General features: G+C 34.9%; 3 protein-coding genes across 7 annotated transcripts; 1 reads left to right on the top strand and 2 right to left on the bottom strand.

Moving 5' to 3' along the window:
• Nucleotides 1–980: 980 nt before the first annotated feature.
• Nucleotides 981–17,168, bottom strand: LOC142610340 (DNA damage-binding protein 1). 2 transcript variants are annotated; one of them, XM_075782145.1, is made up of 15 exons: nucleotides 16,768–17,162; nucleotides 15,483–15,620; nucleotides 15,231–15,310; nucleotides 15,021–15,104; nucleotides 13,299–13,386; nucleotides 12,563–12,723; nucleotides 10,425–12,414; nucleotides 9,343–9,653; nucleotides 8,910–9,225; nucleotides 8,608–8,763; nucleotides 8,238–8,379; nucleotides 5,890–5,966; nucleotides 4,246–4,364; nucleotides 2,483–2,591; nucleotides 981–1,654 (listed from the first exon to the last, which is right to left on the bottom strand). In XM_075782145.1, the coding sequence occupies exons 1-15, from the start codon at nucleotides 16,942–16,944 to the stop codon at nucleotides 1,454–1,456; spliced, it is 4,149 nt and encodes a 1,382-aa protein (XP_075638260.1). In that variant the 5' UTR covers nucleotides 16,945–17,162; the 3' UTR covers nucleotides 981–1,453. The 2 variants fall into 2 exon arrangements, 1 of the variants encoding a protein (XP_075638260.1); XR_012839814.1 differs by having other exon boundaries at nucleotides 1,225–1,654; nucleotides 8,238–8,285; nucleotides 16,768–17,168.
• A 13,546-nt stretch (nucleotides 17,169–30,714) lies between these two features.
• LOC142609596 (uncharacterized) lies at nucleotides 30,715–34,333 on the top strand. Of its 4 annotated transcripts, none has more exons than XM_075781215.1 (4): nucleotides 30,715–30,854; nucleotides 30,959–31,053; nucleotides 31,560–32,495; nucleotides 33,932–34,333. In XM_075781215.1, the coding sequence occupies exons 3-4, from the start codon at nucleotides 31,572–31,574 to the stop codon at nucleotides 34,175–34,177; spliced, it is 1,170 nt and encodes a 389-aa protein (XP_075637330.1). In that variant the 5' UTR covers nucleotides 30,715–30,854; nucleotides 30,959–31,053; nucleotides 31,560–31,571; the 3' UTR covers nucleotides 34,178–34,333. The 4 variants fall into 4 exon arrangements, with proteins under 4 accessions (XP_075637330.1, XP_075637331.1, XP_075637332.1 ...); XM_075781216.1 differs by having other exon boundaries at nucleotides 31,544–32,495; XM_075781217.1 differs by lacking the exon at nucleotides 30,715–30,854 and having other exon boundaries at nucleotides 30,916–31,053.
• Nucleotides 34,334–36,319: 1,986 nt separating this feature from the next.
• Nucleotides 36,320–41,472, bottom strand: LOC142610106 (eukaryotic translation initiation factor 3 subunit C-like). The gene is made up of 4 exons (XM_075781825.1): nucleotides 41,371–41,472; nucleotides 40,569–40,638; nucleotides 38,641–40,449; nucleotides 36,320–37,660 (listed from the first exon to the last, which is right to left on the bottom strand). The coding sequence occupies exons 2-4, from the start codon at nucleotides 40,593–40,595 to the stop codon at nucleotides 36,650–36,652; spliced, it is 2,847 nt and encodes a 948-aa protein (XP_075637940.1). The 5' UTR covers nucleotides 40,596–40,638; nucleotides 41,371–41,472; the 3' UTR covers nucleotides 36,320–36,649.
• Nucleotides 41,473–60,948: the final 19,476 nt, after the last annotated feature.

The following is a 60,948-nucleotide window of genomic DNA, read 5'->3' as shown; positions in this document are numbered from 1 at the left end:
TTCTAAAATCTTTCAAGAGAAAATATAAAAACTAATTTTTTAGTAGAAATAAATGTGTCTGAATTTAATCAGAGTTAAAACTAGTTTCTCATGCACTTGAACCAACAAAACTTTATTTGGGGCATGTAATATCTGAAAAGGAGGTTAAAAACTATTTTTTTAACACAAATATGTCTAATCCAATTTTGAACTAGCCTTTTGAGCTAAAAAGTTAGATTGTATATAAATAATAAAAACCAATTCTATTACTCTTTTTACCATAATTTTGGAATATGCCAAATCCCCTTTATATATTATGATTCCAGATTCTAGCATAGTTGGTTTCTACCATTAACCATCAACTTGTAATCCCAAAGAGTGTCATTCTTGCATCTACAACACTGGGCTCATGGGCAAGATATACGCCCATATACCGATGTTCATGTTGTATTATTACACACACACAATTATTACTTTTAATTGATTGACTTAGATTCAAATAGTGCTTGGCATAACTTTCTGTTAATTACACCACTAATTCACTATAAATTCTTTTTGATTAAGAGCAGGAGATAAAGCCCAAACCTCATCAGCTAATCAATATCTATATGACTCAATAATTTAAGGTAGGACAGCATTTCATGAATCATGCTATCAACTAAAAAGACTTCCAAGAACTTGTATTTAGTTCTCAAACCTTTAAGCAGTAAAGTAAGCTTGTCCACCCCATGAGATTGAATTATCTCACGCGATTCTCATTTATTATAAAAAGCAAATTGCAAAAACTAAAACCAGAAAGTTCCGCACAATCTTTGTAGACAGCTGTAGAGCTTGCTTTCACATTGTCATTCTTCCATGGTATTCTCAACAATAATGAAGAATCCAAGCAACTAATAAAAGAAGAATACAATTCTAGATAAACACATCTAGGATTCTAGATATATGAACATGGACCACCACTTAAAAGAAAGCCTGCCTCAAAGAAGCATAAAGTTTGCAGCTTTAAACTGAAAAAAGGCATATTAAGCCAAAATACAATCAATTTTCGCCGTCTATTCACATGGTCTGAATTACAAACAATAGAAGATTACATAAACAAGGTGGGAATTACATAAATGCAGCAAGGAAGCCTTAAATGATATTTATTTCCTGTACACTATTACCCACTATATAGATGAACGAAAAAGAAAAAAAAAATATATATATATATATATATATATATATATATATATATATATATATATATTGTAAATTTGAGCCTTTGATCATTCCTGATATTTAACAGTTGTCACTTTGCAACTGGACAAATATTTCGTGTGTAACAGTTTTGAGAACCTATGGTTGGAATTCATTTGGCCAAGCAAAAAGAGGACAAGTGAAGATGCATTAACATTTGGTATGCAAATGACCTATAATTGATGCTTGAAAATCCATCTCATGATTTACCAATTGAAGAAAAGAAGAGAAATTACATTCAATTCAAGGCATAATGAACTCGTTCAAGGAGTTGCACCACCTGATTGACCGGGATAGGTGAAGGTACATGTGGTTTCAAGCTTGATTTTACTGTGTCAGGTGAACCAAGAGGTAACGACAATATGGCCTCTTGCTGCTTACTTGTAAGCTCCAGGAACTGAGTCAGCATGTCGCCATCCAGTATTTTAGGAACCCCAACCTGTCAGTCAAAAAGAAGAAGTGCAACCAAAGATAAAATAAAATTAAACAGGTGGTTGCCTAGGAAGGCCCGTCAACTAACATACCCCACTACCATTTTACCACATCTTACAAACTGCAACAAAAAGCTTAGCCTAAAAGCTGGGTGCCACATGGAAGAAACCATGATTGGAATCAACAGAAAATTGACAATAGATCAATGACCAGAACATCTCCTGCCCAGGAACAGGCAAAAGATAGGGAAGAGAGGAGAAGGGGGGTGGGAGAAAAAGGAGGGAATGAGTGGCTATACTGACAAGGTACAACCAGATGGTTCTCAAATTTTTATCCATACCATTACAAAATTTTTACGGGGTGCTTGGCAAACTAATGAACTCTGTTTAATTTTTTATATAAGTTTGAACCAAAAAAAAAAAAATCAATTCAAAATTGAATTGACCTAAACCAGTTAATTGTTCTTAGCTAGCAAGGTTCTATGACTTGCCAAAGACCCCCTTAGAATGCAATAATGGGACCATTAACATTCATCAAGATACAATTAGAAAATAAAAGTTTCTGCATAAATATAAAAACTAAATGTTTCGTGCAGTCAAAACTTATGCATAGTCCCTTAGGTTCCTTAATTGAATTCAACCAAATAGTTGTATCAACAATGCTCTAAACTCAACCATGTGGTCCATTAGTCAACGCAATCACATAGTTAAATTTAATTGGGGAACCTAAAGTTCAACCACTAAGGAGTTTAACCTGAGTCTTATCCATTTCATGCATGGTGCTTGTTTTTACAGTTACAAAACCAATAAATAAAATTAATTTCAACTTTTCTTACCGGATTTTCACGGCTACGGAAATCATCATGATCATTTCCTAAAACAGGAGAAGTCAGTGGATGAACCACAAGTCTAGCTTGGACAGCTTCTAAGAGCTCATGCTCCTCCCTGCATAAACATGACATTTGAAAAGATGAAATTGAATCCAGGCTTCACAACCATACACAAAAGGGATTCAAGAGCAGTATCTTTTTTTTTGCCCCGTGATATGTAAGTGCAGTATCAAAATGTTAACGACGCTCCAAAGCAAAAATAATAATAAATTAATCATAATATAACTATTTGATTGCAGGAGGTTTTTTTTGTGGGAGGGGGATGTCAATTACAGCCATGCTTCCTGCTTGACTAAAACATTCAACATTAAATTTTAGGATCATATGCAAGCCTGCACTGCTTTTTCTTTTGTAGTGAAGCTGAGATGTGTCATATCAAATATTTACAACACGGATCTTGCAATAATTTGGACTGAAATAGGGGAACTGAGCAAACACTAAATGGGCATCGCATGAACAAGTTCTTAAGGTAGTTGATCAATTTTCCAAATGTTGGAATCCCATACCAGTGCCCCAGCCTAGGAATCACAGGTGCAAGTTTGATGCGGCGACTCGGTAATTTTTAAAAAAGTAAGGAGCGGATGCGGTGGGATACGTTTATCAATAAATTATTAAATATATTTTTATTTATATTTTCTATATATTGCTAAACATATTTTTTTCATATAATGGTAAATATATACCAATTTAAGAGCAATAATAGATAATAAAGTGAATACTGAATACATAGCCATTCCATGATTTTCAAAAATTAGAATACAAGATTGAAAGTTTGAAACTAAAACTAAATAAAAGATAATCAAATAGAACGAGAGTCAGAGAGAGTTTAGGTTTTATTTTTATTTTTATTTTTAACTAGGATGTCAAAACACACTGTTTTGACAAAAAATTTTACCTTTTTTTTTTTAGACACTTATTTTGGCCCATATTGGACCGATTCGGGGCCTGTTTCAGCCCATTTCGGACCGTATTGGGCCAAATTGGAAAACGAAGAAAGAAAAAATCGTTCACAAATGAGCGTGGAGCTGTGTCCACGGCCGCACGGGGCATCTGTGCGTATCGGACTCGGGTGCCGACCCAATCCGCGCATCCGTGTTTTCCAGGCCCCAGCAGAATTGCGTCTCCCTTAAGGCATTTCAGAGAAGATTAAGGAGTAAACTGTATTATGGTATGCAACTTTAAATCAGCACTAGAATTTTTCTGACTTAAAATGCTTCCTTCAGTTGCTATGTGGACAGGCAAGGAGAGATTAAATCAAATGTGCACAAGATCACTTAATTGACAGTCACGGCATGATTAAGGAGGACCATATCTGACTGATACATAATGCTTCAAACCCAAAGTTGATTGATCATATTTGGAATAGGCCTAATGACTATTGCAGTCAGGGTGATTCTATATCTTTTAATGACCCACTCTTCCAAAGAAATGGTCAAAAGGGGTTAATTTTTATATTGTTAAGGGAGTTTTCTATCAAAGAGCCTACAAGGGGCCCTTTAAAATTGTATCTTTATTATTGGATCCCAAACCTCTATTGGTAAGGTGCAGGGCGGCTATTGCTCTGCATCTATCTTCATTGTCTTCATTGAACGTCATTTATGTAAAATAAAGAAATATTAAAGGACTGCATGCCTTCACCATAAATGTGCCCCCAATATCCATATACTATGAAAAGAAGAAAGACACTATATTTGTTGAAAAAAGCATACCTTGATATAGGAATAAATATTATAATGCTTCCTAATAGTGTACTGGCAATGATAGTGTTTTGCGACAGGTCAATAGCATTCAGCACATCATCAGCTGGAAGTTTATATGAATATGATCCCTATAACAAAAACATTAACAAACATCAATAATAGCATGACGGGAAATACCAAAAATTTAATGCATAAAAAATGACTGCTTGAAAATCTTTTTTATTTTTTTGATTGGTAGGTTACAAATGCATCCAATAGGTCTTGAACCCACAACCTCGCCCTCCACATATAGAACATATAAAGGGACAAGGTGCTAGTTATAGTTCATTGGCTTGCTTTACAATCATGTATAGAAGATACATTAGATCCAAAACCAGCTCCAGAAGTTATACATAGCATATCACATATCAATAAACCTATCAAGAAGAGAATATATAAGGGACAAAGCTGTTATTTAATTTTAACATTTAAAAGCTATTATTTCGATTATCTGAATTGACGAATATAATGAACATTTTGACCCAAAATTTATATAAGAAAATCCAGAAGATCTGCAAATGAATGATTACTTGTGATATTATTTGACATTAAATCCAATCCAAACCAACCCAACTTAAAATTGGAGCAAAGATTGCCATTTACATTCTAAGCCCCACATAATTAATCATAGATAAGATTCTAGTAGATTTCTGACACTGGAAATCAATATTGAACAGATGATGGACAGCACTGAAAGCAACATGCAAGTGTTTGTATGACAAAGCAGATTGCTTAAAACTAAATTGGATGAAAACTTTATTCTTCTTTAGGGGGCCATCAGATGCTGCTGTATACTACATTTATTTGACCTAACCCCCTAATTCATGTAAAGCCTTAGGATGACACCAAAATTTAATAATTCGTTTTAGGCTCTATAAGACTGTTTTTCTGGAAACTGAAAACTCAAAATCGTTTTAGGCTCTTTAATCCCATCTCCGAGTAATAACCAAAAAGAAATCACGTGTATAGATTTACAAGATAAATCTTTTGCTTATAATGTACGCCATTTAACCGAATAAAAGAAACATTTTATAATTGTCTAGCATTTGGAATTTAGCTCCATTATGCTTAATGTGGTGTCTTTGGAGGGAGTGAAATAGGAGGACGTTTGAGGACATGAAAAGTTTGGATGACCAGCTTTTAGCCTCTTTCAATGGCACTCTGTTTGAGTGGTCTAGGGCTTGGGGACTCACCTCTCGTGATTCTCTCTCTATGTTCCTTAGCTCTCTCGTGTACTTAGTTTCTTTTTCTTTTTTTATCTCTTTACTCTCTCTCTTCCCTTTGTATTTTTCTCTCTGCCTTATGTTTTTCTGCATAAGGTAGTGTTCTTGAATATATATCTTTATTACCTATAAAAAAAAAAATCGAAATTTAAAAGATAGTGTGGAACAAAAATACCATAAACATATAAATTTACATGATAATCATTTCCTTATGTCATTTAATCGAATAAAAGAACCCATGTTATACTTCGAAATTTCAAAGATGGTGAGGAAAGTACCCTTGCCAATTCCAGGTAGGTCACTAATCATACCCTCTAATTTCAAAATTCTATAGAACTGACAAATTAATGTAGATTACTAAATGATTTTACATGGAAGCTCAGGGGAATACCTTCCTGATGCTCATGGCTATCTCACCCATATAATAGGCAGAGCTCAGTGTTAAGTTGCATTCTGGACTTGCGTTATCTGGGACATGGAGCAATAACAATTTAAAAAATTAGCAGTCTCATTTTTCAAGCCACATCACAAAAGAAAAAACAGGATAAGTAAACCAATAGCATAACAATTATGAATATTTCAAGAAAATGTATTCACTTGTTTTTCATTCCCATTTACTTATGAATCAGCGGCTATAGTACAACTTCCGAGATTCCTCTCAATTTGAAATTCAACATATAAATTAATATGTCCCATTTCATTAGGTTAGCTATAAGCAATCTATCATCAACAATTTCCACAAAGGTGGTAAGATGATATCTTCAGAAGTTACTGATCGGGAACCCTTAAGACAAATAGACATACCGTAAATTGCATACAAATTACTTCTCAATACAATTTCTTTTAGACTCATGAAAATCTGGTAATACACACTTCCAAGAAGACCAGCACATGATAAAACAATGGCCGTACTAGCATTCCACAACCAGAGGAAGCAAATACTTATGGCCATATTGCAAGCTATAGATGAATATGAGTTAATGGTGCAGTTACTTTTTCTATTGAGCTATGTAGAAAAAAAATTACAAACTTCAATTTGCAATTTTTTTCTACAAGTCACTAAGCGATTGCTTTCTTTTCTTTTCTTTTTTTAATAATATTCTTATGGAATTTCATTAAAACTGGAACGATGTACAAAGGAAGCATACAAGCAAAATAGGGAAAAACAAGAAGCAAAGATATATATATACACACACACACACACACAGGCCAAGACTCATCGTATTAAAGCCAACTTATCAACAAAATCTAGAAAAAAACTTGTAGAAAAAGTAAAAAAGGTGAGAAACCCCACATAGAGTCTTGAAAAACATGAGCTTAAGATTTGGCACTAAAAGTTCCTTTCTTTCAAATGTTCAACGGTTCCCCTCTTTCCAAATGCACCACATGAGACATGTAAGGGCAACACCCCACGCTGCCCCACATTTGCAACCCCCACAGTGCCTCTCCAAGTCTCCAACATGCCAAGAACAGAATTGGGCATCACCCAATTGAAACCATGTAAAATAAAAAATTCCACACATTTCTAGCAATGGGGCAATGTAGGAGATAATTCACTAAATAATCTGACACGAATGGCTCTTTAACTCTGGCAAATCTGAAAGAGAAGATCACTAAAGTGTCAATAGCTTTGTAGCTTAATTGGCACTTCCCTATACACAAAGTGCTTGGGGGTCAATGAGGAAAAGGGTTTGAGCTGAAGGATTAGCAGCATATTATAACTATCTCAAGATCACTAACGCAGCAGCGAAGAGGGTGGAAGAGAAGGCAGAGGAGATCAAATTTGATTTTAAGCTCATAGGCTTTGATGAGTCCCCACACTTGGTGGCTGCTCAACCAGCTGCTGCGGCCACCCTAAATTGAGCCATTGGGTCCCAACTCGGCTCAACCACTGCCAATCACCTGCACAAAAGAGCTACCGGGTCTTCTTGCTCACCGCCCAGAGAGAGAGAGAGAGAGATCAGGAACAGAAAGAAAGAGGAGAGAGAGAACAAGGGAGGAGAGAGAGGGTAAGACAGATGGGGCTTGTTTTCCTTGGCTTGTTTCCAAAGATAACAAATGCAGGAAAACACAAAAACAAAAAATTTGGAAAAACGTTGTCTGCCCAAACAAATGGAGCAGAAAAATAATTCAGGGGGTTTCATGACCAAACAATCATATGTTTCAATAATTCAGGGGATTAAGTGTAATTGAGATGATAGTTTAGGGTGGAAAGGTGTAATTTTCCCTAATAATTACTCTATGTTTTTGAAATACGATTTGATAGTACCATATACATAAGTACTTTATGTCCCTTTATTTATTTATGATAAGAATGTCCCTTTTATTTATTTTTTTCTTAGTAAGTTACACATGCAAATAATGGGACTTAAACCAAAAACCTCAACCTTTATTTTCCTCTTAGAACGGGAGGAGATGTCATTTGAGCAAGAACTCATTGGCCCGTATGTCCCTTCGCTCTTTTTTAAGTCATGGAAACATATTCTAATGTTATCATTAATAAATGAAAGTATGAAAGCTGATTTTATTCTCTAAGGTACAAGTCAAAAGTCAATTCTAAGTGCGATAGTGGTGCTCTTTTGTTTCCAAAAGTAAAAGTTGGACTTTTACAACCTTGAATGAATTAGTGTTTAGAGAAGAGTCATGATAGCAGGACATCAGATAGTAATTACCTAGAATACATGGGTGTCTAAAACACAAAATTTTGTAATGGCACATATGTTTTAACCTAATACTTACTTTCTAAATGATCTGAACATGAGAGAACCGCAATGCTCCCCTTACAATCTGAAACAACAGCAGTGTCAACATCCATAAGAATACAGTCAGCAACTAATCTTTGTGATGGGTCACAGTAAAGTTGCTCCAGTTTTTTCGAATCCTAACATATAAGAAAGCAAAGAAAGTAAGTTTCAGGACCAATTACACAATCAAGAGGCCATTATCATTTAATTTCAAGAATCAAAACCATATAGTCAATTATCCTAAAACTACAAGTAATGAGGAGATATAAGTACACACATTACAAGAACAACCCATGTTTGTTTTGTAAAAAGGCTAACTGGTATCAAAACTAAATTACAGACAAAAATCTACCTTCACCACTTACCTCATGGTAAGAATAGAAAAGAATACCATCACGGCAATCACCAACAGCAATTCTAGTAAAGTATGAAGTCAAAGACGTTATCATATGACGTGTCCTTCCTCCAGCAAACCTTTTCATCCTCTGAGGATTGTCGCTTGGAAAGCCACATACGTAAAACTGAGATAAAAGACCAACATATTAACCAGCGAAGGGCATATACATAGACAAGTCACTGTAGCATCATAAAAGCATGCATACATAGCTTTTGATACTTGAAAACCAATCACAGAAGAAGAAAGAAAGAAAAGAACTTAGCAACTTACATAATTACCAGCAGATGCCAAGAAGTAACGATCAAGATAAGTGCATATTGCATAGACCATTCCAGGCCATGTGGTTGAAGAAGCTAATCGCAATTGCCATGACTCAGTCTCTTCAAGTTTGACTCCATCACAGCTAGTATCATCTGGGCTGCTACAGAGACTACTGCTTGATAGCTGTTCTGTGGCATATCCAACAATTTCACGAAATGGTGAAGTTCGTTGAGAAGTTGACCCTGCCTTTGAACAGAATGTTATTGATCCACTATCTGAATTTTGCACATGTTCTAGACAGAGGACAATAAGACGGCCTTTGGTACTGTTAAAGAAAAATTCAGTTAAATATAACGTGCACGGAACTAAAGATATGACATAAGAAGCACATTTCCAATCAACATATACATATTGGCAGGAAGGGCATGGGACAGATGAATACCTCTCAGCTTCACCATTGGGCATTATGGCTGGACCAGAAGACAGATTAGTCCCGACCACCAGGACCTGTTCATTTCCAACCCTCACTAATTCCATGGATTTGGCTGTTTCTCTAGGTTCAAGTTTAAAAGATGATAGCACTAAACCACTCAAAGGATCTACGCAACATATATCGGATGAACACACATCATTGCTCAATTGAGTTCTCATTACAAGCAATAGCCTGCTTTCACTATGATATAGGACCTTTCGTGGGGTGCCCCCAAGATGAAATTTCTGCACGTTAAGCCTCTTACTGTGCACCATCTCCACCTAGAGGGACAAAATCAAGATCATAAATGTTAGTGTACCATGCAGACTAGTAGCAACATGTACAAATCTGAGAGAAAAACATTGTTAACAACTTGATTCAAACATATTCAAAAGAAATAAAGGGGGAAAGAGGGGGAAGAAAAGGGAGAAGAGACGAAAAGATAAAAAGATATAACCTTATTTAAATTTCCTTTTTTATTTTTCAATATAAAATTGGGCACGGAACTTTATTGAGGCAGCCCTTGACAATAAATTAATACGCATCCCTTTCACTTATTAGCACAAAACCCAGCTCAAATTTACAACTTAATTCCAATAATCCTATGAAACCCAAAGATTATTACAGATCCATTTGGAAAATCCATTAATGTAAATAATGAATTGCAAAACCCCAGCTTAAATTCATATTTCCAACATTCCTACGGAAGCAGAAAGACTCAAAATTCAACCAATGTCAACTTTAAATTATAAGACACTTTTAAACATCACTTGATGGACAAAAAATAACCAGATATCCATAAGAAAATTTATAATAATAATAAATATATCAATTTGAAAATTTATAAATAAAAGTTTATAAGTAAAAGTCGTAAACAAGATGAGTACATTATTATAAAAGTTATCATGATACATCTACGGACTACTTGTCAATATTCGCCTTACATACTCCATGTAATTGAAGACATAAGTTTCAACAAACTGGTAAAGAATAGTCTTAAAATTGAAAGCCAAATTTTCACAAAGTATGACTCTAAAGAAGAAAGTTCTCACCAGATGTAAACTGTTCTCTGCAACGAATAAGATTCCTTTAGGACATTCAATAGAACATACAGGGGTCACATGAGTCGACGGCTGAAATGAGATAGATGTATAAGAGAGGCCGTGTCTTGCAGTATGCAACAACCAAGGTCTGTCACTAAGAGTAATTAAATCTGCATCAAGTGAATCACTCAGGGGAACCAAGAATACAGGTGTAATGCCAATGCGACGAATGGCAATCAATTGAAGATTTATTGGAACGTCATTTGTCTTCTCAAATATATTTGCTTCGCTAAACTGTGGGCTAAAAGAAGCTGGCACTCTAATACCTGTTAAAGCAGTACCTATATTTACTAAAGAACTAATAGGTTGTAATCTAGGAAATTCTGATGAAGACGTTTTGGAGGGATCAGGCCATTCAAATCGAAGCAGCATTCCATTCCTCAAACCAGATAGTATATAAAGCCTATCAACCAGTATGAGCCTTACATCTTGAGGAATGCTGCCACTTATAGCAGTTCCTATGGTATTTGTTAATGAAATCATCCCTGAAGCAAGAACTCTTAGACCTTTATCAGGTATAAAGGACAATATTTCCACTGAAGGCCTATGCGTCCCAATAACAAAGGTTCTACCACCATCGATTCCCAATGGAAAGGCACTATTATTTACCATATGGGTGTAAGAACTTGGTTGTTTTTGCTCAAAAGGTTTTTGAGGTACAGAAATGCATGATATTTCATTTTGCAATCTCAAACGCTGCATTTCATATATTTCATAATGATAAGCTGATAGCAATCTGACCCCAAGTACCAATAAAAAACATGGATTAGAGGTGGAAACAACTATCATATTATGTCCAACTGCCCCCAAACTAATACTTGTATTATCTGGAAACCAAGATGTGCAAACCGGAGAGGACAAGGGGATACCATCAGAATGAGCACCATTGGTGGGTAAACAAAGCCTAACTGCATTTTGGTGAATCTGGACAAGCAAACCATCACTTACAAGGCCACATGCCAAAGTACAGACATCAGGCTGGAAACCAACTAATTCAGTCACATCAGAAAAACTTAATCCAACCGATAGTACCCGGGTCTCCTCAACAAATGATAGCACAAGGAAGGAATGATAAGGATCATTTACTTTCATTCGAACTGTCCAAGCACCAGTTATGCCTTGATAAATAGGAGCAGTCCTCAATAGTTTTTCTACACTAATACCACTACGTATAATCCTTAACGATCCCTCTGGTGCTACTCCACAGCATGCAAACATTTGATCATGTTTCTCATCATGGGAATCCACAACTGACATATCTAATATTGGTGCAATGTTTTGAATAGGACTTGTGTAATGCAGTCTTCCATTCGAAAGTGTCAGGACCATCCCATCCCCCATTTCCGCAAGCACAGCCAGATATCCGCCTTGAACCCACAAAAGTGCCTTGCATGATAGACCTTTATAGAGACATTCTGATAGATTAACTTTGAGGCCATCAGAATCAAAAAATATTTCAATCATGAAAAGTTCTCCGGTATCTATACAGAAAATCATCCTTGGATTTTTATGATTTTCTGGTTCCCAACTCCATGAGCACGCATGTTTGCAGGTTGAAGTTACATTGCTATTGTCACCATCTATACACATAGGATCATAATCCCTCAACTCGAGCAAAGCACAAGCAGCAACATTAAATAAACCTTCATCATCAACATCATGTACTCTACATGATTCTTCAACAAAAGCATGCTCATCCACTGCATTAGGTAAAAAATTTAAGCTTGTTCGATAGACACAAGAAGGATTGTGAGCATCTCTAAGATCCATTAAGAGAGCATCACCAACCCTGAACAAAAAGGCATATCCACGAGAGTGAGGAACTTCAACAATATCATGTGCTAGGGGTCCAGCTTCTTCAAACTGAGAAATAACATGTATAGCAGATTCTCTAATATTCCACCCCAACAACAGCAGTACATTCAAGACTGCACCCCGCCTGCAGTTCCAAATTTTTAGTTTGTAATTAGATTTAACTTAGCACAACATTGGTAGAATAGAAATAGAGAATAATTTCATCCTACAGCCACATAAACAATGAAAAACAAGACTTCATTCCCCTATGAATACAAACTCAATTGCCATACCTATGTAGAAGAATGGCTAGTACAGGATTATGCTCCTGACTCAGTTGACTGGAATCTTGTGTAATAAAGCACATGCTCCATATAGTGCCACGTATACTGTTTTTATGGACGCTTTTGGCAATACTTGCATCCCCTTCATTCTCAGGAGGATAAATCAGTTTCTGAATTTGTCAGACAAGAGAACATATAAGTAACTCCCCATGAAATTCTCATGTTAACAGAATAAACGAGTCAATTAAACAAAATGTTCCCTCCACTCCCAAATTATAGTGTCCAAAATTCCTTTTTGGGATGTCCCAGAACTCATCCCTTTGTCACACACATGTATATATATTCCACAGTGCATGTTGCAACACATCTACCATACATAATGTTATATACCAAATCCCAAGGGTAGCTAAATCAGCTGGGAGTACACCTCATGTAGCAGACTTCCCTTCCCACTCTCTTTTGGGCCAAAAGCTCAATTATCAATTAAAACAATCTGATATAGCATTTGACTTTTCAATGAAAAATTAAGGTAATATTAAAAAGTTGATAATCTTAAGTAGGTGGGAAAGCAGCTAATGTTAGTTCCAAAAAAAACCAATGACAATTATTTAAGAACAAGGGAATAATTTCATATGGTTTTCTTAAATCTTTACTTATCAAAAAAAAAATTTCATATGGTTTTCTTTTATCCATACGGAAAAACAAATCACTATCTATAACAGGAGCAAGTCAAAATATTTTTAACCTCATTAATAATTTCGTTGCCATCAGTTGTTGAAACAGAAAACAAAGCCAAGCGATCTTCATATGCACTAGCAGCAATGAAACAGCCACTGTAAAAAGAAAATCATAAAAGTTAGAACTCAAAGAATATCTTTATAAACTCCATATACTTTTCCTTCCAATACTTGTGGGATGAGAAAAGAAAATACAAACAAACATATTAGCAAGGAAGTTTGAGCTCTATTCCATGCCAACAATTGGTTTCCTACCTGATATTGGTTGATGAATTAATGTTCAAACAAAAAGCATGTGTCCATATATTGACCCTATATAAAGTAGGACTTTTTTTTTCCCCACTTTTTTGATAAGAAGAACATCACCAACAGCAATAACAAAAACAAAGCCTTAATCCCAAATTTTGGGTTGGCTATGTATCCTCAACAGATTAGTCAAGGTCAGTTACATGCATCATTTTCCTCCATTCAATTCTATCCAAAATCATAGTTTTTATCACTTCATTAATTGACATGTCATTTTTTACTAGTTCTGCTAATGTTATTTTTTGACTTACTCTACCATTTTTCGTTCCTTCAACTTGAATTAACTTACTCTTTTTTACCAGTGCATTAGTCACTCTCCTTTGAACATGACCAAACCATCTCAAGCGACTCCCCTTCATCTTTTCATCAATAGAGGTCACCCCTATCTTTAAACGGATTTCATAATTTCAAATCCTATCTTTCTATGTATTTCCACTAATCAATCTTAACTTTCTCATTTCATCTAGACTCATTTCATGAATATATTGCTTTTCAACATCCCAACATCAAGTAACATAAACACATAGCTGGTCTTATAACAGTCTATAAAATTTTCCCTTTAACTTAATATTATTCTACGATCACACACTACTCCTAATGCACTTCTCCACTTCATCCACCAGTCTCTTATCCAATGATTCCCATATTCTTCAATCTCTTCATCTTTAAGATTTATTGGTCCAAGATATTGGAAGTTCTCTCTCTCTAGTATCTCTTGACCATCGAGTCTTACCACCCCTTCATCTTTGTTTCTACTTTTACTTCTTACATTCCATGTTCTTTGTTGTAGCCCTACTTAATTGAAAGCCTTTAGATTCTAGAGTGTCTTGCCAAATTTCTCACATGGCATTAACTCCACTTCTAGTTTCATCCACTAAAACCATATAATCTGCTAAAAGCATACACCAAAGGACTTCCTCCTCAATCAATTTATTGAGCTAATCCATCACTAGTACAAAGAGATACGGACTTAATACTGATCCTTGATGAAATACAAAATTTTATACATTTAACCTAAACGGCATTCATCCCAGCTCCTCAAATCTTCTGTGTGTACCATCAGTACATTGCTTAAAAAATGAAATAAAAAATAAAGTATTTCAATGCCTTTATGTATTTGACATAAGCAGTTACTCATAATACTTTTTATCACCCAAAACCATGCATGCACACGTGTTTGGCCACTTTCACAGAGATTGCCCAATTAATTAAAAGACCAATGCCACAAAATTTAGTTCGCATAGATAGTACCCAAAAGGAATGTTACAGTACTACTCTACAGTAAGTACCAATTTCTCATATTGCGCATTCGCATTCCAATCAATTCCAACAAACGGGGAAAGAAAATATAAATTTAAACTTTAATGAAAACATGAGAAAACAAAGCGCACAGGCTTAAGCAATTAGCCACAAAAGTGGCTTACCTGGAATCAACAGATAGCATTCTTCCAGGCTGATGCCTTGAGTTTCCAGGATTAGAAAGTTGAACATGTGTCACTGGGAAAAACCTATGTCAACAATCAATATACAGTAAGCAAGTTTAGAATGTAGTAACCTAGCCTAAAAAATCAAACAAAGAGGTAACAAAGCACTTCCTTACATTCACAAGGAACTGAGCAAGAAAATAGAAAAACCTGTGCATTTCATTGCAAAATGTGAGAAATGAGAGCTTCCCCGAATCAGAAATAACAATCAAAAGGTCTTTACCCAGCATCTACAAAAGAGAAGAATAAAAAAATGGTATTCAGACCCTAGAGAAATACTTTCAATCACCCAAACTTAATTCGTTTAATATATTTGATTCTCTCTTCAAAAACGAAAAATATAATCGACTGAAGCATATATGTCGTATAACAAGTTCAACACAAGGGGATTAAGCAGCATACCTGTGGGCTTTGTGCTGCACCGAACTTCTCATTCCAGGGTAGGATGGCAATATCTTTAATAGTGCCAAATACAGGCTGCTCACATACAGATTGTACAATCCCATCTTCAGCAATTATTACCAACTCTACGGATGTCTCCTGAACAAAACGCCATCAACTAATCAGTGTCGGATTTAGCAAGTAACACGAATATGATAATGTGGCATTTGGTACGGGGGAATCTACATTACTCTTGACATCTAGATTCCTAGGAATGTAATTCTCATTCCTAAGAATGTAGCTATTCCTATGTTTGGTTTCATTGGGAATATCTTAAGATTCCTAGGAATGTGAGATGATAACGCTTGGTTTATTCCCAAGATTCTTAAATGAATTATTTATTTTTCCTATTATATCCTTAGATTTGAATGTGAACTACCAAATCCTTAAAAAAAAAAAAAAAAAAACTTCCTCTAAATAAATAATGAAAAACCAAATATAAACTATTAATTATGAAAAATTCATTAAAATTATAGTCTAACATTTCAAAATGACAGGTACAATACAAAAATAACTATTTAAATTCTCAAATGCTTTTATTCTTAATAATAATTTTATGAGAGTTTAATCCATAATAATTTGTTTTATATTTTATCTTGATTGCTTAAATGATAATGACAAATGGTTAAAATTATCAATTTATAAAAAATACAATTTTTTTTAAGCTTGGGGAATCTGGATTCTCACCTGTTTTAAAGGGAATACACATTCCTATTGAGAGAGATTTAAGGGAGAATCCAGATTCCCCTGACATCTAATTCCTTAACGTGATTTGCAACCAAATATGAGAATCTTTAAATATTCCTGAGAATCCTAAGAATCCTAAAACATTACCCTACCAAACGCCACTAAAGGTTTCACTACCATAAAACAAAATTAAATGCATTAACCAGCTACCCAAAAATTCATTCAGACAAAGCAGATCAGAGACTGATCCCAAATTTCAGCTTAGAGGTTTTTTTTTTCTTTCAATCCTCTCATTTCACACCATGTTAGTATGCTTATTAATTGTTTAGCTGATTACTTAATACAAAAAGAAACCATAAAAACTTTTACATATTCAGTGAAATAACAAGCAAAGAAAAATCAAAATCAATGGCTACACATTAGCAAAGCTATGCATTCCAATCGTATAGCTCTTCAAACCGGTATAGTGTGTGATTGCAAAGCAAAATTTGAAACAAAATGGAGCAAAAACTAAGGTAGGTAAACAAAAAGGGAAAAAGGAGAAAGAGAAAAAAGTGACCTTGGCGAAAACGACATCGAGGAAAGTTGGGGAGCGGATGTGACCGTAGAGGACCTGAAGAACGACGCTTCCTCTGAGGACGCACTTTGCGAGGTAGTGAGTGGTGGTGGCGCTGCTAGAGGCCGATGAAGACGATCGGGACTTGACGGAGGAACACACTTCCTCTGAAACCGCCATTGACGGGCTAGGGTTTGTTTGTTTCTTAGATACAATTTTAATTTTTGAATTCTAAAAGGCTGTACTTTGAAACTTGAAAGGAAAGGCTTTTTTGTTTTATCTCTTTGAAGTTAGGAACTGTTTTTGTGTTTTCTGTATTTTAGGAGGAGGTTTGTCAAGGTTTCCAATTCCATGTGGTGCCATACGAACACCACAGGTGGGGAGAGAGAGAGTAGTTGTATTATTGTATTGAGTATTCTGGATAATTTGGTTCAAAACAGAAAAACGGTAAATAAAAAAAATATAGTGTATTTGACTATTTGGCTCATGAATCATGAAAATCTTGTTAAGTCATAATCTTACTCCTACTGCTCTGTCACAAGTCGACATATATAAGTGCAAAACTGGATTTTTATTTCTCCTTTTAGAAGAGGATTATCCGAACCTTTGTTAGATATATTGGGTCCTAGTGAGTATATTTTTGTGGGAAATTTTTTTTCTTTTTTTTGAGAATGAGGAAAAATATTATTGGACACCAATTGACTTAACCGTTTAATAAATGTGTATGATTGTGTACACTAATTGAGTGTGAAATAAATAGTCTATTTTAGCATCACCCTCAATGTAATTTTACCTTTAGCACAGTTGACCCAAAAATTCCACTTTTTTGTTATTTTAGTTAATCAACTGTTTACAAACAATTACATCAACATCAATATTTTATCCTTATCAAAAAAAAAAAAAACATCAATACTTTATCTCTAGTCATTTAAATATTACTTTTTTGTTCTCTTTTTAAAAATCAACTCAAGCAACCCCAACAAAAAGCACCCCAATTTTGCCCAAATCTACGAGTAACTCAAAACCAGGTGCCAGCAACAACCGCATGAATAAATCCAAATATGCCACTGTAAAAAATAAACCCCAGCTGACAACTGATAAGTGGAGCCCATCGTTGTAATGTTGAGGGAGAAAGTCGTGGCTACTGCAAGCTACATCAAGGGTCCGTTTAGATAGAACTTATTTTGTTGAAAACTAAAAATTGAAAACGCTATAGCAAAATAATTTTTAAATGTGTGAATAGTACCGTAGGACCCATTTTTAATAAAAAAGTTGCTGAAAAGTGAAATTTGTGGAACCCGTAAACAGTGCATTCGTGCACTGTTCACTGCTAAAAAGTCAAAACATGCGGCTAGGTAAAAATAAAAATAAAAATAAAAAGGAAAAAACGTGGACGCGCAAACGCGCAATCCAAACGCCCTCCAAGATGCCAACTCCACTATGAGCAACCAATCCTCCATTGCAACCTTGGCCAAGGTGTGTGTTTGTGTTTTTGTGTGTGTGTGTGTGTGTATATATATATATATATATATAGAGAGAGAGAGAGAGAGAGAGAGAGAGAGAGAGAGAGAGAGAGAGAGAGAGATTTTAATGTTAGTTTGTTGAGCTTGATGCACCATCATTTTAATTGCATTTAGTTAAATTTTTGTTGAAACTTTAGTTTACCAAGCCTGATACTAATGCTCTTACAGTAATTTATATATATTTTTTATACCGGTAATTAGTAGGAGTTAGACAACAAATCAAAACCTTTTTTCACTTTTCTCAAATTTTCACCTTTCTCATTCTTCTTCTTGAGAGTGATTATCTCAAATTAAGTTAAATTTCATATATTCTCATTCATTTCCCCCCAGAAACTAGATTTAAATCATTATAATAATATCATAACAGTCAACCATTAAGTTTTCAACAAATAAGAGCTAGACAAAAGTTTAGATGGTGCTGTAAATAATCCAAGCTTGAGCTCATCAACAACTAGATTATATCAAACAAATTAAAGTTTGTTGAAGAGTTACTTAATTAATTTATTATCTTCCCATTTATGGTAAAAACATCATGATAAAAAGTTTTTAAGCTTATGCTAATAGTTAATAACTAAATTATAATTGAAATTATATTATTTGAGTGAATTAGATATAATGATTTTCATTTATAAAATTATAAAAATAATACATTCCAATATTGTATTTTTCAATATTATATATAATGTTTATTACCAAATGGACTATTTATAATATCAATAAATTATAAATAATATATTCTTATGAACTTAAGTTCAATTTTATACATAATCCAATATTATAGTATATATTGATATTTTTATATATATACATATATATATATATATATTTTGTGTTCAAACCTCATACTCATTAGCTTGTTCAAAAATATATCATTATGCTTGAATTTGACTCATATAATAATCGAGCCTAAACTTGAATTTAAACTTGGCTAATTTACTGAATGGATTAATATAAATAAACTATTTTCCAAATTAAGAGCAAGCTACTCATGAATAACTTGATTCATTTATGACCTTAAGTTTATAGAGAATGATCAATTTGAGTATTTCTTAAAGTTCAAGTACTTATCCTTTAAATGAGGAGATCTAGGGTCAATCTAGTTTTGCTTGCATTTTTCCTTTAACAATTTGACCTTTATAGATAACTTTTTAAATAACGCAAATAACCTTGACTATTAATTAAACTCATATTTGGTATAAAAAAAAATTAACATTTATTTTTTATTTAAGTTTAATTCTATTCAAGTATTAACTCATTTATAGGAGAAAAAGGTGAAAAGTTAAATTTTAGTGTTACATTGACAATTCCCATAAATATAGGATTTGTAAATTTTAACCTTTTCTTACTTTAAAGGTGGGAGTTCAAATCTTACACTTTCACTCGGATTGTTTTGGTGATAATGTCTTTTTAGAAAATTGGTCACTTTTTAAAAATTATTTTCTATAAAACTATTTCATTTTCTTATGTTTGGTAACAACTTTAAACGAGTTGAAAAATAATCTCTTAACTTCACTTACTTGCTGTGAGATAAAGTTGGTTTCTAAAAAAATTTAGTAGAAAACAATCTTTAAAAATAAACCATAGTTTTTTCATTGACCCAAGATAATTTTTCATTAACTCATTTTTTATGATACTACTAAACATTGGAAAACACGGTATCTTTACCCATGGTTTTTCATTGAAACAAATGATTTATGAAAATGAGATGTTCACGAAACTTATAATTCTCAAGAATTAATGACCAATCAAATCACAATTTCTGGAGAATTAACAATTACCATATGAATTTCTACGTCGATAAACATACTCTAAATGATAAAAACAAATTAAGAATATTTACAAATAATTGTGGCCTTATTAATTTATTTATATATGTTAAGAACTATACTTTAAAATTCTTAAATAAATTTGGGTGCTTAATTATGTCAAAAGAGATTTCCACCTTAATAAATCTAGAAATATAAAAGTTTTCACAAAAAAAAAAAAAAAAAACTTCACAATTGCCTAGATGGCATGTTATTGATATTATTGGCATTGTTTTGATATTCCCTTGGCAACCCAACATTTTCATGTACATATGCACTGAGGGATTTCTAGATTTCATTCAGATTTCATCATGATTCCTGATTGGAAAAATATGTGACCAAGAAGATTCGTTGTAGAACTAAGCAGATAGGCAGATATTGACTAGAAAGCATAGATGCGGCTCTAGGGCCGCTGCACCTGTATTAGAAACTTGGCGACGTGCCGATTCATGCTATCTCAACTCCGATTCTAGCCGAAACTTGCTGAAATCTACTGAAATTGGCCGAGAAACTGGCCAAAATACATGTTAAAAAAATAAAATAAAATAAAAACTTGAGTTGATTTCTTATTTAGTTATTAACTTATTATATATTTGCCAAATTATCTGTAGGTTAAACAACTTAAATTGAAATTAATGAATTATTTGTAGTTATTATTACTCTTAAATTGGTATATGTTTAACATAACATGAAAATATATTTAAAAATTTGTAAATAAAATTTTATTCAATAATTTATTAGTAGACATATCCCGCTGCACCCGCACCCTACTTTTTCAAAAATTGCCGAATCTCGCACTCGCATCCACGCCCGCACTCAAACCCGAATCCGCACCCGTGCTTCATAGGCTACTGTTTCATCAAAATGCATTTAATATGTACATACGCTAGATACTTGGCCTATATATCATACGCTGCCTTCTAACTCAAGGAAAGAAACTATCAGTTAAAACCATGTTGAGAACAAAAGGAGTTGATTCCGCCTATACCAATTGTCTTATGCTTCCAGCCTTCCACATACAAGATTAACGATATTTTCTAGTATCATCACAACATTGCAACTATTGTATATATAGGTATATACAATGATAGGTTGTAATAATGATATTTGAGTTTAGAGAATATGGTTTCATAAAGTGAAAATTCAAGTTTTGGAATTTTCTAAGTGAAAATTTGAAAATCAGTATTTTCGATCAATCGAAATTTTGGCTCGATCAAATGAAAATGGTAAAGAAAAACTCCTGGAGTTTCTGGATGTCTCGATCACTATTCAATTCTTATTCAACCGATCGAAAAGAGCACTCGATCGATCGAAAGTAATTTTCGGCCAATCGAAAATCGTGAAACAAAATTTTCTGCAAAATTTTCTGGTGACTGTTCAGAAAGGTTGAAAAGATTTCATGCCTTGTTAACGATTTTATAAAACATTTTAACTTTCCATACGTGCTTTTTGATGAAACATAACCCTATGGGTATAAATAGAGGCTTGTGTTCACTTGAAAAAACTAACTCTACAAAATAGTAAGTTAAAGACAAACACAAGAAATCATGTGGTCATTCTCCAGAATTGCTATGTGTAGAACCAAACATTTTGGTTGTATCTTGGGAAAAATTTGCGATAACTTTTTAGCAACAATAGTGTGGGAGCAAATATTGTCTAGGGAAAATGATGTAGTACCTCTGAGTTATTTATTTTCTATTTGTTTTTTGTGTTAACGTTGTTCTTTCATTATGACTTTATGTAATATTTCCAACAGCACCAATAAGCACATTTTTTATGAAGAGAAAAAAAAAACACTTCAAAAACATTATTACTCCATCTTAGCCAATATAATAAGAATTATGGAACAGTAATTGAGTTGAGCCTAGTCAACAAGTGGACTGCTCAAGGTTGGCTTGAAAAGTAGAGAGCTTTAATAGGGTAGCGTTTGGCTTCTTTGTCTAACAAACAATCTCCTAGTGGCCTGATTTTGACGGTCTCTCAAAAAGAAGATCAGATCATAGAGTTTTGAAACAGCTCATTTTGTGATTGCACTATGACAATTTTATATATCTTATTTCAATAAATTAATGAGTAAAGCTCCTAAAAAACAAAGGCCACCTTGTTTTTCTGACATCTAAATTGAAAGTGTGCAAATACAAATCCTACAAATAGTTGATGTAGACACCTTATTCTGCACCCCTAATTAATCACATAAGCAAATGAATTCTTTCATATTTCAAAGGGCAAAAATGAAATTTGATCCATTAAACTTTCAATTACTTTTCATCCAATGAATCTTGAGAGTTAAACAATCAAGACGATATATCACACGCCTCAATCAGGCCATCCGATCAAAAAATATCATGAGATTAAAATTGAACTCTTAATATGTATTTGTGTAATTATGGCTTCACTGACATAGGATTTTGATCAATTAATTTTAATTGGACTGTTAATTGGACAAATTAATATTAATTACATGTCAAAATCCTATTGGATAAGGCTTGAAAAATTATGTGGACACATGTACTTGATCATTTCAACATTAATAGATTTAATAAACATTTTACAAAATAGTCAAGTTAAATCTGTTAATTTTGGAAAGATTGGGTTTAATTGAAATATTTATCAGATCTAAAAGATCTCAGAAAACGTTCAGAATTTCAAAAAGTGGTTCGATTTGCCGAATTGGTAGATTGAGCTCAATCTGCCTATTGACTGGTAGTCTGCCGAATAGGCAGACAGAACCCATATTTGCATTTGTTTTTCCAGATTTTTGTAACAAAAAACTGATTTTCAAATTCAAATTTTTGAATACAGATTCCACCAGATACGAACTGGCTTATAGCAAGTTTGAGGTCTTCCCAAACGTCTATAAATAGGAGCAATCACTCCCATTTCAAGGCACCCCTTCTTATCTCTAGAGAAGAACTAGAACTTGCTTTTGTGCTAAGATTTGCCAAGATGCTTAGCACAATGAAGCAATAATTCTAGATTCGACTCTGAGATATTGGAACTCATTGATGCTATTATATGCAGGTAATAATTTATTTCATTTTTTTCAATAAATATGGAGCATGATTGTTTTTATGTTCAATGCAATGGGTTAGATATAATCTTGGTAGGATAATTGGAGTCTCATGTATGCTTCTTCAGTTAAAATTTTAGGGATTTTAGACATGCTAGTAATATGTTTTTAATTTGTTATATCCATGAGTAAAAGAAAAATTTGTTCAAAAATAAAAAAGACAAAAATTAAACTTAATCTCAAAAAATAATAGTTTTTAAGATCTTAGAATTCTATAGTGTCTTTTTGTAAATATTTATGATGTAAAACTCAGAATATGCTTTCCACTCAAATTTCCATATTAAGACAAGTTCAACTCAATTCAATTTTAATTCAATGCAATGTGATATAACTGTATATTATGCATGTTTCAATGTCCAAATTCAATTTTAGTTCAATTTGATGCAAAATAGTGGTATATTTTAATTTCTCTTCAAAATTCAATTTCAATTCAATATGATGTTTTGTATTTTTGCTTTATGACATGTTTAATGGAATATGTAAGTGGCCACCATAGTTTAAAAAATTAGTTTTACTGGGCAAGGTGGGTGCCTAACACCTTCCCACCTTATAACTTAGTCTCCAAACTTAAATCGCATGTTATAGATTAGTTAATTATCCATGTAATTTTACATTTTAATAGAATGTAACTAGGTTCAAAGCTATGTACTTTTTTAGATTGTACTTAGGACAAAAAGGATAGTAATTTCTATTTAAATGTAAATTCATATTCAAGGAGGTTCAATAAACCACCGCGCACCCTTGGTGCGGTGGTCACTCCACAAGTATAAATGTTTGTGGGGTGTGGGGGGCCAGGGTCGGGGTTCAAGTCTTCAGGAGGGAGCTTCACATACATTTACACTTAGATTAGGCTAGAGTAGAAATTCTATCTTGTATAAAATAAAAAATAAAAAAAAGGAGGTTCAATAAAAATGTGTATTATTCATAAGGTTTTCTTATTTTTCTTACAATTAAATAAATGGTACTCCATTGTAAAACCCTTGATCTAAGGGGAAAACATATATCACATGGGCTTCCCACTTTGAGGAATAACAATCACGATCTCACCAATTCGCATGGGTCAGGCCTGGTAAAATTTGGGAGGCCAAGGTCGCAGTCTCTCACAGTTGATAGATGGCAAAAGTATAAAAACTACTTCACACCCTCAAAAGCTTCCCCGCCCCTAGGTCTCCCACTCCATACCATTCCTCCCTTTAGCTTAAATTTACACACACACAAGGGCAGAGGCACGTATAGCATTGGGGGCCATGGAGCCCCCAAAACTATTGACACCCCTTACAATTGTATATTATAATAAGATGAACTTAACTTGGGCTTCTACAATTTGCACCAATTAGACCCCTAAAAAATTTCATAGAACCCAGTCCATTGCTAGTTTATATGTTTATTCCTTTGAAATCTCGCAATGACAGTACTCCACTGTTAGTTTCTTATGTAGATCCCACCTAAATAAAATATATGCTTTTAACAAAACCTAATAAATGCCTAGTTTTACTTTTGCTATGTGTTCTTCCTTTTTATATTTTGTAATAAGAATGTAAAAGTGCTATGTATTCCTTGTGTTCTATTTTGAAGTGCATTGTGCCACAGGGCATTGTTCTAACTTACTGAGGGTTTTCTCTAGTTGATTTTATCTTTTAGCTTTGGATTTAGATGCTTGATAAGTTGTGCTAACATTGATTTTTTTTTTTTTTTTTCTGGAAGAGAATTTAGGTTACAATAAAGATTTATTTATTTTAAAATTTGAATTGGAAATCCTATAAAATTGATAATGGACAAATTTTATTCTATGAAAGATCAATGCTAAACCTAACTTTTATAGGTGATGCTAAATCTTTTTTTTTTTTTTGGTTCATGTTTATAGCAAATTAGTCATTTTTGTACATTGATTTGAATTTAAAATAGTATCAAATTCATTGAGCATTTGGTATAGAGAAATTCTATGTTTATAACATTTTTAAAATTTTTTTACAACAAATCTTAAATGACAGGTTATTACTAGTTGTTATATATATATATATATATATATATATATATGAGTTATGACTAATGTATGAATATGTAATCTGACCTCCCCAAATAAAAAATTTTGGCTACGCCCCTGCACACACACATAAGACAACAATAAAAAAATTAAATACATTTTTTTGGAACTAAAAGCTATACATGCAACATGTAAAATGAAGTCATCCTTGCAACACGGAGCCATTGAATTTCAAACCCAAGATCTCACCCTTCATTCCATTATACTAGGATGGGGAATTACCATTTGAGCTAGAGAACATTAGCAAGACTACAATCAAAGGATTAAAATGTAAAAGAAGTTTTTCATTTAAAATGCTCAAAAGGACAAGACAAACTTACACACATTTCTCATGATTTCAAACACACTTTATCAATGATCAAAAGGAAAAGACAAACTTGCACACATTTCCAATGATCTCACACACACTCTCTCTCCAAAAATTCTAATTCCTTTGAGATTTCCTTCCTTTTTTTTGTGTGGAAGAAAGCGGAAATCAATTAACATTAAACAACAACAATAGAGGTTTGAGGGCAAAGTCTCTCATAGTACACAACCAAATTATCATAATATAGTAACATAGCAATGTCCACAGGTGGACAATCAAGGATAATAAAGTCTTGATCCAACTTCGATCCTCTCCTTGCAAGAGCATCCGTGCATTTATTTGCTTCCCAAAAGCAATGGCTCATCCTTACTTGAAGAATCTGGCTGATGAGGGTCTTGCAATCCAAAATAAGAGTTGCATGGTGTAAGTTACAGTTATAGGAATCTGAAACCCAGCCAATGACAACTTTAGCATCAATCTCAATCTCAACAGCTGATAGATTGAAATCTCCACAAATCATTAACCTGTCCCTGAGTTCCCACAACTCCACCTCCACATTGGTAGCTATCCCAATATTGCGGTTAAACCCTGCAACCTAGTTGCCATTGTGGTCTCAAATGAACCCACCTCCACCTGTGACGACCCATTCGTGTTGAGTTTAACCCATCCATTATGGGGTTTATTCCACCTGATGTTAACTTTCTGTATGAACTTTAAGCTCCCAATTTTTGCAGCACAATACTTGAATTCAATAGCAGCATATTCCACTGACTTGTCCAGCTAATGGATTGGTGGTCTATTCTTGAAAACCAGATTATTTCTATTAGTCCAGAGGTACCACACAACAAAAGGAAACAAATTCTTCCATGGGGTCTCGGCATGGTGACGCAAGGAACAACAAGAATTATTTTTGAGCCAAGAGTGCAGGTCAAGTGAATAGAAATCCTGGATAAAGGAAGGAATTTTAGTTTTATCCCAGAATTCCTTGGCGAAAGTACAATCTCTCTCTTAGTAAGTACAAGATGAATTCTAGGCCACTATTGCAAACCTGGCAGCAGGATTCCTCCATAATCCCTCTCTCTCTCTCTCTCAGCACTTCTTTAACAGGGATACTGTTCATGTAACATTTCCATATGAAGGTTTGGATTTTTAGCAGCATGTCTAGTTTCCAAATCTACTTTCTTGATAAATTTTTGGGGGTAACTGGGCCATAGTGGGCAATTCTATTCGCATTTTTTTGTCTTAAATGATCCTGAGGGAGAGGAGGCCTAAAATAGTTTATCATCACAAATAGAATTCTTGGTAAACGGAAAAAATTTTAAGTACATAATAATACTACTGGGAAAAACAAAGGAGCAGTGTTGCAAGCTCCAATCCACCCCATCTCTCAAATCACACACCCTCAATTCCTCATCTTCCTTGTTGAGGAGCCCATAGATCAAACTCCTCATACTACCCACTGCCATCCACTTGTCATACTAGAAACTCGAACCACTGTTGGACCTAACCATCCATTTCATGCCTTGAGTTAGAATTTTTTCTCCATGCTTCAAGGCTGACCAGGTATTAGAACTCACTGTCCTTGGCTTTTTGTATTTATGACTGAGCACTTTCACCCAATTTTTATCTTTTTCCGTCCTGAACCTCCAGCTTAGCTTAGCCAAAGAGGCTCAATTTTTTTGCCTTGGTGGCCAGTAGGCCCAGCCCTCCCTCTCTTTTGGTCTAGTTATTTTTTCTCAACTTACCAAATGAAGCTTGCATTTCTCCGGTGTGGAGCCCCACTTCCTACTAACTCTGTCCAAGGAATCAAGCACACGCCTAGGCAATAAGTTATTTTGCATAACGTATGAAGGAATACTTAGAATAGCTTGGGTTAGAACAAGTATCCCAACGAAGGATAGGAGATGACCTTTCCATCCAGCAAGCTTAAATTGGACTCTCTCAATGACAAAGTCAAAATCTCGGGTAGAGGATCCTAGCTGTTTCAGAGGAAATCCCAAGCACATCCCAAAATTGGGAGTGGAGTGGAAGCCCAGCGCATTACATAACTCACCTCTAATCTGATTAGTCACGTTAGGGGAGAAGTACACTCTAGATTTAAGTTTGTTAACTTTTTGCTCAGAGTCATCACAAAAAAATATCCAGGACTTCACAAACGCTTTGAAAATTCTTCCTATCAGCCTGAGCAAACAAGATTAGGTCATCTGCAAAGAATAGGTTGGAGATTTCCTTCTTGGTCAATAACAACCACAGCATTGTCATCAACTCATTTTTTACAAGTACGTACAATTATAGCTCTGATCACTTTGGATTTTTCTAGAGATGTATTTGGTTTTTGCTTCCTTGATTACAACAACAATAACGTCAACACACACACCAATTGAAGTTAAAGACAAGACAAGAATCAAAGGATTAAATTTCAATTCTTTTTGGAACTAAAAGCTATAAAAATAAAACTTCAGTCTTCTTGGAATAACATGAATTTTAGATAATTTACTTATAATAGACTTCTTAAAATCAGCACAATATGTGCGTATGTCCTCCACTTTCTTTGCATATTGCGATGGTCTCTTAACAAAAATATCAGCAAACTCCAAAATATGCAACTGCAATTCTCTGTTAAGGAACCTCAGTTCCTTCTTAAAATCAGCACAATAAAATATAAATATTAGCATGAAGAAAAGACTTAGAAAAACAAAATGGAGTACACGACCAACTGTTTATCTCCTCTACTGATTATTTTATCATAATTTGATGAGATAAGTGGGTAAGCAGACATTTCCCTCTCTCTCTCTCTCTCTCGTCCGTAAGCAGACATTTCCCCCCCCCCCCCCTCTCTCTCTCTCATAAATTTATTTTTGTAAAATATTCTAGTCAACGATAAATTTAAGGACTAAAACTTTATCGGAATTGAATGTTGGTTTTATCGGGGCTTAGGCTACCTTGAAAATTAGATTACTCCTTTTTGGGATGATCTACAAAAGTAGATCAAGTGCCATTAAAATTCAAGTGAATAACTCATTGTTGTCCTCATTAAAATTTGGTAGACTGTAATAGGCACTATAATATAATAGTTATTTCTATGGTTTAGTTATTTAGTAGTTTGATTATGTTTTTATTACAATGAATAATTATTTCTTATGAATAATTATTCTTTAAAATGAGGAATAACTATTCATTTCTAAAAGAAATGTAATAGTTATTCCTTAATAGGTGTATAAATTTTTAAAATTAATATATTTCCAAATAAACAAACTTTCCATATTCACATAATAATTATGAAAATAAAAAATCATAAAAAAATAAAAAATCTCTATTTCAAATTTTAAATAATATTATTTTTTAGAAAATATAATTAAATGAGTAAGATATTTCCTAAAATATATCTTAAGTTTGATTTAAAATACTTTCATTCCCTTGTCTTCAGGGTTTTATTATTTTGTTGTCACCAAACAAATGAATAGTAATATGCATTACATTACAATGTTTGTCTTGTATTTCTTGTAATACATATTCTTATTCGTATGTAATTATCGTTATAGTATACCAAACGTACCCTTAATCTTTTTCACTGATGCATTAACCGCTCTTCTCTGAACATGACCAAATTATATCAAGTGATGTTCTATCATCTTTTGATCAGTAGAGGTCACCCATATTTTTAATTGATTTTTCTAATTTCTAATTTAATCTTTCATATATTTTTATTTATTCATCTTAACATTTCATTTCAACGTTTTATTTTATGAACGGTTATAATACTCTTACATCCACCTTTTTCACATTTACTTAAATGTGGTCCGTAGTTAGAAAAATGTGTACACCAAGTTTTAAATCAATAAAACTTGTTAAAAAAAATGATTTGTGTGTTTGTCTTTTATAAGTCTTTTATTTATACATGAATAAATTATTTGAGATTTTTTAAAAGTCAAAATTCCACTTACGATTTACGTGAAAGGATTTTTAATGGCTTGACTTTCTTCAAAATCATCTCATGTGAACTATAATATTTTGGTTATATAGACTCATAAAATGATCAAATTGTAATATTATAAAAGCTATATTGTGATTTGTGAACTTTTTTTTTTTTTTTTTTAGAACAGATTTTTGTACATGTATGTACTTGGAACCAAGGTTTTCAGACTTGGACCGTTCATTGAACCGTAAAAGAGAGAGGTTCAAAGTTTTGAGGTTGAACCGAGGTCGAACAGGGGTCGAACCGTGATGACGTCATAATGAATTTAATAATTAATTAAAGCATAAATATAGATATTAAATTTATAGATATTAAAGCAAAATTGACTAATATATTTATATATGTGAGGAAAATTTAATGATTTTCAAGCATATATTTAATAATTAAATAAGAAAGTTAATAAAATAAAATAATAACCATGAAAACATTAAAATTTATGATTATAAAGTTGAATATCTTTGAAGGATTTTAATTATAATTTTGTTTTATTTCTTGTAAGAGATGGATAATTTAATTAAGTAGAATAAAATTATGTTAAGTTGTTTTTATTAAAAAAAAAAATTTGCTAAGGAGTTGGACTGTGCGATCTAACTCCGGTTTTAGGGGTTTACGGAATTGCCACATATGCTCAGTTCTCTATACTTAAAAAACTGAATTTTCATCCAGTTCCTGGTTTAAACAGTCCGACCTCCTGGTCTGGTCTGAATCTGAAAACCTTGATTGGAACTTCAGAGTCAAAACCAATAATACACTTTTGTAGTTTATTATGGATTCATTTATATATATATATATATATATATATATATATATATATATATATATATATATATATATATATATTATTACTTATACTGTTATACATAAGTTTACATGAAGAAGGATAAATTATTAAATTAACAATTTGGGTTTTTAAAACGTTTTTATTTTTTCTTATCACTTTTAAAAGGCAATATCATAAGGGAGAAGGGGACGCATTTCTTTAATAAGAAGAAATATAAGAATTTTTTATGGGAATACCCCTAAATCTATGACAACACTATAAAAGCCAAAAATTATAGGATCACACTCATTTTTTATACTTGATTTTTTACAATTATTCGACGTGGCTTACTGTGAGTGGTAGAATCCATTTAAAAGTAATAAAGTATCAACCACAGTCTGACGCGTATGATAGTTGTAAAAGCGGGAATTCGGGGTATTTTAGTAAACTAAGAGCTACCGTTAAAACAGTTGGGTTAAAAAACACAGAGATGATCTCTCTCTCTCTCTCTGCCAAAATTAGCTGGAGTCCTTGTTAATGTAATCCTATTGTTTAGCTTCATTCAAGAGCCTAAACCCAAATGAGAAATTGCGCCAAATCTAGAGGTACATCCCTTTTTTTAATTTTATTTTCCTTTTTAAAAAATTTAGTATTAGCTGGGTCTATATAAATTCTCTGAAAACGAAATGGTCACTTAAATTTTGTTAAGGTCAATTGGGCGCTGCAGAATTTACGCAATTTGGCACTTCAAGTCACCTGTAAAGCTTTCTTGTCAGATCTTCAAGCCCTTTGAACAAAATCTAGGTATGTCAAATATTTCTATAATGAATATAGATACAGTTTCTTATAATTCTATCTGGGTTTTTATTTTATTTATTTATTTTTTTTTTTTTGGGTTATTTGGAAATCTGAAAAATTGAAAGAAACTTGTACAGGATTTTAGTAAAAAAGAAAAAAAAAAAAAAAATATATATATATATATATATATATATATATATAGAAAATTATGCTGGTTGTAGAAATTTCTTGAAATTCCTTAGAAATTAGGTATGTACATCTAAAAAGAAAATCAGTGTATCAAAAAAAAAAAAAAATCAATCATATTCATATCTCTGGTTTATTAAGTTGAAATTGCAATGTACATTCATTTTTATGTATATACTTTTTGAATGGTGTATCCCCTGGCTGTTGATGGATGATTGGATTTATGTTGTAATTTTTCTAACTTCTCCTATATCATTAAAAAAAATTGGGTTTTTTTTTTTAAATTTTTAATTTTTTTTAATTTTTGTAGCTGGAATTGTTTATAGGTATCTTTGAGCATGGATCTTCCCGCAAATGATGTGGAATTTGTAACAGAGAAGATTGATGATGAGAAAGAAGGAGGCCCGGCATTCAAATGTGATCTTGCTGATACAGAAATAGTTCACAAGATAGCTCAAGAGTTCCTCCCAGGATTAGCTACAGCTTGTGTTGACAACACAACAGGTGATATCTTCAGGAGCCCTGCTTCAGTAGCTGTTGATATGAGAAAAGAATTGGTGGATTATCTTAATCAGAGAAGTGAAACTTTTGTCGCTGAATCTGTTATCTTAGAAGGTGTTCTTGAGTCTGGAGCACCGGACCATCCCTATGATCTTATTTCTGACTTTGTTGATGAGTTTGCAAGTTCAAAGAGGAATTTGTTTAGTCGGGTTTCGGGATGGCTACTGAGTGAAAAGAGGGAAGACAAGATAGATGATTTTGTGCAAGAGATGGAGATAAATGGGTTTTGGTTGTTGGATGGGAGGGAAGTAATTGCAGAGACTTTGCTCAAGAATGTTGACTTCAAGAATGCATTTCACTGCAATATGAAATTCAACTCTGCAGAAGAGCTTGCTCAGCATGTTTCCCTCTGCAGCTTTAGACCTATGGCCTGTGAAAATGAAGGTTGTAATGCCAGATTTTGTGCCAGTCACTTGGAGAAGCATGATTCAGCTTGTCCCTTCAAGATAATTCCATGTGAACAGAAGTGCTCAGACAACATCAGGAGACGTGAGATGGACAGGCATTGCATCACTGTCTGTAAAATGAAGCTTGTGAACTGCCCTTTCTATGCAGTGGGTTGTCAATCCACTATCCCTCACTGTATGACTGAACAACATTGTTCAGATACAATACATTTGCACTTGCTACATATTCTTCAAGGTATTCACAAAGAAGCTTCTGAAGAGGATCTGAAGCGACGGGTGGAGCAACTAGAAAAGGTGAGCGTTAACATGTATATGGAAATGCTTCTGTTCTTTATTTATTTTATCTTTTTATAACATAAATAGTAGCTGATACTATGTGATTAAGAAAACTATATCTTGAAGTGTGACATGCTTAAGAACTATATTTTTTCTGTCATGACTCATCTATTCTCAACACTTAAGAGGCAATTGTTTCTTTTCAATGGTTTCCTTTTCTTTCTTCTTCTTTCTTTATTTTTAATTAGATGCACGAACACTTTGCATTCACCAGTTCTCTACCAAAACAGAAACATATTTTAACTTATCACCAAAAAGAATATATATTAAAAAAAAACCTTTGACTGCTTGGTATTGTGTAATTTTCATGAAATGAGTTTCTAGTTTAAATCTAAATTGAGTAAGACCTGGTAGAGCCAAAGTAACACACCTAAAAGTCCTAAGATTTTTAAGGATGTCACAACTTTTGTGAAATTAACCCGAAACCCGACACTTCACCAGTTTATCTATTTTATACATCCTTATTTGCCTGAATGCAGATGGGACTAGAAACTGCATGTGTCCGTACTTGTTAAGAATTTTCTAGATTTGTCCAAGTTGCTCATGTTTTCTCTTAAACCTGCAAATTGTACAATTTTTTCGACATTATGATTATGAAGATATTAGAAAAGTTCAAATTTACAGCATTGGCATTTGCAAAAGCTCCAAATTATAAACTATTTTAACTTTTATATATGTTTATCCCTGAAGCTTTTTTGACTTCTCCATCTTTGGAATGTGGCCAATGTTGGTGCCCCTATTTTTGCATATAAATTATGTAGTTGAACATGTTTGGTACTATGCAACAAAAAACACTACTTGTGGTTTCTCAGTATTTGGTACTACCACCTGGGGAAAAAAGATACAATTTCCAAAAAATGCCTGTCGTCATAGGGATGGCTCTAGAATGCATAATGCAAATTCAAAGAAAATCTCGGAATTAATTAAAGATCTTTAGATGCTACTATATGTTGAACATCGATGATTGTTTGTCAACAATCAGATGGAAGTATCTTATCTACTTCCCCCATATGCATTCATTTTCCTCCATTAGACATGAATCTCCTCCCCCCAACCCTGTCTTTGAATTTTTTTTAAAATTTTTCATTTTTGTTGGAGGAAATCACAAGATGTCATAGTGCTGATAAAATATATTGACAGGAAGAAGTTTGAAAAGAACAGGTTAGGTTTGTGCAGGCTTTCTATAAACTTAAGTTTGAAGAAATGGTGGCCAAAATATTGATTGCATTGTCTTACTAAAATAATCTATGAATAAACCCCTACTGTGCTTACATTCTCTCTTCAGCTTCCCTTTACTTATAAGATGCTGTAATCTTTATACAAGTTTGATATACCAACTACTCCTTTACATCTATAATCTGTTTAAGATCAGAAACTTTCATGTTATGCGACAGGCAGCATCATCCAATCAGCTAGCAGAAGCTCGAAATGTGAGATCTTTAACCTCCAAAGTCAAGGATCTTGAAGCAAGATTGGGGCCATTAGAAGTCCACACCAAGAACAAGGAGGATAGTGAAGAGAATACAGAGATTTCAAATCTAGCAAATGCCTTGGATGAAGCCCACATCAAGAACAGGGACAGTCAAGAGACAATGGAGACTACGAATCTTGCAAATGGCACTAGCAAAGCTGAAAGTTAATGTTAGGCCTGGAAATTAGGCAATTTTGTTTGAAGAAAATATTATTAATCAAGAAATGAAAGTCATTCACCTTACTAGAAAACAATTTTTTTTTTTTTTCAATTGCTTTGTAACATCATTTCACATTTAGCTATTTTAGTTTATGATGTTGGGGAATCCTTTTTGCTCCTCTTTTTATTTATTTTTTACTAATTTCTTTTTCTATATTCCCTGAGTCAAAGATGGCCTCATGTTACCTATTACATTTGATAAAATGAGTCACTAATTCTATTCACTATGGAGCAAACTACTATTGCCATTGTTCTCTGCCAGTCTGCCTACTGTTAATATGGTGAGATGCCTTTGGAGACAGTATGGAATGTTGAATAGCTTAAAAATTCATTGGGGAGGACAAGGCTTTACACAAAGCTGTTGCTTCTTCTGATGGTGTCCGCGTTTTGCTGTTTCTCTGAGCTGAATGGTTGAACTCCCAAGTATAACTTGAACCCTTTCCTCAAATTTTGAGGGCTTCTTTCCCTTTTTTTTTTTTCTACTTCAAAATCCCAATGTTAGCCATATCATTCTGAACTTTCATTCTCTTCCTTCAGGCCATATTTGCTGTTCGTAGAGGGGGAGACATACATAGTGATTTGAAAGGTATCTGAATCTACAAAAAAGCCTTGTGACTCAATGATATTGTCCAGCTCTCCCACTTCCACTTCTTGTAAGCCAAAAAAGACAGTATCTAATTCCTTAATGAGCCTTCATTTGTTAGGGGGAGGGGGGGTTATAATTATTTTGTGTAATCATCTGCGGTGACAGTTTGTACCTTCAGACATATAGAAGACAATGAGAATTGATTCCCATTGACTTTACTACAATTGCTCAAATTTTCAACCCTACTGAAAAAAATAGCTTACAGATAATGAGGAAGGGACTATGAAGGATCTGCAATCACAAAAACACCCCAGCATCGTTGAAGAATGAGTACCCCAGCTGTTTACTAAATTCTACTGCTCAAGGTACAATGTAAAGCTCTCACAGCTTGCTCAAATATGCTGCTTCCAACATAAAAACATTATTTTCAACCAACCCCACTGCTGGATGTTAAGCATAGAAGATAACATAAGTATTATAGAGATAAACGTTTTGGAGCAAGGCCAGTTATGTTGAAATGTTAAGAATTCGCAAGGATGGCTTAATATTCCTCCTTTTCAACTAGTATGTCAAAAATTAACCAGTTCAAGGTTGGTCATCAAGTTTGTTAAACCTATTTAACAGGCCCAACTTTAGGGCTTGTTTGGATTGAGGAAGGGGGGGGGGGGGAGGAAGAGTGGAAGGGAATGGAAGAGAGAACTGAAAATAAACTAATTTTGGCCTAATTCTACTCTACTCTAATCTACTTCCCCTCCTTCCCCCTCAATCCAAGTAATAAAACTGAGTTAATATGCCTAACTAGATGAGAAAAGCCCATTTGTATACACTAAATTAATAAATTGCTCGCTAATATGCCTAACTAGTTTTGTTTGCAAGCCTATCATAGAGCCATTATGCCTTTTTAGAAGATTTACACAACATCGAGAACTTTGCCCATCATAAATAAAACTGAGCTAGCGAAGAGGGTCAAAGCTCAAGAATTCATAGGCTCTGCTTAATTATCCATTCAAAATGGATAAGCTTTTACACCCACAATTTTTAATTTTGTATTCCCTTCCACAGCTTCCTTCAGTAAGTGATGACAATTTGCGAAATGAAATTTGCTGAAGTCTATAAAATTGTCTACTTGAAGAAATAACATTTGTATAGTCTCAACGAACTACCTTGGCCATTTACAGCTACACATTCAGCTCTCCCCCCCATTCCCAAATCCCAATCCTCCAAAATCAAATGGTCCATAATATTTACTCATAAAACATTCCAAACCGCTTGTCTGCTTCACCCAGATTTCAATTTCATTGCCACCAAAACCCAACATTTAGAAGAAGGTACACATCTCTCTCTCCCCCTATAAAAAGGTACACTATTCCTCAACTCATAAGGTTTTTTTTTTGGCAGTCTTGTAAACCAAAACCCAACTAAGACTTACCCAAATGATTCAGGACAGCACAATAGGGCTTTTCCAACTATTCAGGAAAAATAATTAAGTAAAATTAATAAGAAATCTGCCAGACAAAACCAGTCCATTTCATAGAGGTAAACTAATATTACAAGCAACTGAAGAAACAAAACATGTTGGAGTAGTGCTGTCATAGACAGCATACAACAACCACCTTACAAAGTTCCAACTTCAGTTTGGACATTCAGAAGATAGACCACCTCTGAAGAAAAATTCAAATAATACAACAACAGCAAAGCCTTAGTCCCAAAATTTGAGAAAACATTCAAATAAATCATTAAAATAAAACAAATTTCAGAACCAACAGAATAAGCTTTCTATCTAAAATGCAAGAACTTTTAATCAGTATTGTTTTCTCTTCCAGTAGTCTTACTACCCTATGAACGAACCGCTCTGTGCAGACTGACCAAGCGAGTTGAAGAATCCATTTGGGATCCCCTCACAGCTGAACCACTCTGATAAGCAGTCCTCCCAGACCCTCCATATGTGGCATCTTGATACCGTGTACCCTGATAGCCACCACTGTTGCCTCGTGACTGACCTGTGCGGTCCCTTGAATAACCTCCAGCAGCTTGGCTTAGAGGCCAAGGTCTCCCTCCACCACCATATCCTGTACGCCCAGTGCCACCACCTTGCCTTCCCTGAGTGAAAGACATGTTATTGTCTTGCCACCTACCTCCAACAGCAGCTGTTCCAGCAGCATAATCCTGGTTTTCTCTCCGCCTTGGAGGCAGATCCAAACTACCACCACCTAGCCTTGATTCAATTGCCCTTTCATTACTTTCTGCAAGGACTGAGAGCTTCTCTGTGAGCTGGAATGCCAGGGCCTGCAACCTAGTGTGCTCAACATCATGGAAAACAATGCACTGAGTTGGCTGATCCCAACTTGCATGGAGCTCCTCATTGATCATCATCTTGCTGACAATACTGTGAATCTGGGCATCTGAGAGGTCAAACAGTTTAGTGAGCTGATCCAAGCTCAGGGATTCGTAGGATGAGGAGTAAGTAAAAAGGTAGGTCCTCAGAGCCTCTTCCTTAATCTTAGCCTTGAGCATCTCATGGACATTCTCTCGATTCCTTAGGAGCTTCCACGCATCAAGGGACTTGATAACATCAAATGCCTTCTCAAAATCCCCCTTGCTAAGAGCCCTGCTGGCAGCCATTACGTGGTCTCTGACATTTTCTGGGGGACCTGTAAATGTTTGTCTCTCACTCACCTCAAGCAACCGCCGGAAAGTCTTACTTATGACCTTGCGTTTTGCATCATGAATGTTAGCTGCCATGTTTGGTACTTCCAGCAGCATAGCACATATCAGATGGACAGCCTCCAGGAGCTCAAGATTTATGTGCATATGGTATGGCATTTGACGTCTCCTTTCAATCCTTTCCTGATTTTTTTTTTTTTTTGGCGGGAGACAATTACAACAGTGAGTCCTTGGACAAAACATACATACATGTACCGACTTACATAAAATAGAAGATGTACAGTAGCTAATCCAACAACACTATTTACAAGAAAAGATGCACACTTTCTAATTTCAAATGGAATAAAAAAAACCAACAAATAAGTTTCATAAAACACATTCTACACAGCCTACAGGCTTTCATCATCATACACAAGATGAATGGAGTCTAACCAACAGAATTGCAGCTAACCTCACATCAAAATGTCAATTTTTTTTTTTAATAAGTCAAAAATCTAAATTCAATTTTTCTTAACATAGAAGATGTACAGAAGCTAATTCAACAACAATATTTACAAGAAAAGATGCAGACCTAATTTCATATGGAATAACCAACAAAATAAGTCTCATACAACACATTCTACACAGCCTACAGGCTTCATCATCATACACAAGATGAATGGAATCTAAACAACAGAATTGCAGCTAACGTCACATTGAAATCTTTATATTCTCTTTTTTTTTTTTTTAATAATTTGATATTTACAATGGGAAAAGGGGGACTTGAACCCTGGATGTTTCCATTGGAAACACTTGGAGGTGCCAAAGGCTCTTCGCTAAATTCATTTATAAGTCAAAATCTAAATTCACTTTTTTCTTAACCTTAAATGTAATCGCCATATCATAAAATTTTATCATCATTTATTACTTTCACTCCTCCATCATCTACCATGATGTTTGCATGTCTGTATAGACAAACAAAAGAAAAAAATTAAACCCAAAAAGCATTCAGACAAAACCTCACATGGTATGAAAGGTTGCAATCATACTGTATCAACCAAGGTCTATGCAATTTACAAGTCTGACCTCTTAGGCTACAAGCTTCTAATTTTAAAAATTCAAAATTCAAAAAGAGTGGCAAATAAGGATTAATGTACAAATGAAACAGAAGCAAACATCAGTACCTGTTCTGGAGTCTTCTCATGATATCGGCTTTGCGAAACACCTTGTGCAAGCAACTCCTTCACCCTTCCTCCAGAATATAGTTCAGAAAGGCAGCCATGGCCCTCAGTAATTAATCCAACCCGAAAAGCACATAGACCAAGTTGTGCCATGGCTCTATTGAAAAGGATCTGTGTTGATATGTCCATATGCTGAATACTGTCCTGTAAATGACTCATTAGCAGCAAGTCACGTGAAATTGAAAACTCGTCTAGAAGAGCATGGTGGTAAATATCACATAGCATACTTCTTGCTTTAGTCCGCTCATCCCCAAACTTGTAGATGAGGGCCACCAAACAATCCATCATTGTCCTGCTATTCTCTGGAAAGGTGGGTTTCCGAGGCACAAGCTCTGGAGTAACAATAAATGCAGATGGCCCCCTACTTTCTTCAACCACTTTAGGCTCCTCACCTCCTTCTCCATTATCTCCATCTCCCGTCTGCTCAGCCAGTTTTCTCATGGCATCATAAACCTCTTGTGGCTTATAATAGATGAGTTCAACCCGCTTTAATGCAACCTTTGCAGCAGCTTTGAGGTCCCCAACCCGTTCTAAATAATCCTGCACATTTTGAGCAAGAACCGAAAACATAGGTTCATCCCTGAGTCTCTCAACATACTCCCGAGTGTGGGGATCAATGCATTGTAAGCTCTTGAAAAACTCAGCATCTATCTTTTCAACGAAGGCAACCAGGTTTCCCCAAACCCGGATAGTACCATTATATTCTGGTCCCTTCTGGGTTTCATTCTCATCTGGTTCCACCATATCATCCACCACTATGTTGGGATACTGAACAAGAATGTCCAATATCACAAGCATGTTCTGCACACATTTCTTCCATACATTTATAGGCATGTGGCCATTAAGTCCCGGATTGACATCAAATTGTGCTGAGACAACACTGAATAGAATTTCCAGTTTTTGAGCAGGGGTCTTGGCAACCTTGGTCAAAAAAGAAAGCTGCTCAACCTGCTCAAATCTTCCAGTTCCTTTCCTACCCCGAGCAGCCACAACCTCCTTGAATTTCTTGTTAACTGTATCCCATGTGATCTCACTAGGATTCTTAAATTGTTTATCCATGAGCTTATCTTTCTTGCTCATCTTCTTCTCCCACTCTCCATCATCATCATCTTGGCTATCCCCAAGCTTGTCATCATCATCATCATCATCCTCAGAATCTTTGAATTCAATCTTTGTCGGATCCTCTTCAATCTCTGAATCAGTTTCTTCATCCTCATCCTCCTCGTCACCCTCATCCCTTTCCTCCTCACTCGCAGGATTTTCCCTACACTTAGTAATCATATCCTCATACTGTTTGTTGTTTTTCTTAAGTTTCTGTTTCATTGAGTTCAAGGCCTTGGCATTGCTGCTGCTCATCTTCTTCTTCGCATCTTTGTTTGCCAAAGCCTGACTCAGGAAGTCCTCCAGCATCACAAGTGCTTTTATGTAAAGGTTAGGGACCTTTTCAGACTCTATGACACGCATGACTTTCTCCAGCTGCTTATTTATCTTATCAAAACTTTCCTGTAAGCTGACCCAGTCGTTTATTTTCATCGCATTCTTCATCTGGTCAACTGTAGATGACATTTCCTCAAAGCGCTTATCTTTTGCAGACCTAACAACCCGCTTTTGGTCATCAGATTCATCGCTATCACTGGCAGCATTCCCTTTAAGGTATCTTGTATTAGCAGCTTCAGTGCTAGCATCACCAGGTCCTCCATTCTCAACCTCTTCATCATAATCACTTTCTTCCTCTTCAGAATCACTGCCACCCTGTCAATAATACAAAAAGATTTTATAACAACCTTTATCAAAACTGGTTCTCAAAGTTTAAACATAATAAAGAATAGAGCAATTGAGACTAGCAAGGTATCATAATAAAAGGTAAGAACCTGGGACGTCCAGAAACGCGATGCCATTCTCAGAAATTGGTTAAATCAACAGATTACAAATCTCCAGAAACTGCATTTTAAACAGAAAAAAAAGTTTCAGATTCTTCAGTGAATTAACATATCAGATTGAAGTGTCTAGATAAACACATCCCTGGTTCTCCATTTTGCATCACACAATACCATGAACAAGATAAGCACTTACCCCCACAAAACAGTTAAAAGCACTCAAGTATGCGAAAATCTTTAAAACCCCTTATGGGTATTGTGAAAAGATTATAAATTTAAAGAACTTAAAAAATAAAATTAACAGATTTCATTCTTACTAATAAAAGAATCCATATAACATACACATTAACCAACAAACTCTACTGGGTCTTAAAAACATTTACTTGGCCAATCTAAGTCAGAGCAAAAGAGCATCAAAAACTGAAAATCAAATTTACCCTTCACATAATAAAACTGATTCAATAAAATCCAACAATATTATACTCTTAAATTTCTCAGCTAAGCTACAAAATTAAAATCAGAAGTTTGATGTAAGTCATACTAGCCTCAGCGAAGACTCTGGAAAGTCCAGTAGCCAATAATTCCTTGATTGAAAATTGAAATTAAAATAAATCAGAAATGAATACCTACAACGAAAAAAACTAAACTGTTCGAAGAAAAAACGAGATAAGGTTATGGATCTATGATAGAATGTTTGAATGAATAATCGATTGATTTTCACATTTTCTCAGCAACCAAACAGAGTTAATTAAGATAAACCCTAAGAGAGAGAGAGAGAGAGAGAGAGAGAGAGCACCTGTGTTGTGTGTTGTGTATTTTGAAAACCAAAGACAGAACCGCAGGAACAAGAGCTGAGAGACAAAAATAAGGGAAGTGAAGACTGTGTCAGGTTTGATAAGTGGATTATAAGATCATTGGGGTAATAATAGTTTTAGTTACTCTGGGCTGGGCTTGTATAGCCCAAGGGCCCAATCTAAACTTTTTTTGGGGGGGGGGGGGGGGGGGGGGGATGAAATAAACTTTTCTTCTGATTTTGATGGAAAACTTTTCTTCTTTTCTTTATTAATTTTGTTTTTATTTTTCTATAACTCTGTTTTTTTTCAATGAAAAATATAATGTGAAGATAGTTTTTCGCATTTACTTGTGTTTGGTAGAATAAAAAAAATGGGTTAAAGGGAAATTATCTCTTAACTTCTCTAATTTAGCTTAATTTGAAATGAGATATAGTTGTTTTTGCTATTTTTGTTTTCAAAGAACTTTATCTCATGCTAAGTTAAATAAGGAAAATAACTCTATTTTCCGTTAAACCACATAAGGAAAGTTAAGAGATAAATTTTCAATTTATTTTGAAGTTACTACCAAACAAAGAAAAATAAGATAGTTTTATTGAAAATGTTCTTTAGGAAAATGAATTGTATTGTATTGTATTTGTTTTGATTAGTTTTATATAAAATATTGTGTATTGTATTTTTTTTTATTGTGTCTCCTTCTTGAGTTTGAAGACGTTTTAGAGAGAAAGGAGGTAGGTTGATTTGTACACTTTAGGATAAAAGTTGGATACTTTAATTGATTATGTTAATTTTTATTATTTCATTTTATTCATAGCACTTCATGCCAAGAGATGGACTGTTCATTAGCAAAACAAAAAACTTTTTACACTCTACAAAGGTTGTTGGAGCATCATTTTGTGGTTATTAGACTCTCTAAAATAGAGAGGATTTTGGGTTTGCTGATACTGTTGGAGATGTTTTTATCACCAAAACAAATGGTAAAGGGGACATTGAGACTTGTAACTTTGGGAAGTTAATTATACATTTTTATAGTTCATGAAATTAAGTGTAATAGAGTGACAGGTTGGTGAAAAATTGTTATTTTCGATTTTGGTTTTATTGTTTTTTAATTAAAAAAACAAAAAACAAATTTGGAACCTAGTGTGATTTTTGGGTAAGTTATAGTAGATATCAAGCCAAGGCCCAAGGCCTACTGCCCATAACTAAGTGGATCCAAGTTCGACTCTGTATAGGTTAGCATTAGCGAACAACATCAACTGTTACATGAGTGGATTCATCCATGTGATATAGTATGAATGCTCAGAATTGTGTTAAAAACACAAGAGCTTGTTTAGACTCCAAATTAAAAATTACGGCTCGGTTGATTTTACTCTAACTTATCTAAGATCGGAAACAAGAGTAAATGCGAGCGAACAACCAATAGACTACTCTAAGCCATATTCAACAATACACAGTAGTAAAATAAAAGCTAAAAGAGTAAGGAAGAGAGATGCAAACACAAGATAACACGCCGATGTGTTATCGAAGAGGAAATCGAAGAACTCGGCGAAAAACCTCTCTGCCGCCTTCCAAGCGGTAATCGATCCACTAGAGAATAAAGTTGGAGTACACGAATAACAAAAGACCCTCCAAGCCTAGTCTACCCAATGTACTTGAGTCCTCCAAGCTTCTGCTACCAACGGACTTCACGGAGTCATGTATTCTCTAACTTTTCGGATCCCGCAATGCGCCCGATTGAATCCGTCAAAGCTTAGCTTCTTCCAATGCTTCCCAGCAGCACCAAAAACTCACTAGACACTCAATATAGGTGTGGTAAGTGTTTCGGTTATCAACCTCTCAAGGATTTAGAAATGGAGAGGTAAGAGTAGAGGAAAACCACAATGAATTTTGTGCAGAATTGTGGGTATGACAATCTCACACTCTCAAAGGTTGAGGCTAGGGGTTTCTCTTCTAAAAAGCTCTCTACTCAATATGTGGGTAAGGATGATATATATAGTGTGATTGAGAATGTAGTGGAGCAGATAGGACAAAATAGCAAAACAGACTGTTTCGCGAGTGTCTCGCGGGAAGGCCTTACTCGCGAGACACTCGTGAAAACTAGCTGTCACCATCTGTCATGACTCTTCGCATTCCAGTCATGTGCAAGGCACATGCATCACTTCGCGGGATGCTTAGTCGCGAGATACCCGTGAGAAATCTTCTGCCTTCAAAAGCTTGAGTCTTCACACACACTCTCTCTCTCTAACACACAACCCTTACAATAAAATCCCACATAAAATACAAGGTATAAAAGATTGAATAAAATTACAATCAAAATTGGCACGGAATTAAAGCCAACAAAAAATAATTGTAAATCACAATTTTACATAGTAAATTGATGGTCATCTCTTAATTGCTCATAACTAACCTAAAAAACACTAGTTTCTGCTTATCAACCCCCCCCCCCCCCCAAAAAAAAACTATTTTCTAAATTTTGACTATTTAGACATGGAGAAACCTATTAATTAAATCCATTAGGCTTCGTTTGGGAGTTCATAAAGGATGTAATGGAATAATCATAAAGGAATGAAATATAATATAATGTATTTAAATAAGAGAAATGAATGAAAAAAGAAAGTAATGGAATGGAATTAAGTACCCTTATTTGGATGTTTTGGAATAAAGGAATAGAAATGAATGCAAATGAATGGAATGTAAGTAATTTTGTTTAGGAGTAACATAGAGGGAAATGAATAGAATCATTTTATGACAATATTACTATCAGACTCCATTTTAAAATAATGAGCTGAATATATAGGGGTATTTTGGGAGTTTTAGCAATTTTTTTTATTATTAAATCTAATTATATTCTCTCCAATTTCTCCCAATTTTGGGGGGAATAAAAATTTGAGTTTCTAAGGGAATAAAGAGGAATGAAGGAATATAATAGAATAGATGTATTTAAGCAAGGAAAAGAAATGATTGAATGGAATTAAGTACTCTTGTTTGGATGTTTTAAAATAAAGGAATGGAAAGGAATACAAATGAATGGAATGTAAGTAACCTTGTTTAGGAGTAACATAGAGGGAAATGAATGGAATCATTTTAGTTAAAAGGGATATTCAGAGATTGATGGGGGCAAGAATTATGGAGGATTGTGAGAAGTAAGTCTTCCAATGGTGGTGGTCAATCTACGGTGAATACCTTTAGAGATCTTTGGGAAAAAATTACAAATAAAGTTATGGGGTGGAAAGAAAAATTCATCTCCAAGGCAGGTAGAGAAATTCTAATCAAAATAATTGGTCAGACTATACCTACCTACACTATGGTAATTTTTAAAATTCCTAAGGCCTCATGTGATACCATCAGTTCTACTTTGGCAAAATATTGGTGGGGACAAATAAAGGACGAGAAGAAAATACACTGGATTAATTGGAAGAAGTTGTGTACTCCTAAAAAAATGGTGGCATGGGATTTCGGGATATTCAAGCATTTAATTTAGCTTTATTAGCTAAACAAGCAAGGCAGCTGATCCATAATACTCATTCTCTATTTTATAGGGTGTATAAAGCAAGATACTTCCCCAATTGCTCATTCATGGATGCAGTTCTTGGTAACAATCCCTCCTATGTATGGCGTAGCTTGTTGGCAGCGAGAGATATTATCAGGGATGACTCAATTTGGAAGGTTGGTGATGGCAAAAATATTGAAGTCTCAGCTCATAAATGGTTGTCCCACAAACCAATTTTCCTTGGGGAAGCTTGGCCAACTTTGTCTGTAAGATAGCTTAGGATACTGCTACTATGCAGTGGGATAGGGACAAAATATTTGATCTTTTTGCCTATAGAACCTGAATGGAAATACTGGCCATTCCTTTGTAGAATACCACATCACATGACACTTTGATTTGGAAGGAGAATAGTAGCAAACCTTCACGGTGAAATCAGCATATCAGGTAGCTTTGAGGATAAAGGAACAAGTCCAAAGTGAGCACTCAATAGCTAGGTTGGATCAGCCTATCTGGAAAAAAATCTGGAACCTAAATGTACGTACTTTCCTCTAGCGAGCTTGTTCCAATATACTACATACTCGAGGAAAGCTGCATAGGCAGAAACTGCTAGTGGAGCCAAGATGTGAGTTTTGCTGTCAGAATACAGAATCTATGGAACATGTGCTGTGGGAATGTCCGTTTGCCAGGAATGTCTGGGCTTTATGCCGTGGGAAAATCCAGAAATGTCCAAGTGCAACTTAGGATTTTTTTCTATCTATTTAGGGTGTTGGTCGACAGACTTACTCAGGAGGAGTTAGAGTAGTGGGCGACAGTGTTCTAGGCAATTTGGAATGCAAGGAATAAATTCTACTTTGGAAAAATCCAACGGCATCTGAAAAACATTTTTGAGGAGGCTATTGATTTTTTAGTGGAGTACCAGCGACTAAACGCAACACAATTATAGTTATACAGTGTGCTGCTTGGTGCTTTTGTTCTTTCTGCAATGTTGTCCATGTTTTACTATTTTTTCTTTATTCTGGATTGGTCTATGGATGGCTTTACTGTATTTTCTGTTGGCCCTGTTGTACTGCCCATGTTGCTCACGGCCAAGCTTGTATTTCATATAGTTTACATCAATAAAGTTTCTATCTCAAAAAAAAAAAAAGTACTAAATAATAAACACTACTCTATCTATTTGAACTCTATCAAGAATTTTTTTATTTCCTAAATTCTACATTTTGGGAGGTGAAATTCTAAAATTTTAGGGGGTTGTGATTGATTTTTTTTGGGACAAATCTACCGTGAATTTCAAATAATTGTCCCCGATTATAAACAATTTGCCACTTAGGTTTTGTACCATGTTCGTCACAAATCTAACCTAATTGCAAATCTAGAATCAAACTGGCATGCTAATACCAAGGCTATACGGCTATACCTAATATTAACTTAAAAAAAAATTCATTAATAAACCTTAAGTCAATAAAGTTGTCATACATTCTCTCATGATAATAAAACAATTTCGTCACGTTGATTAATAGGAAGACATTCTCAAATGGGTGGTAAGAAAGCAATATTTATTTTTTAAGTTCACATCTTTGAACCTTTTTAAGGGGTTTGATATCTAAACTTTAATATTTGTAAAAAAAAGACTGAGTAATAACTTTCAATTCTTACACTAATTTTCTTTCTTCTTTCTTTTTTTTTTTTTTTTGATAGGAAACTAAATTCATTATGATGAAATTGAAGTACGACAAGGCAACTAAACTACAAAGGGTACAAATTAGGTGCGTTCCAAATCGAGAAGATGTTGAACCATAGGAGGATCAATCCCCTTCCAAACCTGATAAGTACCATTTCATCTAGCATAACTAGCTATCTCATGAGCTACCTTGTTGTATTCCCTTTTTAAATGCTGAATTTTCCAACAACTAAAAGTCTCAAGGATGCTATTAATTCCCTGATGTAGATGGCCAAGACTGCCATTTGTATTTCTAGCTTGAATATTTTGAACTACCATCAGAGCATCTGATTCAATATAAACCTGTGACAGCTCCAACTCCTTAGCCAAGAGTACTCCATTCTCAACCGCTAATATCTCGGTATCTTCGCTGGAATATTGGCCAGGGAGGGACTTGCACAATGCTGCTATGTAATGTGCATGAAATATTAACAATAAATTACTTACATATCTACATATTTAGCTTTACTTTTATGTTATTTTGTGACTGATTATATATTATCTTTGTGTTGTAGGTAATAAGCGCTTTACATGCAAGTGGGGTTAGGCCAATTGATTCAAGCTAACTTACATCTAGCCAGACGTGAATTCAAGAGAAGGCCAAAAATTAAAGAATAAGAAGAAACCTGGAGACGTGAAGTGCAAAGAAAGAGAACCAAAGAAAATAAAAGAATAAGAAGAGATCCAGGCGTGAAGTCATGAAGTGTAGAAAGAAAAGAAAAGAAAAGAATAGGAGTGCTTTTGTGGATAAGACATGTGCAATGGGCTTGATTGCATGTTTGACGTGGGCCTAATTAATTCTTCAGCAAAACACATACCTGGGAGTTCTTACAATGGGCCGCGTTGGGATCTTAATTATAAGGCTTTAGGTCAGCCGCATGTGATGGAATATAAAGGAGCAAAACAAAGCAATACAAATCTGACTTGTATTAGGAGTGGTTTCCCTTCTATAAACCTCTAGGTCAGTTTTTAAGAGAGGACGCTAGTGCTGAGGGTGGGATGCAAAATGGAAAATTTGCAAGAGGTAGCTTTACTCCATGAAAGCATTGTGACTATCTATTTTTCTATTTTATTTGTCTAGTTTAATGTTTAGTATTTTATTTTTTTTGTTTTATTTGAATTACCATGAGTAGCTAAACTTATAATTAGCGTTGAGGATGAAACCTTGTTAAGGATTATCAATAATATTTATGTGATTTGATTTTTCCCATAATAGTTGATCTTTAATGATTTAAATTGTTCTTGCTTCATATCATTTGACTAAGGTATGATTCTAGATATGAGTTCAATCATGTTTTTCTCATGATTTAGGATTTGTCTTAATTAATTGAATGCTTAGTTTATTATTTCTTGATTTTAAAATTGGATATCTCTTGTGATTTGTTTAGTTACAGATACAATTGATGATTTGATTTTATACCTAGGAAGCGAAGAAGAGCATGCTTTAGATATTTAAATACAAGGATTTTAATGATTATATTTTCCATGATAGCAAGATTAATTTCTAGATTATCATGCGGTAGTTAGGAAAAATTAATGATCATAAATATATGCTGATATGACTTACAAGGCGGATTCCAAAACCTTAATTCATTTTTCTAGATTGTTACATCTTTTTACTGCTTTATATTATATCTTTGCTTAGTTTAATTATTTGTTTAGTTTGTTTAATTTCAAACAACTAATTTTTATTAAACTAGATTAGGATTAATTTGGTTAAGATTTGATTAATTTTCCTACGTTCATTCAAGTCCCTTTGGGTTTGACCTCGTTCTTGTCAAACTATACTTCTGTACAATTCGTACACTTGCAAGTACTTCAAAATTTCACAACAAGTTTTTTGGCAAAACTATGGTGTTGCCCTTGTTATCCCTTATGACTACTCCAATACTATACAATCTGTCATCAGCTGATGTAGCTCCATCTACATTTATTTTGAACACACCTAGAGGTGGGGCTTTCCACCCTAAAAACACTAGCTGCTGGTTCTGATAGTGGATAGTACTTGTGTGATGCCCCAATTTGATTGATTGTGTGATGTGTGTGGATGTGTGATGAGTCCCACATCGGGTATTTACTGGGTAGATCTGGACTTTATTAACAACTGCAAGGAGCCTCAATAGTGACTAGTCCTTTTGAGGTATAGCGCAGATGTGGCTAGCGCTTTTCCTTGGGTCATTACATATGGTATCAGAGCCGGCCCGGTAACCCCATGTGGGCTCGGAGACACTATCCTACAAAGTGGGCCCTAACGAGGACGTTAGGGATTTAAGTGGGGGAGATTGTGATGCCCCAATTTGATTGATTGTGTGATGTGTGTGGATGTGTGATGAGTCCCACATCGGGTATTTACTGGGTAGATCTGGACTTTATTAACAACTGCAAGGAGCCTCAATAGTGACTAGTCCTTTTGAGGTATAGCGCAGATGTGGCTAGCGCTTTTCCTTGGGTCATTACAACTTGCTTCTTTGAAATCAAGGATAAGTTTCCTAGCATGGTTCCAGACCTGTGCAGGGGAGTGGTCAATATTCTCAAAGACATTTTGGTTCCTGTTGTACCAAATGGCCCAGGCCACCCCGAAAAAAGTTTCAAGGTCTTGGGAGGTTCCTTTAGACAAGAATTCCATGGCTATATTTGATATGTCTAAGGGTCCTGCTCTTAGGTTCACTGGGCACTCATCCCATCTGTTCCAAACCTGCCTTGCATTGTCACAAAAAACTAGAGAGTGGGCTATAATTTCAACTTCATTATCACACATGAGGCATATAGAACTTATGTCAATACCTCTTTTGCTCAAATTTAGCTTAGTTGGGAGGGCAATCACACAAGCTCGCCTAGAAAAAATACGAACCTTTGCCGGGATCTTCAAGTGCTAGATTTTCTTCCAAAGCGGAGCTCTAGAGTCTCTATTAGAGCTTTCACCCAATTCCTTTGTCTCAATCACCCTTAGAGCAATGTAGTAAGCACTCTTTACAGTGAACTCACCTTTTTATTGGAAGTCCAAATAAGTTTATCCTCTAGAAGATGATAGCTTAAAGGGATGTTGAGCACTGTTTTTGCTTCAAAGGGGAGAAAAAGGGCCCGGATTGTATCTGTCTTCCATCTCTTAGTATCGGTATCGATAAGAGCAAAGACCATAGGAAAATCATCAAGATAGTGAGGGGGAGAAATTACTTTAAACGTTGAGGGAGTGGGTAGCCATTTGTCGTCCCATATATGGATCAATCTTCCATTACCTACTCTCCAACAAGTTCCTTTTCTTATCATTTCCAAACTATGGAATATACTTCTCCACGCGTAGGATGGATTACTCCCTAACTTTGAGTTGAGAACATCTCCATATGGGTAATACTTGGCTTTGTAGATTTTGGCCACTAGGGAGTAAGGGTTGGAGAGCAATCTCCAACCCTGGTTAGTTAGTATAACTAAGTTGAAAGCTAGGAGGTTTCGAAACCCCATGCCTCCCTTCAATTTTGAGGTGCACATTTTCTTCCAACTTACCCAGGCAATCTTGGATTCTTGTTGCCTTTGGCCCCACAAAAATTTTCTCATCATTCCTTCAATTTCATCACAAAGACCCTTAGGGAGCTGAAAGCTACTCATAGTGTATGTTGGTATAGCTTGGGCTACAACTTTTATGAGGATTTCCCTCCCTCTCATTGACAACATCCTCTCTTTCCAGCCAAAGAAGATCTCAAGCATCTTACTCTTCTTTTTGCTGGATGTATTATGGCTAAAGAAAATAGACGATTCATCAATGTTAATCTTTTGTCCCAATGCAGCCTCATAGAGGTCAAGAATTTCAGTAAGCTTTTGACACTCCAGCCTGCTTGCCTTACAAAAGAGGAGATTATCATCAACAAAGAAGAGGTAAGTGATCGTAGGGCAGCCTCTACATATAGAGATGCCATTAATCAGCTTATTTCTAGCTACTTCATTTATAAGAGATGAAATTCCATCTGCACAAAAGAGAAATAGGTAAGATGAAAGGGGGTCCCCTTGGCGGAGCCCCTTTGTTGGAATGATGCATCCATTAGCCACACCATTAATAAGTACATAATAAGTCACTATAGTGATGTAATGCATGATTAGACTCATCCATTTTTCATGAAAGCCTATACGCACCATAACATTTTCAATAAAACCCCACTCAACTCTATCATAAGTCTTGCTAATGTCAAATTTAATGACCATGTAACAATCCTTACCATCCTTTTTATGGTCAAGATAATGCATTAACTTAAAGGCAACTAAGACATTATCTGTAATGAGTTGTTCAGAGAGGAAAGCACTTTGGTTTTCAGAAAAGCTCTTTGGTTTTTAGAAATAATTTGAGGGAGCATGGCTTTGAGGTAATTTACAAGGACTTTGGATATGAGCTTATATATGACATTGCTTAGGTTGATTGGTTTGAATTCCGTCATCTTGGTGGGGTTTTCAATTTTTGGGACGAGGGTTATATTGGTCTTGTTAATCTCTGTCGTGGACATATTAGAATTTAGAACATTGAGGACCATATCAGTGACATCACTACCAACAATATCCCAATATTTTTGAAAAGAAATTGTAGACATACCATCTGGTCCTGGAGCTTTGGTTGGATGCATTTGCTGAAGAGCTGCTGTAACTTCCTCCTTTGTAAATTCTCTTATTAGGCTTTGGTTCATCTCTTCAGTCACTCTAGCTAGAATAAAGTCTGCCACCTTTGATATACGACTTGGGAGAAAAGTGATATATAGTTTCTCAAAGTAAGATACTGCAGTAGCCACTATACTTTCATTAGATTCACTCCAGTTGCCATTCTCATCTTGCAATCTGACAATAGTATTCTTCCTTTTTCTCTCAGAGGCTTTGAAGTGGAAGCATTTGGTATTTCTATCTCCAAGCCCGAGCCATTGAACTTTTGATCTCTGTTGCCACATAATTTCCTTCTATCTAATACTTCATTGATCTCTTTTCGCAAGGTATTGATATTTTCACCCATTGATCCATCCCTGTCCCTAAGAACCACATCCTTAAGGGCTTCATTTTTCTTTTGTATCTGCTTTGGCACTTGCCCAAAAGTAAGGGAATTCCATCTAGATAAATCTGCAGCACATTGTGTTAGACTTGAAGCTATGCCACTGGGGTTTCTAAGAATAACAATACTTCTCCATGAAACTTCAATAATTTCCTTACAGCCCTCCTTTTTAACCCATATTGCTTCAAAATGAAAGCGGCATTTCCTAGGTTGTTGTTGAGGGAAAGAGTCAGAGAGTAGAAAAGTATAGTGATCCGAGGTTGAATCCATAATATGATGAACTCAGGCCTCCCCAAAATTGTCAATCCAGCCCTGGGTTGCAAAAAATCTATCCAATCTCAGGTACACTATATCCTTCCCCTCTTGCATATTGCACCAAGTGAACTGCGGGCCAGTATATCCCAAATCTTTGAAACCATAGAGGTTAACTATAGACCGAAACTCATCCATTTGTCTTTGAGATCTCTGAGCACCACTCCACTTTTCTTCCATGGATAAGATTTCATTGAAATCTCCAAAACACATGCAAGGGAGTTGAATTTTTTTGTTTAATACCTTAAGTTGTTCCCAAGACTCGCCTCTTTTATTTGTTTCTGGATGTCCGTAGAATCCTATAATTCTCCACTTGAAACCCGATAGAGACTCTGTGACTATTGCATCAATATAATTTCCAGCATACCCTATAATTTCCAAGTTGATCTCTTTCTTCTAGAGCATCGCAATGCCCCCACTTCTTTCTGATTTAGGAACAATCAATCCAAAAATATATCCAGCTTTTTCCTTAGCTCTATCCATGACTTTTTTATTTAACTTTGTTTCCAAAAGGAAGACTATATCGGGATCCCAACATTGCACCATCTCGCACAACGCCCTAACTCTCTAGAGGTTCCCAGGCTCCCAGCAGTTCCAACTTAGGGCAATCATTGCTACTGGCGGTGCTACTTAGCAGCCACCACCGATATAATAGAGTTTTGAACATCAACATGAAGTTGTTCTTCACAAGCTCGTTTAAGAGGCCTACCTTCAATTTCTTTTGACTCACCTATTGCTTGTCCATGTTTAATGCCTACTAAAGTAACTTGGGCTTTTGTTCTGATCCTTGGGCTTTCCCTTTGTTCCTTGCTACTTTTTTCCACTTCCCTTTCCTTGGAGTTTTCTTTTCTTTTCTTGGGCCTAGAGCTTGGTCTTCTTTATCACTACTCATCTTCAGCTCACCCTTATTTTTTTATTGGACTTGTGACTTCTTTCATTTCATCATTGGGCCATTGGGATTGGCCCACTACTGAGTAACTCTCTTCTGTGCGTTTGAACAATTCCTTAACTATTTCAGATTTAGCTCCAATCTATCTCTCACATGTCTCTTTTTTAAATTCAGTCCATAACCTACTTTTTCCTTCCTGTCCCATCTAACCAGATTATTCGACACTTAAAAATCTAACATCTCTGCATTTGCACTTCCAAGGCCCCAACTCCCTTTGCTTGCTTCGATACCAACGCCTTCCATTTGATATGAGCTTCTGAAATTTTCTTGCGCCGTTTGTGATTTTCCCTTGAATCTTCACCATTCATGGAATCATTGTGTTCTAGTTGCTGGAAAATTTGGATTTCCTAGACCCACTCTTAGTTGTTCCTAGACCCTTTTTCCATTGACAGAGGAGTAAAAGATTATTATCAAAATTTCATGGCCTGCTTTTCTTTACCCATTCCATTTGGTACTTAGAGTTGAACTTGAACTTGAACTGGAGAATACTGTTGCCTACTTCCACGATCCTTAGATTAGAACCCATCTTCCACGCCAATCTTAGTGTGCTTTTGAGTGCTCTTTAATTTTGCTGACGATTAGATAATAATAGTCCAAAGAGACTAAGGGAGCACTCTTCCAGTATCTCTAGTTTACTCGTAAATAAGATGATGATATCTTCTTCTTCCTCTTTTGTGAGCTATAGCTTTTGAAGAATTTCAAGCATATCTTGTTCCATCTTACAGGTTTGTGGGTGCTCTTCTAGTGAGGGGCAGATCGAGGGATTTCTCCTACAGAACACTAGGGGAGAGGGAGGCTTGCATATAGGCGAGAGAGAAGGGCTCCTACTGGGGAGAGAATAGGAATTGTCTCGCTTTCTAACTACTTTTCCTCTTAAATACGAATCAAACAACACAATTAGCTACCCAAAGGTCCCAAACCACTATTATTGAATATACACATAAAAATAAATAATTAATATCAAGCCACCTCCATTCTCATATATAACAAAAAAATAAAACTTGCACAATATATATTAACAAAATTTCTAACCTATTCAGGAAAAATAAATTCTAATATAATAACACCAAGACCCTAGAGAGAGAGAGAGAGAGAGCTAACAGGTAGTGTGTTGGAGACTGGAGACACGAAGAGACTCCAGCAAGGCATCTAATTCAAAAATCAAATAGGGTTTATTTTGATATTTTATAGGAAAATTTTATTCAGTTTTATATATATAGAAATTTTTATTCCTAAAACGATAAGAGAAGGGGTTGTTCATTGTTTTTGAAGGGTCTATGGGTTAAGAATGGTTTTCTTTGGGGGCAATGCGGTTGTATTGTATTTGTAATTGACTAATTGTAGGGTGAATTTAAATTCTTGAGTTTTATGGTTAACGTCAAACACTCAAACTTATCTTACGTGTCTCACTTAGCTCTGCCTCATGTGATTAAACTTTTGTCTCCTCACCATTGTTATTAATATCGTTCCGTTCCGGCCGGAACGACCGAAAAATTTTGTACCAGTCCTTAAACCAGTACAAATCACCCTCTTGTTCCACCTCGAACCAAATTTCGGTTCGTTTCGGCCTGTTCCGGCCATTTTGGCCTGTTTAGGTGAATTTCGGCCGGTAGACATATTTCGGCGGGTACTGAATCTACTGCTGATAAATGCGGAAAAAATTTACCTTTTCAAGTTTTAATAGCTATTCCCTGAATAGAGCCACCCATTGCAGTTCATCTCACTTCATCAGTAGCCTCAGCAACTTGGCCTTTTTCAGTTCTTCTTTTCCTCTGCACTTCGCCCTCTTCGTTTTCTTCTTTTCTTTGTACATTTTCTTAGTTGTCTGCCAATTTGTTTACTCAGTTACCCTCCACTTTTTTTCATTGAGCTTTGTATTTCACTATTTTGGCATTTCTTTTCCAATTTTTTAGTTTTGTGAGCCACTCCACGTGACTAGCATTATAATAATACAATTCAAAATGAGAGTTAATAGGTTGCAAGCTTTGTGTCTTTTCCATCCTTTGTGATTTTTTTTTTTTGGTCTAGTAAATATTATTGTTCTTATATTTTAAAAAACTTGTTAGTTATTATAATAATTATTATTAATATTAAATATGGGCTTATAACTTTAAGATTCATGGTCATTTTTATAGGTTTGACCAAAAATATATATCAAAATGGTAAATATATATATATTATGATGGTACTTCTGAAATAGTACACCGGTATTGATCGGTACCAAAATATTTCGTTCTAATGAACAAACCGAAACGGAATCCGAAACAGTATTCATAACATTGCTCCTCACTCGCTTTTGAATTTTTTTTCTTTCTATAATGCAAAGTGCACTCTTTAACTTTAATTGAAATTCTTTTTTCTTTTTTTTTTTTCATTCAATTGAGCCCTATAAGTTTCAAAATTATTCAATTCGAGCCTTTGTCCAATTTTGTTAAAAAAAATTGTCATTAGATATGTAATTAACTAATGAAAACAAAAAATTCTTACATAAAAATTTATAAAATATTTTTATTAATTTTATAAATTTTTTCATGTGAAAATAATTTTTGTAAGGGAAATTTTTTAACAAAATTAGACAAAATGCCTAAATTGAATAAATTTGAAACTTAAAAGACTTAATTGAACAAGAGTAAAGTTAGAGAATTGAAATGAATTTCAACCAAACTTAGAGGGCGCAATTTGCATTTTAGCCTCTCTTTTTTTTTTTTTTCCCCTTCTCTATTTGATCTCAACTCCATAAGGAAAAAGTGTGGAGAGAAATTTGTTGTAAAGGTTGTATACAGTAAATATTTGGGGTTGCTAGATTTTGTATTTTACAAGTTTGTTGAAGTTCTTGAATGAGTATAGGGAAGTGAAATTACTCCTCCGTTGAAGCATTCAAACAATGTGAACTAATTAGAAGGGGAATCTCTTATGATAAAATGTGTCGTGCCACAGCATGTATAGAATCTGAAAATAATTGGCTTCCTGTGACATTAATTTGGGAGCTTGCTCTTGTATATATATTATTGTAGAGATTACAATCTGATTTGAATATGCATATAACATTTGATTTAAGTTTAAAATTACAATATTTTATCAAACTCTATCTGATATGGACGGACTTGGTTGATAATTACAGAATTTGTTGAGAATGCTTGGACTAATATGTTGTGGTTTTGTGCTTGCAGTTGAGAATAAGGTCAGAAATGCCTTGATAGATGGTGGGGTTTAAGCAATCAATCTCAGATCTGATTTTATACAAGACCACCACATCCATAAATTGGAAGAAAGCATGATTCTCAATCTCATGAGTGGATCTATAAATAGGAACAATTTCTCACAGCTTACACTCGTTTACTCTATGGGCGATATGGTTTGGTAGAAACAAGAGACTCCATGAAAAAAAATTAAAAAATCAGGCAACTGCCACATCAACTGTACTAATGATTCATTCAATGGAACAAATGCAATGTAGCAGGAAGATAATTTCCAAAGGAAGCAGAAGTTTTAGGCCTACAACAGAACAACTTTCCTAGCTAATAACACAAACAATTACACACAACAACAAAAAAACGTTGCACCTCTACCAGATACATAAGGTCAAAGAGCTTTCTTGTTAAGAAGATCTAACTAAAAGAGGAAAATCACAGTAAAATATAAAACTATTGCAAAATTAATATCTCTTAGATTTTTCTAACATTTCAATGCATGATCTCTATGGAACTGGAGCTTGGCCAATAAAGTCAGTCACACTTCTATCTTTGTTATTCAACATCTTCATCATTCCTTTGATTTCCCATTTCTGGTAACAAAAGAACTTGCTTGCTTGTTTCTCTCAATTGGAGCTATAATCTCTCAATAAAAAGGAAAAAAAAAGAAAAAAATTGGAGCCATAAGACATAAGGAAAATATGGCAGCCGGACAATAAAGCCTTTGAAGACCTAGGCGTTGTAACTTGTAAGGAAGAAGTCCAATAGACTTGAGGGTTGAGACCACAGAAGGAAGGAACGAAGAAAAGAAAAGAAGAATGGCAAATTGTTAAAACTCAAACATTAACTCACTTAATAAAAGAAGTCAAACTTTTATTAGTAGAGTATTGAATGGAGCACGACAAGGTGAGACATAAGATTTGAACACCTAACTTTGTTGGTGCCAATGCACAATGTATTCATCTGGAAAGCACTGAGGCGGCTACAGGGGAGCTGCACCGGCGTTCGACGCGGGGTGCGGTGGTCGATGCTGTTGCCCGCGTGTCGATGCCGCGTCAGTTTTTTTTTTTGTTTCCCGATCCGCACAGACTCACGCCGATTTGCACCAATTCGGGTCGATTCAGACCGTATCGGCCAGCCAAAACCAACCAATTCAGACCGATACAAGTTGATTTAGGCCGATACCGGCCGATTCAGTTTGATACTGGCTGATTCAGACTGATGCCGGCTTTGAATCAGGCCAATTCAGATGGCCTCTCTGTTCTCTATCTCCCCTCTCTGCTCTCCGTCTCCCCTCTCTCACAGTCTCACTCCCTAAGAGCCCTTGGTCACAATCTCACATTCTCAGTCTCCACTCACTGTCTCACATTTAATTTATGAACATCAGTCATCATATTTTAGTTATTATCTATTATTACTCTTAAATTTGGTATATGTTTATATAATGTGAAAAAAATATTCTTAGCAATATATAGAAAATATAAATAATAATTTTTTTAAAATTTTTTAATCATTGCACCCTACTTTTTCAAAAATTGCCAAGTCCCAAACGTGCGCCCACACCCGAATTCGAAAACGCACCTGTGCTTCATAGGTATTCATATTACAAGAAAATGATACCATAAATCCGAACATGAGTCTCCTCTATGTGTATGTATATATGGGATGTACATCATATGCTCCTACTATACATAGATTTTTGGCACAAGTTTATCAGTTGAGGCCTTAATGGGCATGCTGGTGCAATGGAAAGCAAAAAGACATACCGCATAGCCACCTCTTACTCTATGATAAGCAACAACAAATTCTAGCTTTGGAAGTGAAAATGTGTGGGTTGTAAATGAGTCGAGTTTTGTCAAGTAGTGAATGTTCAAGCTCAGCTCGACAGTAAAAGTAGAATGTTCAAGCTTAGCTTGAGCTTGATACGAGCCTACAAATAATGTTCAAGCTTGAGCTTGTTATAAACTATAAAAGTTTGAACTCAGCTTGGCCTGGCTTTGCTTGGTTCATTGGTCAAGCCAAGCTCGAGCTCTATATCAAGCCCAAACTCAAGCTCAATATCATGTTTTTGAGCCCGAGATCCAACACAAGTATATTATCAAACCTATATCAAATTTATTATCTAGCCTATTTAGTTTGGATAAGTGGTCTCAACTTATAATTAATTAAAGTCTTAATGGGCGTGCCGGTGCAATGGAAAGCAAAACGATATATTGCATAGCCACCTCTTACTCTATGATAAGTAGCAACAAATTCTAGCTTTGGAAGTGAAAATGTGTGGGCTGTAAACGAGCCGAGCTTTGTTGAGTAGTGAATGTTCAAACTCAACTCGACAGTAAAAGTAGAATGTTCAAGCTTGGCTTGAGCTTGATACGAGTCTACAAATAATGTTCAAGCTTGAGCTTGTTATAAACTATAAAAGTTTGAGCTCGGCTTGGCTTGGCTTGGTTCATTAGTCAAGCCAAGATCGAGCTCTATATCAAGCCCAAACTCAAGCTCAATATCATGTTTTTGAGCTTGAGATCCAACACAAGTATATTATCAAACCTATATCAAATTTATTACCTAGCCTATTTGGTTTGGATGAGTGGTCTCAACTTATAATTAATTAAAGTCTTAAAAAGATATGAGTTTATGTGTCAAGCTCATATCAATTTTATTATCAAACTCATAAATAAGCCTAGGCTCAACTTGTTTTGTTACTTTTGTATCAAGCCTTGGTGTTCATGAGCTTGTTCATGAACAATATTTTTTACTCAGGCTTGGCTTGTTAATAAACGAGATTTTTATCTAACCAAGCCTGAGCTGTTTATGAACGACTTGGTTTATTTACAGCCCTATGTGTGTCCAAGATATAAATAACCATTTTCTTTCTTTCCTCTACTAAATTACACTCAGCTTTCTTAAAAGCAAGTATCTTTAAAAGGTAATTCTTGTGATATATGAATTCTTTTACACAGATCAAAAAGAAACTAAAACCAAGAGCAACTCCACGTTGAAGCCAAGGTGGTCACAAAAACCACCTTGACCTGAAAAAAAAAATTATATATAAATTTTAAAATTTTAATGATTTTTTTACCCTTATTAAAATTTATGTAAATTTATCACTACCCTAATTTTTTTTAGGTCCAACATAATTAAAATTTTGTAACAAACTTGGTTGTATACTAGGGCTACAACTCTACTTAATATTTTTTATTAAATGTGAATTTTGACAAATTCATCATTGAATTACATTTTCTTCTTATATCTCTCATGCTTGCAAAATTTTAATAAAATCAAATATCAATACCTATGTCATCAATCAAATGATTAAATTATGAGTTTTTGTAGTCTAAAACTATTCATAAAAAATAAGTTTATGGATAAAATAATAAATAAAATTCGTTTAATATGAAATTTGACGTGTATTGTAAAAACAAAAGAAACGTGCATTCAATGGTTAGATTTTCAAAATATGTAACTGTGTTAATATATATATATATATATATATATATATATATATATATATTTATTTATTTATTTATGGGAAATTAAGTAGTCATGTTAATTTTTTTGGGAAAAATGCTCATACACCCCATAAACTTTCAACTATTGGCCAAAAGATCCCCTCAACTTTTTTATGGGCCAATTTACTCCTTAAACTATTCAAAACTGCCAAATCAATACTTCAGTTAGTCTCACGTTAAAATAGAGATTGCAAATCCACACATTCCCACCCACCCAGCCAAGCCAACTCCGTTTCCAAAGCCGCCATGAAAGTCCGGTCAGTGAAGCTCAGGGAGGCCCATAAGGCCTCCTTCTCTAGCAATGGCCCTGGCGGTGGCTCCTTCTACTCCGTGGTGTGGGACCAGCAGGCACATCACCTCGTCACTGCCTCTGCTTCCGATCCTTCTATCTCCATCCACGACCCTCTTCTTCCATCAAGAGAACCATACACTTAAATTTTGAAAAATCATAGATATCTCAACATTTCACACATCAAATCTATACAAGCAAACCAGCATTCCAACAAAATTTAAAACGTTTCACACATCAAGCTTGATCCTTTAAAGAATCCCAACAGAGCACAAAATAATTACCATGCGAATCTAACAACTGAATCGATAAATGACACCCAGAAAGAAAACCCATCAAGCTAAAAACACAAATCAAACCCAATTTTCCTTTTTTTTTTTTTAAAAAAAAAATCCCAGCATCAAAATTCCACAAACTTCATACTCAACGAAAGAAATGGAGAAACGGAGATTGCAATACTGGGAAACTTGTAGAGCTTGACGGAGTGATTGATGGATCCAGAAGCGAGGCAAGTGGAGTTGGAGCTAATGGCGATGGCGGTGACGCCATCGCGGTGGTGGCGGAGGATTGTGGGAGCGCTTGACGGAAGAAGAGGGCCGTGGATGGAGATAGAAGGATCGAAAGCAGAGGCAGTGACGAGGTGATGAGCTTGCTGGTCCCACACCACAAAGCAGAAGGAGCCGCCGCCACTACCATTGCTGGAGGAGGAGGCCTTATGGGCCTCCCTGAGCTTCACTGACTAGACTTTCTAGGCGGCTTTGGAAATGGGTTTGGCTTGGCTGGATGGGTGGGAATTTGTGGATTTGCAATCTCTGTTTTTAAAAGTCACGTGAGTCTCACGTGCTTATTCCGTTAGTGTTTTAACGTGAGACTAACTGAAGCATTGATTTGGCAGTTTTGAATAGTTTAAGGAGTATATTGGCCCATAAAAAAGTTGAGGGGGTCTTTTGGCCAGTAGTTGAAAGTTTAAGGGGTGTATGCGCATTTTTCCCAATTTTTTTTAGTGAAAGTTATAGCCTTAGACTGCAATTAAATTTGTAGTCCAAACTTTATTCTTAAATTTTGGTTCCCTTAATAATATATTAGATCCTTACACACAACAAGAA

This window comes from Castanea sativa, chromosome 9 (assembly GCF_040712315.1).
Source record: "Castanea sativa cultivar Marrone di Chiusa Pesio chromosome 9, ASM4071231v1".
NCBI lineage: Eukaryota > Viridiplantae > Streptophyta > Magnoliopsida > Fagales > Fagaceae > Castanea > Castanea sativa.
Note: the sequence above shows the minus strand (reverse complement) of the source record. Positions and strands in the feature narration are given on the sequence as shown.

Coding starts and splice junctions, on each gene's coding strand:
- LOC142610340 (XM_075782145.1), bottom strand. CDS start 16,944: ATGGCGGTTTCAGAGGAAGTGTGTTCCTCCGTCAAGTCCCGATCGTCT. Junction 12,415..12,562: donor CTAGCCATTCTTCTACATAG/GTATGGCAATTG, acceptor TTGGAACTGCAG/GCGGGGTGCAGTCTTGAATG. Junction 9,654..10,424: donor CAGAGAACAGTTTACATCTG/GTGAGAACTTTC, acceptor TTGTCCCTCTAG/GTGGAGATGGTGCACAGTAA.
- LOC142609596 (XM_075781215.1), top strand. CDS start 31,572: ATGGATCTTCCCGCAAATGATGTGGAATTTGTAACAGAGAAGATTGAT. Junction 32,496..33,931: donor GGGTGGAGCAACTAGAAAAG/GTGAGCGTTAAC, acceptor GTTATGCGACAG/GCAGCATCATCCAATCAGCT.
- LOC142610106 (XM_075781825.1), bottom strand. CDS start 40,595: ATGGCATCGCGTTTCTGGACGTCCCAG. Junction 40,450..40,568: donor CGCGTTTCTGGACGTCCCAG/GTTCTTACCTTT, acceptor TATTATTGACAG/GGTGGCAGTGATTCTGAAGA. Junction 37,661..38,640: donor ATGAGAAGACTCCAGAACAG/GTACTGATGTTT, acceptor AAAAAAAATCAG/GAAAGGATTGAAAGGAGACG.